Source organism: Punica granatum, chromosome 4, assembly GCF_007655135.1.
Source record: "Punica granatum isolate Tunisia-2019 chromosome 4, ASM765513v2, whole genome shotgun sequence".
Classification (NCBI taxonomy): Eukaryota; Viridiplantae; Streptophyta; class Magnoliopsida; order Myrtales; family Lythraceae; genus Punica; species Punica granatum.
In genome coordinates this window covers 26291650-26352597 of record NC_045130.1, presented here as the reverse complement: position 1 = coordinate 26352597, position 60948 = coordinate 26291650, and the positions used below count along the sequence as shown (strand labels likewise).

The 60948-nt window shown below is 38.7% G+C and overlaps 2 protein-coding genes and 2 pseudogenes across 2 annotated transcripts; all 4 read right to left on the bottom strand.

Moving 5' to 3' along the window:
- Window positions 1-268: 268 nt before the first annotated feature.
- Window positions 269-3027, bottom strand: LOC116202480 (annotated as a pseudogene).
- A 2352-nt stretch (window positions 3028-5379) lies between these two features.
- On the bottom strand, window positions 5380-6194 carry LOC116203245 (annotated as a pseudogene).
- A 1451-nt stretch (window positions 6195-7645) lies between these two features.
- Window positions 7646-29388, bottom strand: LOC116202717 (sister chromatid cohesion protein PDS5 homolog A). The gene is made up of 34 exons (XM_031534327.1): window positions 29028-29388; window positions 26284-26487; window positions 25986-26167; window positions 25340-25466; window positions 25002-25220; window positions 24485-24701; window positions 24268-24413; window positions 24002-24141; window positions 22439-22588; window positions 22308-22356; window positions 22023-22214; window positions 20538-20720; window positions 18694-18848; window positions 18500-18626; window positions 18260-18409; window positions 18106-18165; window positions 17826-17962; window positions 17599-17716; window positions 17319-17453; window positions 16740-16936; window positions 15794-15947; window positions 15391-15537; window positions 14569-14649; window positions 14103-14484; window positions 13836-14026; window positions 13634-13714; window positions 12860-12936; window positions 12261-12312; window positions 12066-12152; window positions 11907-11941; window positions 11707-11769; window positions 11477-11628; window positions 8510-9324; window positions 7646-8402 (listed from the first exon to the last, which is right to left on the bottom strand). Exons 1-34 carry the CDS (start codon window positions 29118-29120, stop codon window positions 8355-8357), a joined length of 5346 nt encoding a protein of 1781 aa, XP_031390187.1. The 5' UTR covers window positions 29121-29388; the 3' UTR covers window positions 7646-8354.
- Window positions 29389-31491: 2103 nt separating this feature from the next.
- On the bottom strand, window positions 31492-32497 carry LOC116204251 (uncharacterized protein At2g29880-like). Its single transcript, XM_031536331.1, has 3 exons — window positions 32147-32497; window positions 31787-32053; window positions 31492-31722 (listed from the first exon to the last, which is right to left on the bottom strand). Exons 1-3 carry the CDS (start codon window positions 32495-32497, stop codon window positions 31492-31494), a joined length of 849 nt encoding a protein of 282 aa, XP_031392191.1.
- Window positions 32498-60948: the final 28451 nt, after the last annotated feature.

The window sequence follows — 60948 nt, the reverse complement described above, 5'->3', positions numbered from 1 at the left end:
AGTCTATTAAGGTAATTTTATGCTAAATAAAATTCGGAAGATTGCCAGCATGTCATAATCTAGAGACACCTCCCATGGGGTAATTTATTTACATTACACTCAGATGGTAATATAGATTACTATGACCATCAAATTTGTAGCGAGGCGGTCCAATCAAACACAACAATCATGCAATTTGGATAAAAAAAAAATAACCGGTAATCCAAACAAATCACTTGCTGCCAAATGCCCCGTAAAGGAACCTGATCTTCAATACAGCAACAGGACCTCGAGAAAAAAAGAAAATGACCATATAATGACTCGCATTAATTCAGCACCAGCACGATTTTCTAGAAAGAGTGTCAACAATATATCATTTCTGAATAACCAGGAAAGCTAATTGGACCCCAGAATTTGAATCAGGGACTTCTCAAGGAAAAAGAAAAATGTGCAGAGATGTCCAGTTTGGACAAACAATACAAGAGATCAACATAAGTCTAAAGTAACTATATCATTCATCACCTTAATCCAAACAGTTGCATCATCATTACCCACGCAAAGATGAGGCAGCCACTAGTATATCACTAGGTCTATGCCACACAAACACAAATTTTGACTATTATTAACAATGCCGGGAAGGACCAGGTTTCATACTCGCCAACATGCTCCGAGGTAAATTTCCCAGCTTCCGGATTAGCGGGCTTCGTACTGAATAACTGCAAGGACCAAAATTGAAATATATATAAGTACATACAAACTTTAACCAGACTTTAGATTAGGAACACGTGGTCAGCATCCAGCAAAAGCCTGGAAAATTAACAGCTTCAGATCTTCAGGAGAGAAAGCATTTTAACAGGGGGATACCAATATGATGTACCAAGTGTATTATTGATGACAGGTCCCTAGCTTCTTTGACCATAACATAAAGGGCCGATACTAATTTAAGTTTAGCATTCGATACACTACCAGAAATAGAACAAACCAGTGCTATCATGCCTCTGCTTGATGTTAACATTAGAAAGTCAGAACAAAGATCTAGGAAATGAAACTCCATCATGAAACTACTGAGTCCATATCGATTTTGTCAGGAAGTAGTATGAAATTAAGCATTGGAAAAATAAAAATCTGAAGCAAGGTCGTTCATGGAGCATTAACACATGAATATATAATTATAAGTTGATCCATTCCTATATTAGGTTGTGCTTCCATACCGTTATAAAAAATTTGAACTCAATTAGCGCTGCTATCAGGAGATACCACTTTACAAGAGATCACATATAAAAGATGGGTCTCAAAGAGAAACCTAATGTGGAATCAACAAGACATCCCATAACTCAACTACCAAGAGAACCAAATCAAACTATATATGATACAAGACGTGCTGACATCGATGATGCATTCTTTCTTCTTATGTTAACTTTCAGTATGTCTGTCAAATTCCATTGTTACATATCTATTGTGCTGCTGGCTACTATCTTCGACAGATGTTCCACCCAAATTACACTTTCATTAGGTCAGTAAGCAGAAAACAAGCTTAATGGGTGAGAGGCCAGTATAATAGTTGCAAATTGATGTCCCCTCTACAAGTCATATTCATTGAATCAGATAAGAACGCATAAACACCTTGTGGCTCAGGTTGATATTGGTTACATAATGGAACGTATCTACCTTCCAACATTGAAAACAGTAGATGCAGGCTGCCTTTAAATTTCTCGACATCTAAAGCTTTTCATTTTCTTTTTGTGGATCTAAATCATCTGCAGCACCTCATATTAATTACCTGACAGCTATATGCTTTTTCTTTGGGCGATATACCCTTCTTAGAAGGAATTCCATTTTTCTTTTCATTTAACATTATTAACCAAGGATGTTGCCACAGATAACCATTGCCAGTCGTTGATCCTTCCAAAAGCAACCTCCCATCCAGATGGAGAACTTAAGTCAAACTTCCTAGACATGCCTACAGTTCATCCATGGCCAATATACTGTGCACAAGATTCCTCGAGTATAGACAACCAACAAGCACTCGACAAGGCAATTCCTTGATATATTACACTGCAAATTTTCTTATATAGAAATCTAAATGCAACCATATGCCATATTAAGTCAATAATTGGCCCCAATCTTCAGTTCACTGCCTTCGAACAACTATCAGCATTGTACATATTTCCACAGCATTTTCCAATGAAAAAATGAGCGTGTATCACTAATTGTAGGTGTTCCACCACTATTCCTTCCCAAAAGAAAGAAAAAAAAAAACGTACATAATTATAGTATGCCATCAAAGTAATACGCACCTAACAAAGGGCTAACTTTATGAAGTTAGATACTGTCATATTTCAAAAGTTAAAAAAGGGTGACTTACTTCGACGGGTTCGCTTCTTGTACAAAATACGGTAACCGCACTCTCTGCACTGTATCACATCTCCCGGCATTCAGCGTGTTATCCATTCCACAATCTGCAATTTACAACAGCCACCCGCTCAGACCAGAACATAGACATAATAACGCAGGAATCAGAGAAACGTCAGCTCCACGAAATACACTGTGTAACAAACAAACACTAATCCTAGCCCTAACATGTAAACCTCGAACAGTTGCAGGACACGAGAGCTTTTCCAGTCACCATGGCAAGTAAGTCGACTTAGCAGACCCTCCCAGACCATCATTCAAAGCGACTACGGGACGGATGATATCGGTCCATTCAATCGATGTCCTAAGAGGCAAGAAAGCTTCCTTTTTTTTCCCGCCGGGAAGACTAAGAAGAGAGAGAGAGAGAACCAAACCTCCGCAGATGTAGCTGACGGGCTCGGGTTGAGGGTCCATGATCGTCGGTCGGTCTAGGGTTTCGTCGGAGGAGAGAGCCGCTGACCCACTCGACTGGAGCTCTCGATTCTTCTGAAGCCAAACCGTGGCTTCCCGCGGCCGTCTATATACTACTGTACACAAAGGGTTTTCGTGCCCATAATGGGCTATTTAAGTTCCATCCCTTGGATCTCTACCCTTTCTCTTACAAATTAGTTAACCCCATTATTGTTCGGTCGTGCTTTCATAATTCAAATATGAGCTCCCCAATCCAATCACTGGAATTGAATCCGAGACATTTGAATTGAAGAAAAGTCATATTACTACGACTCTCTGAATTTTCTTGTGATTATTTTAGGAGCTAGATCATTTATCTGTGATGCACGGAATTATTATTCGTGATAGTAATTATTATATTTTATTATTTAACGAATCTCTAAATTCATTAATTAGTTTATCATTAAAAAATTAAATCTTTGATAATTTTCAAATTAACAAGAAAAATATGTCAAATTCATCATAGTGAGTTAACTCCTTTAAATAGTATTTATATAAAAAGCAAAACTCTATTCACTTAAAAAGTTTTAATAAATATTTTCTCAGTATGATTAATTCAAAATAAGAAAATTATTTTAATCAAAATTAAGATAATTAATTAAAGCGTTTAACAATCCATGCATTGTATGGTTTACATATAATTTTAATAATGCATTTTATTTTGAAATCTTGCATTTATAATTTTATTTCAAAATTCTTTTGCAATATTTTATCTCTTTCTTTAACTACTAGTATAATTACTTAATTTTTATTCAATTAATTTTTTTATCAAATTAATATTAGTTATAATATTATTGCAAATTAGATTTTCTACAGAGTTTTACGACCTACGAAATATATTTTTATTGACTAAGAGTTGACAAATCTGAATTGTAAAATCAAATTCAAGCAAAATCAAGTTTAAATAAATTGTGATGTTTTTTTTCAAGAATTTTAATTTTAATTTTTTACTGACATTTGTTAGTTTACTCCAAAGATGCTATTTAAGTCAAAGTATGGTATATTTATGTATAAATATATGAATATAAAAATATTTTAAAAATCAAGTATGCGAACTTTTTTCCCACCACATCTTATTTATCAAATTTTTAATTATTTATTATTAAATAGTTGTAATATTTTTTCATTTAATCAAAACTTTGAAATTTATAAACGTTATCTGGCTTAATTCCTCCATGTATGAATTTTTAAATATCTTTTAGTAATTACTTGAAACATTTTTACATTTAATCAAAACATAGTAAAGATAATTTGGCTTAATTCCTCCGCGTGCATGGTCCTAAAAACAATAACGTCCTGGATGATTATTTAATATTTTTCGGGAGTTTAATTTCATAGGTAATTAGAAGTCGGCAAGTGCAAAGTAGCTCATCAATGAGCTGCGTGGCAATTTGACATATTTCGAGCAATCATGTTAATCCTTTCTCATCGTCTTATAATTATATATCATATATAGATGAAGCATTTGAAACAATCGATGTATATATATCTAACTTGGAGAATATATATATATATATATATATATGTAATGTCATGAGGCTCTAATGTCCATCCGACAGCTCTAATGGACCCTACACATTCTAATCCTTAAGTGCGGTGCTCCAAATCTACTGAATCCAGGTTGTAAGTCCCGACAGTTAGGGCAGTTTTTGGGTATAACCAGGAGGAGTAATGGTGTAAGGATATGGTCTAAGTAGATGGAGATTATCTGCATAACTCGGAGTAGAGTTATCCTCGTACATTATCGTTCGCTCTAGGTACAGCAGTTGGTTTAGTCATGCAAAAGGATGTCAAAAGATTAACGTTTTACCTTGTTTTTGTTTTTTTTCTTTGCCGACTTAAATTGACCACCAGATGTAGGTTTATGGACCTCATCACTCAATTAATCGGAAGTCAAAACATTAATTAATACTTTATTGTAGTTTGTAGATTATTAATTTGGATATTAATGTAATAATTATTCACCATATTTATGTATTCAAAAAATATGAAAATATAATTATAATTTTGTTGGAGGCTATAAAGAACGAAGGCAAAATTACATTAATCGCACAGTAGCACGAGATACGAAAGCTTCTTACAGAGCTGAAATGGATTGGAAGTTGTTGCGTAATGGTGACCGGATCCTCGTCGCATTATCTGCTCTGAAACTGCGACATGCAAGGGACGATAAGAGAAGGTGGAGGGTCAGAGAAGGTCCTTATACCAGAATCGAAGCGAGGACTTCCCGATAGGAGCCGGGACATAGGGCTGCTGCGGTGGCCGGGGAATGTACGGCAGTGGCTAGGGAACGTACGGCGGTGGCTGGAAGGCGTCCGGCGTCATCTTCCCTTTGGTAACGGCCGGCGCTCTCCGACAAAGTGCTTCCCGTATAAGGCTCTACCTTACCATAAACCGATTTTCAGTCCCTCTTTTTATTTTATTTACTTTTTCACCGCCAAAATGCCCATTTTGTTTGGTATTTTCCATCTTTCGATAAGATCATGAAATATCATCGTAGTCTTGCCCCAAAAACAGAAAAAAGAAGCTCGGTCGGTCTGATAGAATTTGGTTGCATGGATATGAGAATTAAGAAACAAAAATCCATTTAACCCGTAACGTTGTCGAAGACTAACATATATAGATACATGACATCATATGGGGTTGTTCGAAGATGAATATACATAGGCGAGAGTATGCCGGATTTCCGGGATGAGATCCATCCATCAATACTCTTTGACGATCTTGGACCTCTCGATTATGAACCTACCTTCCTTATACTTTTGCTTCACGTCGTAAGCTCGCAGGTACTTCCATCCAAGCTCCACTCCGCAGCTGCTACAGTAGTCGCTGCGATCGCAAAGTTCCCAGTGATCAGCTGTCTATCCTCTTTCCTACCAAGTGCGATATTCGCCACGTTCGTGAACATGTACGCTTGACCTGTTTTCGCCTGATTCAAAATATTTGCAACTTTAAAAAAAAAAAAAAAGAATCCGCTAAACTTCCGTAGATCCAAGGATATGTTAGCTCATCCAGTTGATTCACTCAAAATCTACTTATCAGGCAATTATTTATGAAAAGGAAGAACAAGAGAATGTGGTATATAGGTAAGATCATTGTTCCCTATACTTCGCGGTATAAAAGAGTGAGCGTCATGAGTATATCGATCCCAAACCCGGAAATTTTTGTTAAGGAGGTCCTCCCGGAGGGCGAGAGGGTTCCGGCAGTTTCTGCAGCTGAAGAAAGGATTGCCCAAGAATTCTGCCATTAGAACGGAAACTGCAGACGTCTGAGGCAAAGAGAGGAGAAGATCAAAGGTGAAGCCAAATGATTGAATGATCGTTGACGACAACCTGTGAATAATATAAGGAAGATTCCTTGTACCTGCTCTTAATTAGCTAGACACAGACTGGGTGTCAATAATGGAAAGATGACAAATATATTATATGAGAAAAGAAAAGGGAAGGACTAGTTTATACGACAACGTTTTTTGGATTGACTCTTTTAAAGTGATGATCAATGTACGTATGTACTTTGTACTTTTTCAGTTTCAGTGCATTTCGACGGGATCAAAATCGTCAGCATAAGACTCGGAGCCACGAATTTTGGCTCCACATTGTCCGCGTGAGAGTCGCTTAGACGGTGCAATGCAACGAAGAACCTGTGTTGTTCGTACCGCCGGAACCACAATCATCCTAGTTATATATTCACAAACTAAATAGGATGAGTACAATCAAAAGAAGATGTAGCGCGGTAACACACGCCTCGCCTGTTGACCTAAAAGTCACAAGTTTGTTTAGCGAGACTACTCATGCCATTTTATAAGTTATTTAGAATTTCTCTCTTAGATTTTGACCTTTTTTGTAACCGCCAAGGTAGTTGCTTTTGTACCGCGTGGTTCATGAAAGCTCGAGCGCTCTATAGATAGTCGGAATAGACAAACTAATGAAGAAGAAGAAATTATTATGGATATTATGACTGAATTACAAATTTTCTTGTTAAAGAAAAATAAAAGATAATTCAATATTAAATTGACCTTTGAGAGAGAGGATTAGTATCCATCCATATCTATATTACTTTTAGGATTTTTAGAGTTCGTATATAAATTTAATTCCATTTGTCACCTGGTAACTCACAAAAATATAATATTTTATTAATTATTTCTTCTCCCTTTTATTTATTGCATTATTTTGAATGTATAATAAAATCATAAATTTTAAAATGCTTATGCAAACTAAGTTATTTCATTGCCAGTTTTGTGTCATGTTATAACGTTGATAGGAGTAATTCATAGCTTTGAAATTTCAATCTAAAAATCTTGATGAGCTATGACAGAGTTCATATATTTATCAATGTTCCATTTTAATTTATTTTACAAATATATATATATATAAGTATATAGAGCCTCTAGTCAAAATATGAAAAGAGACTCGAGCCCAAATTCTCTATTCAACCATTGGCGTTATCAGGCCCGACTAGGAATTAGCTAATCCCGTCTGTCAAGCTAACCAAATGAAGCTACTGCAAATCCGTTCGAGCAGGATTCGCAAAACCTCTCCTCCCAATGCCAAGTTCCAAGCAACTTCCCACAGGAAGAAAAACACTACCCTCTACCAAAATGTTGTAAAAGTAGGAATGAACTCGAACACAAGAAAAGAGAGATGTTCAGCCCATCGCCTGAGAGAGGTCCATTGCTCGAGTCGATTTAACCCCAGTCACAAGGTATTTCCAACAGGTTTCGAAATCCCCCTGCACTGCAAGGGAAATCCACCCATATGAAGCACTTTTAACTCGAGGACGGTCCTGTATCTTAACATCACCCGCATACAAGGGAACGACCATAACGCCTTATATTCAAGCAAAAACAAAAACCCAGAAAGCCTTGGCAAGTTCTACTAACTACATATAACACATCAAACGGAAAGAAGCCTACTTATCAAATTAAAAAAAAAAAAGAAGGAAATAAGCCTTCCCAAGAGGAATTTCGGAGAAGCTAACACCGTTTTTTTTTTTTTTGGGGGGGGGGGGGGGGGGGGGGGGTTGTTAAAGTTCTAAACAAGAATGTCCTATAATTGTAAAATCAAAAGTCATTACAAGCGATCCCTAACATAGAATAGGACTGACTGTACAGGAGGCCCCATATACTCATGTCTGCCTATTTCATTTCCTAATTTACCAGACCAACATTTGCATCCCCCAACAGAAAGAACATCTAGTCACCTCCTAAGTATGAACACTCTCCTGTGTCACTGACATTCTTGCACATATTTGAGAACCCTTTATGTGAAAGACGGGAACGTTAGCTGTCTATTCTACACGAACATTGATCACCCCAACTTGAACAAACTCCACAAAGCATCCGTTACTAGTTCTTGATGAAACTTCGAGGTTATAACGGGCACAACCTTCCCTTGAGCAGAGTTGAGCTGGCAGCGAAAAGTTTCGACGCAAAGGAACTGAAAACCTGAACATCTACAGAAACTACCACTAGATCGGCTTCTACACAAGACTAATTTGGACTTCTCCGAGCTGCTTCACCCTACTTTCTTCAAGGATTTCCCTACCCGCCTCTTCCACAATTTCTGCAAAAACCGCCATCAAGAATTAGATCAGGAAACGGTAGCAATGAGGTAGTACAAAACCTAACAAGATTTGAAAATAAATGCAGAAGTTTTTCAACGCCAAGTACCAGAGGCTCGTCATCTGGAATTTCAATCTTCTCGTCTGCAGATGGCTCCGGAGACTTCTCCTCGGTTTTCCCTTGGATTTTGGGTTTGCTTCTTGTCATCTCTGGCTCTGAATTGCTTTCCTCTTTATCACTTTCCCCCAATGGAGGATTCTGCTCTTCATCAGATCTTCTATCATCTTCGATCGGGCTCTGTGCATTGTCTCTGGCCTCTTCCTTGGAGGCCTCTGCAAGACGCGCACTTTCCAATTTATCTTTAACCGGTTTCCTTTTAGGCTTCGAGGACGCCTTCCTCTTGGATCCCCTCTTGTATGTAAGATTACCAGCGGTATTGTCTTCCTGGGTGGAATTTTCGGCATCTTGCATCAAAATGTCTCTGGCCCGAGGGCCCTCCTCTTCATCAGTGGCCTCCTCCAGGTCCAGATTTTTCTTCTTACCTTTCACAGGCTTCCTTTTCAAACTTGACCCAGCCCTCTGGTTAGATCCTTTCTTCTTCGCTGAACTCACCAGAACATTCTCTTCTTCATTGGATTTTCGATCGTCTTCCACCGGGTGGTCAGAATCGGCTCCATCTTCATCAGAGGCCTCTTTACGGCCCACATTTCTCTTTTTACCCTTTACTTGTTTGCTTTCCGGCTTTGAACGGGCCCGCTTATTGGATCCTTTCCTGTCTGGAAGTTTCACCGGAGCATCCTCTTCATCGTCGGATCCTATATTATCTTGAATTGGGCTGCCTGTTTCTTCATCCGAGGTGGTGGGCTTCCTTTTCCGCTTCGAATCTGTTCTCTTGTTGGATCCTTTCTCAACTTCCAAATCATCTAAAGGTAAAACATCACACTTTAGCATATAAGACAAAAACTGAATATAAGATGAGATCATTCACATTCAAAACTGAGGGCTTAGCAATACATGGGCACTAAAAATGTGTTTCAAGGCAACTAATATCAACAGAGATTGAAAGATGCTTCATCCAACACTCAATCGAGTAAACCTTCTAATCTCAAATCAATTCATATTAATGAATGCAAAGGGGCTCATGAGGCAACAGTAATCCCTGCCATATATGATAAATAAAAGGTAATTTAAAGAGTCCAAGTCATAATGTCCACCAAGCATCGAACATCAGAATAATCAATCTGGACGGTACAGAACAAGAAGAGCACATGGTAATAAGTTGACCTATCAACTATTTGATGCGAATGCTCATTGAAGAAAGTCTTTTAAGACTTCCTCCCTACACGTGTCAACTATTTAATGCAGATGCTCATTGAGGAGAGTCTTTAAGCACTCCTCCCATCTCCCATCTCAAAACAAACACCAACCTCCTCCCCCCCACCACAAAAAAGGGGCAAAAAAAAGGGAGAAAAAAAAAGGGGGAAAAAAAATGGTGCAAACACCCTGAGTCAACATATCGCTTCATGTAGGGATCTATCCTTATCTAGAATAGCAAAATTTCACGATGGTTCAATACGTTCAGTTGCCTTCCATGATGGATTATGGTTGCATCTCAAAAGATGGAGATAATAGAAAGAGGAGCTGATAGGAAGTGTTAGACCATGCCAAATAGACCCACGCCACGTGTTATTCTTACCATATCCTATTTACTATAGAAACTTTACTCCTCTGCTCACGACGCCCATAAATACCATACTGACCAACCATAATGGACTAGCTACACATTACAATATTAAATGTAATGGTAATCATAGTAAGCAAGCATAAGCAGGCCAGAACGAGTCGAGGAGAAAATGCGATAAGAGGGGTAGGGAACATTGAGCGAGCAGTTACGAGCTGCGGGAAAGGTGGAGAATCTATGAAGAGACTACTAAACAGGAGAAACGAGAGGTAAAGTAAATCGCTGACCAAGGACGAGTTTTATTCCTGTTGACCATGAATGCAAACTACGTCATCAATGATTTATGGGCACCAGCAGGATCTAAACTATCCTTAAGATTCAGGTTTCCTATATAAGTAGCTGAAAAGGAGATCAACCAGCTACTCTGATATTCTCATTAAATTAATGTCCATACAGAACGATCTCATTTCATTCCAAATTGCTCCCAAAGTCCCACAAGGGAAAATCTAAGTTCACTCAAACTGGGGTGGGTGGAGCCTATATGTATGCCAATCCACTCTGAATATTACTAGAAACTTCAGTCTTGCACATCAAAAAGGTATTCCATGATTAATAAATATATAAATATCTTTGTCGATTCTCACACCAAATGACTTTCTCATCCCAATTATGACTTGATAATAAACATAAGAATAAAACAAACATAACACACTGGATAAAGGACCGCGTATGGGATGACATATAAGAAGAAAATATACATAACAAACAATGTCACAAAAGGAAAAAAACTATAGTTGATTAACCAGTATCCATACAACAAATTGAAGTAAATCATGTTTCATAAATTCATATGTAGCACCTAGACAATCAAAATTGATGGAAGAACGCAATGGCAATCATGTATTAGAGCTCTATCCATTAATTATAATGGAATTGATTGTCATTAACCGACAAAGTAGAATATTTCGGTATATATATGATACACAATCTCTACAGTTCTCCATGTTTCTAAAAGAGCTAATTGTAGTATTCAAAGATCATAATATAAGCAAGATCACTTTAAGCGTTGCTTGCATTTTCTATATTTAGTAAAATATATAAATAAGCAGAGAATCTAGAATATAAACCACCGTAATTGATCCTTATTGAAATATTTGATTTTCTGTTTGACAAAGCCATGTCTACCCGTGCAGATCAAGTGGGTCCCATCTGATCCAGTGAATTGCATCCCCTAATTATACTATATACTAAGTATTCATTATTTAAACAATTGGATACGTTTGTTTCATCAAATGGAACAATATACAATCGTATAGGCAACAATATAACAGCTGCCAAATATTTTTCTCAGAGACTCTCTGTATACATAGAATGATTGAAGTACAGGCAATTACCCAATTTTAGGTCATCCTCTCTAGTAGATGTGCTGGGCTCTACTTCAGATAGGTCTGAAATACGGTGTTTATCCTCCACTTCATCACTGTTAGTTTCCAATGCACCTAGTTGGGCTGGCTTTTGTTTCTTTGGAGTTCCTTTTGCTTTAACCCTGTAGGTCATAGTATCTTTACATTTAGTTTTCTGAATATAAACAAGAGTACCTGGTAAAAGTGCATATCTGACTCACATCTTAAATGATTCCCCAATTCCTGGTAAATTACCAGAAATCTTGATTTTCTGCCCAGATGACCTGTACCACGAAAAAGGAATTGTGCTAAATAAATTATAAAAAAGAAAGATGATGTCATGGAATTTTATACAGGATGGCAAACATATATTGTAATTTATTACGTAAAGAAAAAAAATAAATTAAAAAGGAACGCTTACACTCTTTTTGAAGTAGTCTTCAACGATTTCAACTTCTGTGCAGGTAGATCAAAGAACAAGTTAGAACTAGGAATAACATTAATGATGAGGTCCATCTATAGTAGTACTAGACAAACAGTTAATATCCTAGCTACTCAATACATGGTGAAGATGATTGACCTTTGCAGACTTTTGGCCCTTGTCAGTGAGCTCCCACCGCTCCTTTTCTAAATTGAGTATTTCCACATCTCCATCATCATATAGAACCTACCATACAGTATTGAGCAGTAAACATTTACAGAAGCGACACCAAAACTGAATAAAGCCGCATATAGCTTGCTTTGAAAGTTGAAAGGGATAGAATATGCAACTTACAACATGTTTATTTCTTGAAGGGTCATAGGATTTAATGGTTCCTTCATAAAACCTGCAAACAACAATGCACGAAAAAATAAATTCAACTGATAAGATATTAAACCTGAACGAAAATCTTTAACGGCACCAAGTACTAAAACCCATTATAGATGTGCATCAAGAAGGATGCTCAAGCTTTTCCCCTATCAATCTAACTATGGGCTAACCAATGACTGAGATATGCAAGCGTGACAAATGTTCCCCCATTATAAGCAAAAATCAATGTGATTTAGGAGAGGATACTTTTAATTGTTATATCAGAGTATCAACAAGCCCATTTTAGGATGAATAATAGAAAAAGAACAGCTGCCAAAAAATCATTCCAAAAGATAAATAGAAAACGAGAGCTAAGCCGCCCATCAGCAAAATCATATAGAGAGAACTTTGTGCTCAAATGGGTAAAGAGGGCTGAGCTTCACCCAACACTCATGTATATAAATTGCTTATATTGACAACATGATACCAAATTATCAAAAGCACAATGTGCAAAGCTGTTATAGAACCTGAAACAAAAGTTCAGTATGCTTGAAGATAATTAGATCCATTGAAAAGATACTCACTTCTTATCCATGGGCCACCAAACTTTTATTTTGCATCCAATCAAATCTTCAAGGCTTTCAGTTTCCATCATTGTGCCCTGCAGACAAAATCAAATTACAAAGTCAAAAACCAAAATAGCAGCTGCTGCACAAGGAACTGGATATTCATAATAGAAGAACAAAATCACATGCAATGATAGGGGCAGCAAAACAATTGACAGCAAATTAAATAGAGAATACTAGCAGAACAGAACATTTGTATTGATGATTAGACGTCAATTGCCACAATACAGCAACTGAAAATCAGTACAAAATGCCATTCTCATAGTGTCTTAAACTTTGGAACAGGTGACGGTGTTCAAGGAGGCAGTATATTCACTTCTTTTTAATGAGCATATAAGTTCTGATACAGACTCAATTAGAACCATAGCAATTTTTTTCACAAAATCATGCACTCCATAAGTATGTTTTTCTTTATACTCTCCCAGCTAAAATTTATTCTGAACTCTACAGACAATTATTAGAAAACCAAACACTTGCAGCAGCAGCTAATATTCTGACTTTATTCATAGTTACACACAGATAAGCACGCCTTCTGACTCAGCCGTCACAATTTTGGTAGTAATTAGCACTGGGCTCAACAGGAAATGATTGTCTAAGATTAAGCAATAGCTCTATACTAAGTTATCACCAAATCACACCAGAAGGCTCGAGGCTGGAAAACTATCTACAGATGGAAATGACTGGCCAGACAGAATCCCCATAGCTTTGACTATAGTGTACTTTGCAAATTACCTTAGCCAGCCCTCCCATGACTTTTCGTTTCCGCTTCTTCATAGAGTCCAAGGGAGATTTTGTAGGTTCCCTCTTATCAGTCTGTAGATGAAGAGGGGAGAGAGGAAAAGAGCATCAGTTAACAGAGATGCTGCTAAATGGAAAAGATATCTAGTAGCATGTGGATTTCAATCTTTAACGCATATAACATAGAGATGTCTACCTTCAGATCATCATCATGAACTTCTCCAACTTCATCTGACTTCTCAGTCTGTCCCTCATCAGAGCCTTTGCCTCTCTGCTTTGATAGGGAACTTTTCTTCTTGCTGAAGCCAGAAGCCAAGATGTCTGAATCCGGAGAACTGCCCAACCTTTTGTGCAGAGATGCTTTATCTTCAGACCCATGGGCAATGTCTACATTGAGGAAACTAGAATCAGAGAACTTCTATGAGAAACATCAACTTATACAACAAAAGTGTCTTTGAAATACTTTTGCGTAGTTTGGCAGGACTTTGAGCAGACGATGACCTCCGACGCTTTGGTATTGAGACCAGGCTTGCAACAGTAGCTTCACTTTTGTTACCATTTTGATGCATTTCTTCACCTTTTCTTTGTTTAGAGGGAGACTGTTCCTGACCGTTGCTAGAATCAAACTTACTGGACAAGCCCAGACTATCCAGATTTATTTCTCGCACCATCTTCAGGACATCGATATCATTTTCAACTTTTTCCTTTTCAGATTTCACAGGTTTGCCTTTTTTACTCTTGGTACCATGTGGTTTCAAACGTTTCATCATTTTCTTTAATGGAAGTTCACTTCCATCCTTGTCATTCTCCTTTAGATCAGTATCTCCAGGATTTTCAGCAGGAACCTGATTTGAACAAAAAGAGGAAATTGAAATCATTGATCAGAATAAATTACGAGTGAGACAGGGTTTCCCAACTCCAAAACATACCTTGCTGCTTATTTCAAGCTTCAGTGAATCGAAGTGAGTCCAGATGCTCTCATCTGCCAACCAAGTCTTTGGTTCACGGGCCTAGCATAATAATATGACATCAGTCAACTGACAGATACGACATGGCACCTTGCAATGATAGTAAGGAAAAACACGGATGGGAACACAAATTACAAGCAAAGGTTTCAGTTAAAGCAAGTAAACACCAGAACTGCGTTGCGAGTGTAGGTCATTAGGCGAATCATAGGTACATACTCCATCACATATGACCATTTGGTTATTGTTCATATGCATCCTTTTTTTAGCATCAAATAAATTGGTGTTCCCAACGCCTTGCAATTTATGATGGATTTGCAGCCGTGAGCAGCACAAAGGTACTGATACTTTATTTTGCTTTCATCTTAAATAAGAGCTAAAAAGTTTCCCCTTTTCAATTCTGTGAAGTGAGAAAGTACGCTTTATCAAGTTTCAGCTAATGAAAAATAGAAGCAAAATGAATATAAAGCCACCAACCTGAGCAAAGGGAAAAACACAGAAAACAAGAGTAATGTACTCACCTTCGCACATATATGCATGTGTATGAGCCACCAATTATTGCCACTATATAACCAGCCGACTCAACTTTGTGCATATGAGCTTCTGGGATGCACATGCAATTATATATATATATATATATATATGTTCTTTCCCAACATTCATGCATGAACAGATTCCTTAATCTATGTCATTTGCATATATATTATGTATATAACATAGCAGATCAAAGACGAAAAGGTCTCAGCATCAACAATTAAGCATTAAAGAAAAGCATGTGGATCTTACGTCGGATCCATCTACTTCCTTGCTCTCATACAATTTGTAAAGTGCTGGGAGCAAAGCAGCTGATACAGGCGGTGCATCTAGATTAACCTCTGCTTTAGTCAAGCGCTTGACAATTGACAGCCCAAGGTCACAGATAGCTTGCGAATTCTGAATCCAAAAGATGAATGTTGTGAGCTTGAGACCTAATGGCCAGCTTACAAATTCTTGAAGTTATTATGACTAATGAAGCAGCATTATACTGTTTAGTGCCTTTTTTTTTCTTTTTTCCTTTTTTAAAGGATAAATAAGACCCATACTTTTCTGCAATCATATGTTTCTTATTACAGTTTATTTTCTTTTCTATTTAGGCTAGGCAAAGAATAAACAGAAAAGTTATCAAAACAGAACAAGTCCTGAAAACAACCTTAGACTTTGCAGCATCAGTGACATCTTCTGAACGCCTGATAGTTTGAAAGATACAAATTATTGATGAAGTCTCCTGTTCCCTACTATCGTTATTTTCTGATTTGCCATCGTCATCTCCATGAACCAGCATAGAAATAATTAAGTACAACCGCCTGAAAACAGAAAAAGATAAGATAAGTACCTGAAAATTTAGTTGGAAATGGATAGTTTGAGTACCAGACTTGATATCTTTTAAATATTTCGAATTATTATTATTCCACTATAGGAACCCACAACTGGAGATTATGGAAACTTCCCTTCAATCATGAAGACCACAAGCATTTTGTCAAAGAGCTCAAGCTCATAAGAAAACACACTACCATCAAGGATTCAAGATCTGAGTCATTTTCATTGTCAGGAAAACAGAATCCAATGTGAAAGCATGGACAATGGGAACTGACATTGGAGGTAATCTCATTCTAAACTTTCAACTAAAATTAATAACTTATTTATCTCTAACTATGCTGTAATCATTTGAGCAAACAGTTCCTCTTTTGTTTTTTTTTTTTTGGTTTTCACTGTACAATAGACAAGATGTACCAAAATAATTCTTAAAATTTTTACAATAACCAACAAAAATTGAAAAGATGCAATAGGAATTTATTGGTCGTGATTAACAGTATATTGCTGATGGTTGCTAATTATTTTCCGAAACATGAAGTGCACTTTTGCCAAGATACTTCATAATCAGGAAGCCAGTTTTGTTGATAGATAGTTCAAAGCCAAAACATAGGGGTCTTACAAGAAAAACAAGGACCATAACACATCTGTCCATATATTTGTTAAGAAGCTGAAGAGTACCAGAACATATTAATCCATTGGTACAATCAGACAATAGTTAAGCATATGAGCACACTGTTTCTCACATAATGTCTGAGCCAGATGTAATACAGGATTTTCCATACCAGTATAATGACTCATATGCCGTAACTTCCTTGCATTCATCAATGTTGGGACATGATTGGTGTGCTAGAGCATGCACCATATAAGAAAGAACGTATTCAGGATGAGTGATTGGAGAATTTGCATCACTTTGTGAGGCTTGTTGTCGTGCCTTTGCTTGGTACTGAATCTGTAAGATTTCAGCCAGATATTGTCTTTCCTGTCATTTGGAGCAGGAACAGAGCAAATATAAGAATGACAGCTTTAAGTACCACAATGCACTAAAATCTCAACAGAAATACTAACATTCTGTTTACTAGAAACAATATGAAGGTTCTCAGAATCCAGAAACCACCCTCTACATAATAAATGAATTGAAGAGTCGACTAAATACTTAAGTGGGATGAGGGCTTCTGGAATAAAAAGAAGCAGCCAATCCCACTTCAAGGAGCAACTGGAGCCAAATATTATTTGGCTAAAGAGGCAAATGAAAAGCTACTCTTTCCGTCCATTCAAAAATATAAAACCAGATCCAATTATCAAAGAAAGGCTATATATTGTTGGCTAGAAGGCAAAATGACTTCAAATTTAAGCTAAATTACCTCTTCAAATTCTGATGCTTTGGATCCATCAATGCCAAATAAGAAGGCACAAGCATATTTTACATCCAGGAGGCGATCTTTTATGTACTGATGAATTTTGCTCAAGAATATCTTCTTTGCTTGAGGAAAACCAATCTACCAAAAATACACATTAAATAGCTAATGAAACATCCAATGAAAACGGGCATATTTAAATAAATATTACATCAGGATTCTTTTACATCTTACAAAGAGCCCAACAAAATTATGATTAAGAATTTATTTATAAACTAGAAATTACCTCTGGTGTCCTCAAGGTCAAGTGGAAGACATCCATGGGAATCTCATGATCCCAGTATCTCGACAAACGAAGAATTGCCTTCGCAGAAGCTAACTTCATATGAGCCTTATCTACAATACTGCAACATTGCAGAAGCTAAGAGCTTTAAGACTGATATAAAATTCCTACAGCAAGGAAGCAAGTTAAACCACATAATATCCAATGTAGATACTACAATGGAAGAGTACCTTGATTCAATATCCTGTGCAATTTCTCCAAACGAGAGTACATTTCTCAAAATTTCCACAAGGGTATCAATTCCAGGACGAAGATGAGCATCTTTAACAGGTAGGTAACTTTTGACTAAGGTCTTGATTCCATATATCTTTGGAGAGATTATATAAAATATGACCACATGTCAGAATGCCATAAACAAAGTGAATAGAAAAATACAACTAAATGTAGTAGATATATAACTAACAAAGCACTAAGAAATCATGAACTATTTACTCTCATCAAGTGACTGACCTTCAACAAACATTGTTCACTTCTGTCATCCCAACCTGTTTTTGTACTGTCATCTACCTTCTGTAAGAGAAAGCCAAGCATGTCAATGAACAAGAACTGCGTAAAGGCTTAATCCCATCGCAAAAACATTACTCAAACAGCTTAGAATAATTACATTGTTGCAACTTAGAATCTTGCTTTTAATAAATTCTTTAATATCATTTTCCCGAGTCTCAAAAACTGGCATTGCAGTCTGTGCAATGCATCCTAGAGACTGTAATACTGCAGGTAAGTGGGTCTTTTCCTCAAGCATATCCACGAGCCTCTGCATGTTAAATGCAATATATCAGTTAAATAAATATCAGGTCAGCTATTAGCACCAAGCTAATTAAATAATGACATAAACATGACTAACCTTGTACAATACAGATAGAGACTTCAGCCCATCATCCTTTGTAATAGCTGCAAGTGCATGTACAGCATACTTTGCTTGTCGGCGACTTCCTTCTAAACACAACCGTTCCAATATAAGGTCCACCGAGCTGCAAAGTGAACAATAATGAGTACTTAGCATGTATACGGCAAACACGAGAGAGAGAGTGACAATACCTTGATAATGCAGCAAGTTGTTCCCGGACAATGCCACCAGCCTTCGCTAGAACGTGCAAGGCCCCCTCTTTTACAATATCACTGTCATCCTTGAGAAAACTAACAAGGTCCTCCTCAAACCCAATTAGAAGTGATGGACTATAGCGTGCAAGAATCTGAAAAGACATGGCATGAGGAGAATTCAGACGCAAAACTGGGCCACTATGAAAAGGAAAGTAGACAAAAAGTCCAGGGCCATAATGACCGGGTGCATTATCTAATTATCCACATTCGATACACTTTGAGAGCTATGCAAGAGATACTAAAATAGGAGCGGAAATTTTTTAATCTGCAGAAACAATGACAATAAGTTCACATGGAGGAGGGGATTGGAGGGAAATGAAGGGAGAAAACATGAAGGAAGAGGAAAGAAAGCTTTCCTTTGTTATCAAGAAAGAGGATGGAAATGGAAGGAGACCAGTCTCCCTTTAATCCCCTACATAATGAAGACACTCCCAGCCTTCCACTAGAGGAGGATTTGGAGAAAGGAAATGCAGGGACAACATCCCCTTCATTTAGTATCCAACCTCCTTTTTCTCCATCTTAGGAACAAGTTTGGCCCTTTCCGACCATTTCCTTCCATTAACCTTTCTAACTGATTCTTGTGAACGATTGTGGAAATGCTAAGTACTGTGAATTCCCAGCCATGTTCTAGTTAGTCTAAATTGTTGCATTTGGTATGCAAAGATAGGTTGATAAGAAAGAGTATGATTTCACAAGAATGCCTCCACTTAGATTATCAGGAACATAATTTACAGTAACAAAAAACATCACCGTACATTCATTACATACTGAAATATATCCAAGAAACACTTTCTTTACTTTTTTCAAAATTACATTGTAAATTGTATAAAAAGAATCACATGGACACTTCTTTTTTCTTTTTCATAACAATAAAATATTACTGGAAACCTCTATCAACAAATTTTATTTTAAAAAGAAAAAAAAGTTGCCTCATGTGAAATTCTAGGCAAATACAATTTTTTCCTTTTTGTTGTGTATGTATATATAATTCCAATATAGAAAATATAGCTATAGAGCATCCATTGTCCAAAGAAGTCTCCATCTTGGCTAGGAATCTCTGTTGTTGGATCAAATGCTAATGAATCTTTCGAAAATTATTAATTAAAAAAAAATTGTAACTAAGGCATCATTTCTTATTGGCAATATCGGAAGCCAAAAGTAAGACTACAGGATGAGCTTTCCTCTTATATTAGTTGTATAGATATATATATTTATAAATAATCAAATTAAAATGAATATATTCTTTATTTTTCCAAAATTATACTTACGAATTCATTGATTAAAATCAGAACAAAAAGAAAATTTTAGAACACCCTGTAAACCCAAGGCGGCAAAACTGAAAATTGCTCCAGATGCAGCAACTCCTGGAATTGTTCCTACTCCTGCCAGTGGGAATTCTGGTGACCTCTTGGGGATCATCAGCCGCCCACCAGAAAGCCAATGGATTCCTGGAAATATATTTCTATTGGAATAAGGCCAAACATGGGAATATTTGGGAGTAGCCTCTTAATTCCTGTCCACCTTTTCCCTCTTCCTCACATTGGAAGCTTCTAGACACACCACTAAATTCAACATGCACATATATAGGAAGAAATATCAACCTCCTGGAGCTAGCAAAGTGCGCTAATAGAAAGCAGGAAAAGAATATCACAAGCGACTCCAATGAGAACCAGAAAACAGATGAGAGAGGCTGTCCAACCTCATATAAATATATTTTTCAGTGAAACCTCATATAAAATATATAACCCACTGCTCATAAAATTAGAAACAAGCGTCTTTACCACTAGAAGGTCCATGCAAGACGACACGTGCTGAGTATTTCCAGCAGATTTTTGAGCAGAAGCCTCCTGAAGAATTTCTTTCACATGCTCCTTGTTGAATAGTAGATAAGAACACTTGATGGAGAGAGTGCTGAGGAAATCATAAAGCCGATGTTTTTCACCAAGAATCTTTAGCAGATCATCCTGCCATTCATAAGTACAATTATAATATATTTGAGTATAATAAAAAGGAAGTCTTAACCATCTTATTTACTATCTTATATAACGAGAGGAGCTATCAGTAAAGAAGATTAAGACTCCTCAACCAACAGAAAAAAATACAAGGAAATAGGAATCCCGAATATGGGAGCTGAAATAATGGGTGCAAACTCTTATAGGAGACAATCCTCCAGCCAATATGGAGAACCAGAAGAAGATGCAGATTCAAATAACTATTAAAATGACTACAGCAACAAGCAGTTGGTAGATTTAGCAGGACAAGTAACTAGAATTGCCATACAAGCAATTAACTTAATCATTTTGGTTCAACGACAGAGATGGCTCAGAATTTGTAAGAATGGGACAAGATAAAGCGTGAATGATCCTCAATATTTTTTGGTGTAAATAGAGCAAAGAAAGCATAATTATGGTCTCATGAAGAATTAGGAATGTGTTTGGTATTAGAGTAGAGTTGAGTTGAGTTTTGATTTTAATTGGTTTGTAATGATTGTGTTGTTGAATTATGAGAAAAAGTAATGAATAGTTGAGATAAAGTAATGATTAAGTAATGATTGTGTTGTTGAATTGTGGAAAAAGTAATGAATAGTTGAGGAAATTTAGTATTAAAAATTGAATTGAATGGTTAAAAAAATGAAATAAAAAATAAAAAATAAAAAAAAGTAATAATTGTGTTGTAGAATTGAAGATAAGTGGAGTTGAGTTGAGTTAAAAAAATTTCTAAATCCAAACACACTGATAGCTTATTATCAGTCACCATATAGACTCCAAGGCTACTTCTTGAAAAAGATTAGTTGCGCTAAGGTCTCAGTTCAAGGTCTATGTACTACAGAAAAAGCACAGAACCTGGGTTTCTTTCTAGCTCCTCAGAGAAGAAGGGAAGTTTATTCCCTCTTTTTAGGGAGCTGGGCTAGGAATCCAACCCCACTGGGAAAGTTCCAGTGCATAGATGCCGGTGCTAAGTTCAAAAGGTAAGGCCCTCCCAAAATTTATAGTTTCTGCTGGAGCAATTAAAGACCCTTTGCTTTGAGATAATCTAACATCAATAGCAACAGCTAACTAAAAATGTGTCATCCACCTAAGTATTCCCTCAGTAAAGAAATGCTTAATCCATCATCCAAGATTCAAATACCAATTTTATCAGTAATTCAAGCAATATCCATTCTGGACAGAACAGTACCTAAGTAGACTAAATGACATTCCCAAATGAACACTCCCTTAAGACATTACTCTTTTCTAAGTGCTATCCAACCGAATCTTACTGCTTACCTGACAGAGAGAGGACTGTCCATAACTAGTGTTGGGATCTAGCAAGCTTGCTAGTATCTTCCAGACATTGGAATCTTTTAATTGATCAAGAATCTGAAAATTCTCCTCTGTTTTTGCGGGATCAGTAAAGAAACGAGACATAACTCTGAAGCAGAATTGAACTTTTTTCTGAGTTTCTGGAGCATCGCCGTTCTGCATTAGAAAGCATTATGCTCTCAGTTAAAATCAACAGCTTTAATTTCCTTCCATCAAAATCAGTGACATAACTTTTCAATATTTACAAACCTGATAAGTCTGCCTAAGAGATATATATCGCTGCATCTCCTGTTGCAACCTAAAATCAAACAAGAACCCGCAAATCAGGGCAAACACATATATGTGTGCAAATCTCTCCAAGGCTTCAAAGCATGACAAACCTTTGTTTCTGCTCCAATATTCTTTCGAGGGCTTTTATCTCAACTTTATCAAACCCCGAGAAGAATCTCACCCAACATTTAACTCTCCCTTTTATTGGGATTTCAGAAGGGAACAATGAACTATATAGGACTGATTCGATCGTCTCAGATCTGCATCCAAGAGCAGATTGACAGGCTTCAGTACATGATTAAGAGCAAGTGTGTCAATGCTTCAATCAGAACAGAACAATCTCCTCTTTTTCCACCAGTGCAGTTAGATACATATACATAGATATATAAAATGCATGTGCTTTAGTGTTCTCATAATAGCTTCATACGTATCAACTCTCAACTAATAGAACAAACATCAAAGTTACAACCTCTAATTGTTCTGTTTCTGCCACTGTACAAGAAACAATTACGAAGCTTTCCATATGCAAATCTTCCTCAAAGCTCTGACACAGGAAAACCAAATCGCTCAACCAAGCAACAGACTTTATAGATTCAAAGATTTGAACTATTATGAGTACTATATAAGCTTCTCCTTTTAGTAAATGGTTGCCAAGGATCTAACTATTTAGCAAAAATTCATGGCCTCTCATTAGGTTATTGGGGGCTTAATTCCGTTCTCTATTATAAAAAAGAGACAATAGCTTGTCCTCTTGTTGATCATTGTTTCTAAAGATACTTCTAAACATTAATCTGGCGGAAGCAAATACATATCTTCATCCAAATAAGAAGAGCAATACACTCTTGACGCTGCCCTTTCCTTGACCAAAAATCAAAAAGAAAATACTATTGCATTAAATGTTATCACAATGATACTCAACGAATCTGTCAAACAGCTCAATTTTTTTAATAATCAATCAGCTCAAATCGACATGCTTAATGTCTGAAAAATGACATAATAATAGTTACGTAAATGCCCAATTAAATTTTCTTGTACATATGGAAAGTAGCTACAAAATAAAGGCCACTATGCATTCAAAACCAAAGAACTCAATATTGGCGAATCCTATCATTCGTAAATAATAATAATAATAATAATAATAATAATAATAATAATTAAAAAATAAAAAATAATTAAGATTAACTTTCACATTCCTTACCAAAGAGATATTTCAGTGATAAATACACAATTATAACTTAATAAATCCAAGCCATACAATAGACAGAAGATTATAATAACGGAAGTTAGAAAGCAATCTGACAAAGGAAAATGTAACAATCAACTCACATCTAATGTTCTGGCAGAATTTTCCTTTCGCCCCTTTTATTGTGGAATCAGGTTCGGTTATGCTAATTTACAGACAAAATCTAGGCTTGGCCCAATTATTTAATCATGTATGACCTCTGATATAGAATTGACCACTTTAGCGAATAAGTACCTTGATAACTAGCTCATTAACCATGTGAGGTATGTCATCTGCGATTTCAATATGACCCTCTTTCTGCCTCATGAGATGAATCACAGGATACAATGCAAAAGAAAACACCTATGTCCATCATGAACATTAAAGCTTTTCAACTACAAGGTCTAAGATGGCAAAGTACAAATTATATGAAATGAGCAAACTGTCTTACCGGAAATCTTTGTCGTAAAAGCATCTCAAGATCCTCCCAGGAATCCAGTCAAATTTTGCATCAACTGATTCATCAGATTGTGCCAGATGCACACGGAATATGTCAGCTAGCTTCTCCATTGTATATTTTTTTACTAGTGCCTGCAAATTGGCAAGACACAGGGTACTTTTGCATAAGACACGGGATATTTCAAAGATTGATGACAGTTTAGAGGATTGGTAATTCCACGAAGCAAGATCAACACCAACAAAAAAACCCATTCTCACCGATTTGTCTCGAAGACGATCTGAAATTAGCTTTACGGTTTCAGCAGGAACAGAATTCAGGGATTGACATGCAACATCACAGATAACACCAACAACTTGCTTTCGCACATTTTCATCATAGTCCAGCAACCGGTCACATAGTGCAGCTGTCATTCATTTATATCAAAAAGTCAGCCAAAAAAACGCAATTTTTCAAAAGTCAATATACAAGACTTACAGATAATCTGAGGAGCTTCAGCTCTGGAAGGATCTGAAAGTAGGCAGTTCTTGACATGATCAAGGACACACAATCTTATCTCAACTGCTCTATCTGTTAATCTCTTCAGAAACTCTGAGAAGATTGGCTGAAAAGTCTCAGAGATAGTTGATCCCGGAAGTGAAAATAGGTCTCCTATTAATCTCACAGCTTTTAGGCGGGTGTCTAACTGATCAGTCTGCATATTTTAAATGAAGATTAAGAAGCAGTTCACAAATGTTTGATATGAATAAAATCTCAATAAGCTGTAATCAACATTATCAAATCTGAACAGATTCAAAAAGTTGCATTTGAAGCAAATAATTGTGCTTCTTGAGTCTGAGGATCTTGAACCTCAAGACCTCAGATCAGGTAATACAACTTAAGAGAAGCAAAGAGAATCCAAGGCCCAAATACATATACCTAGCATAATAGCCAAGGTAGAGTGTAACAACATGAATTCCTATGAGCACAAGCACTAAACTAGAAATATAATTACCAGTAGCTCTCCAGTGATATATGGGATGATTCCAGATAAAATCTGAGGAGCACATTTATATAGGTCATAAATGACTTCATGACAGTCAATATGTTCATTTGAAGGCTCACTATCTCCCGAAATTGATGATACAAGGAACTGTTTTATCACAGGTTCAAGCTTCACAGCACAGCTCTCTATGACATTCATAGCAAGCTTCCTTGAAGCCATGGAAACATCCTGTCATTGCAAATTCTAAAATCTTCAGCACATGCGTTGGAAAGTCAGAAAGTAGGGTAACAAACAGCTATACCAAAAGGATTAATCAAGAGAATGGAACAGAACACATAAAGACAGACCTTTCTGTTGCGACCTAACTTCGACAATACTATTAACAGGAGATCTTCGTGGATTTCCTCACTCTCTTCTAGAAGGACAACCATGATGGTTTGCATTGATGTAAGGACATTGTCTGGATGGTCGTCACTGCATTGATCCAACTTCAAATGAGTACAATCACAATGATCAAAGAAATAACACCAAATAGTTCTTTTTTTATTTTTATTTTTTTTGGGTAGGTGGGATGGGGGTCCGTGGAAAGAGGAGCAGCAGTTAAGCCACCAAGTAACTAATCTAGATAAACCTGAGCTAATCTAGTAAAACAGGTACTATCCGAAGCCAAAAAAATATACACATAAATAAATGCCCTATAAAATTTTCAAGATAAACAGCATTATTAATTTTTCTTTTATTTCTTTATTGGATACCATTGGCAGAGCTCAAACAAGGACGATGCAACCACTAGACAGGCTCAGCAAGAGAGACTAGGAGAGAGTTCAAAAATCCTAACGCACCCTAATTTATCTGATGCATTGATTTTGTCTACTAGTGAATCAAAAGCATATATTTAATTGTCCTCTATCATAAGGAACAAATGATCACTATCTGATACAAAAGAAACCCCTCAAGCATGATATAAGATGGAATTATTAGAAAACAACCCACCTGGCAACAGTGAAAAATGTGCTGAACATCTTATTCACCAGTTCATCGCATTCTAGGTCTAACATCACGACACATGACCTATACTTTGCAAGAGTCTCCAGTATGAATACTCGTCTTCCAAATGATGGGCCAGATGTATCAGTTAACCCACTAAAAGTACCAACAATCAACTGAAAAATGTCCTGCACATATAACGGAACTTAGAAAGAGGGGGTGAAAAAAGAAACAAACAACTTAAGAACAAGGAGATGCGCAAAGCAGTTAATAGGCTATTTCGTTATTGCAAAAAAGGCAGAACCTTTAAGACATCATCATCATAAGGAGCTTCAGGAGCAGTAATCCGGGTAATCTCACAAAGACATGTGGCAACCAGAAGCTTGACATCCCTATCTTGATGCTTCAGCAACTCTGGTTTGACTATTGCTTTTAAGAGAGGCTGCATTGACTCCAATATTGAAGCCAATGGCGACTGATCCAACTCAGCAAGGCATGTAAGGGCTTGCTAAAGAATGAGCATAGAAAAAACCAAAGCAACTGTTAATTCATTACGTACAGAAGCAACTAGCACAATTTGCATCTTACACAATTTTACCAGAGAATTAGGCAAATCCAATGAAGTTTACTAAGAATAACAACAATGAAGTTCACTAGACATAGTAGAGATGCTAAGGCAACAAATAGTAAGCAGCATGAATACTTAAGATGATTGAAATAATTAAACTATATCATAAATATGTTTTATAACTAATATCCATAAATAAACTCAGACTCAGAACATGAGTCACACAACCATGTCGAAAAAAAATAAGTTGCTTAATGCACTAAATAATATGCACTCATTACCACATCAACTTGGACCAAACACTAACCACCCCTGCTACTGACTCCATGCAGGAGCTTACCCAAGGAATCTGTCAAAACTCCTAATCTCTGTATATGCATGACCTTTAGCCTCATCCTAGAAAAGAACTAAGTTGTTGCGACACATAATGATATTTTAGCAGTTAATATAAGATAAGATTCTTGTGAACACTGCTCAGTCAGTGCCATATTGACGTTTTATCGCAATGGCAGTTAAGAGCCGCTGGTAAGACTGCTCCTCTTCACCAATTTGAGCAAGTGGAAGCTAGTAATTGAAATCCACAAAAATATCACCACCATCCCCCAAGTGTATACCATCAGCCATTGCAAAAATATTCTACGTATTCCACCCATCTTTTGGATTATATGTTAGAAAAAAAAATATACAATATTCTACGTATGGATATTTCAAACTTTTGGCATGGCAGTACCCTAAGAGGTTATGCATTTTGTTCTCGACGCAGTTTCATTTAGATAGACCAGATGTAAAAACGATAGTTTTTTTAACAAAAGAGTTGGATTGCCTATTAACTGAAATTTACTCGAGAGAAAGTGTTAAGAAAATTGGAAATTGAGGTGCTTTTTCGCCCATGCCTCCTTTTTTAATAGCAAATAAATAGTTTAACTAAAGGCAGCGAGAGGATGCAGAACAGAGCATTTACAAAAGAACGGTCAAAACGTAGAAGAATTTTATAAGCATGGCATAAAATCAATGTCCAGGGACATGTATACACCGCAGGTCTAATACTGTCTACCAAAAATATACATCAATTATTGATCTCCCAACGAAACTAACATTGGGAGACTCATCACAATCAAATGCTTATTGCCCATACCTATTTTTTAGGTTTTGAAAGAAATTACAATGCTTTTATTGTGTATATATACATATACACACATATATCAGATGTTTTTCGGACCAGTTATAAAGAATTTGGGTTTTTCGTAGCAAAGGTTCCTAAAATTGATGTAGGGTAATTTCTAATAGTGCCGGTCACCATTTGAACAGAAAATAGCGTCTCTTTACTCCTGACAGATATTTTCCCTTTTTCTATATACAACCATAGTCCCTCCAAATGAATGTGTCATATGGAACTACTCCTTATGAAAAGATATCACTGAGACGCCTGTCTAGCCATAAAACCAATTATACCAGGACGAAATGGCTCCAAAAACACCAATAACGTGAAATTGAAGAAGAGCATTCACAACGACGCAGTAAAATATGCTAGATGGCTAAGGATATGCTTCATAAGGAACACACACATACATTGCCATCACTACTCTCTCAGCAAAACTGTAAAAATGAACTCGATATCGGTACTTGCCTAAAAGGAAGCCCTAAAGAGACTAAAAGCACCCATTTATACATGCAACACCAAATAAGACAAAGTGATATCAACTAATTCCATCGATGCAACTCAAACACTTATATAACAAAAAATCCATAAAATCCCATCACTAAATCGATCTGGCATGCAGAGAATACACCTCTTTATAGATGGCATTTTCCCATGCAAAAGAGCGACCATCGGCAAAGGATGTTTGAAAGATGGCAAATTCTTTGAAATATCAGGTAAGAAATCAGGACAACTCTTTAGACAATTTATCGAGGTAAAATCGTAAAAGAGGCAACATAGTGAAGTTCTTAGGCTTCTTGCAGAGTCCACCAGCAATCTGATGAATATTAACTCATTTCGACAGTGTAGTCCTTGCTCTGTCCGAGTATACTAGTCCATATTGGACAACTGAGAAGCGCGTGCATTCTAATATGATATAACCTACCCAAAAGAAGGATATTTTTCAACAGAGCCCCAATTGACATAGGAGCTACAACCTAATCCGAACTGTGCCTTTCCCAGTCCAAGAAGACCTAGTAAAGTGAAAAAGGCAGAATTGGGGAAATTGAAAAGTCTCAAACAGCACTGAGACTACCCTCGGAAGCTGAACTCGATTCAGCCTCGAACAAAGTAGTTGAATTTCAAAATTCAAAGCACTATATCACCCCCGCCACAGCTAAGAATTCGAAACTTTTCAATTTCCTTCTAGCAACCGAGCAGGAGGACCCCGAAACGAAAACTTCAGCAACAAAACCTAACTGAGGAGCAAGAAGAAACGAGGGAGAAAAACCCGGTGCGAGCAATTCAAATATAGAGCGAGACAATTGGAGGAATGGCAGACCTTAAGGAGCTTAGCGAGGGCATCCTTGGTGGAAGGAGGGGACTCGAGCTTGGATCCGAGCTCCTTCAGCTGGAGCTCGAGCTTCTGTGCCATCCTCGCTGGGGGCAGGAGCAGAGCAGAGCAGAGTCGAGTCGTCCGCTAGGGTTTCACGGGAGCTCACCCGCGAACATGGAGATTGAGAGCGAGAAGAAGCACAAGCAGGAGGACGAAGGACGAGGAAGAAGAAGAAGAGGAAGATGAAGAGGAAGAGCGTCTCTCTCTCTCTCTCTCTCTCTCTCTGTTTGTTTGGGTTCAGTGTGTGAAGGAGAGAAGAAGAGGAGAGAGCTTCGTTTCGAAGAAGAGATGTCCGAAATGAACGCAAAATGCGATGCCAATAGAGAAATTGAAGTCCGCTCGCCCTTCTTTCTTTTTTTTTTTTTTTTGGTTTAATATTTTTTGGTGAGGCAATCGATTTGCTGACTTCATTCAGTTCGCCTCGAGGAGGAGGAAGATTTCTGATCAGCCGAGACCTCACGTTGATTTCCTCTTCTTTCCCTATAACTCCTAATACTTTCACTTGTTTACGGAATGGTCCCTGCCTGTTTCCTCGCTTTCACAATTATCTCTTGTAAGAAAAACAACTCAAATCTTACCACGAGTCTTTCAATTACGGCACGCACAACAGGAGACAGATGGCAGATGGATTCACGTACTTCGGACTCTTGTGCAACTTTCCTTCTTATGGAATAATTTTCAAAGAAATCAGACTCTCACAACCAAAATGCTATATGTCATAAATTTGGTAAAACACGCAGAATATCTTCATTTCCATTGAAAATTGTGATATCACGAAACGTTATTTTCACAGTTAAATAAGTTTGTAAAGTAAATGCATGTACTGAGCACCCGAGGTAAATCTCTGTATGTATGTAACGATTAAATGAATATCTAATGGATAATTGAATAAGGTAATTAGGTGCAAGAATAAATAAAGTTAATTCGGATTATGTGTAATACAAATTCCATCAAAGCTCATCAGTAAGTTTAAGGGAGATTCCTCGCACTTGACCTGCTTCTTCTATAATGCCTTATAAAATATTTGTTTCTCACTAGAAAATTCTTCTTTTCTTTTCAATAATAAAATTTTTGCATAATAATGAAAGTCAAAATGTAGATTTTGTAAAAATTTCTAGAGATTTGTTACAATGCTTTACTATATCTCTGTATATCAAAGGATGAAAATATAAAAATAACAAAAATGTTCCCTTATTTACTAAATCTAAATTTTCAAAATTTTGACAAAATTTCTGGCAAAGACTTCCGATTTAAGAAAAGAATTATGTTTCCTTCTAATATAAATACGGTCAAGATGAAAATTCGTAACTTTGAAACTTTATAAGAAAATTTATGTGAATAAAATTGAATTATTATTATACTTTTAGTTGATTTCAAGCCGTAAAATTATTTTAGCAGGGCATTTAAGATTTTCATGTTGGCAAGAATTTCAATATCATAATTTCTATACCTAAATCAAATTAATTTTAAAATGTCAAGGGGGCAATTGCCCCCTTAGGAGCTATGTGGACCTGTCCCTTTAGGGCACGTTTGGTTCGCAAGATTAGAATAGACATGGAATAGAATAGATAGGGATTAGAATAGACAGGGAATAAAATGGAAATTCTGATGAAATTTTTGTGTTTGGTTGGAGGGAATAGACAGGGAATAGAATTATAATTCTGATGTTTGGTTTGGTTGAATAAGGAATAGAAAGAATAGGAATAGGATAAAAAGACATAAATGCCCTTCATATAAATATAATGGGTTTTATAAGATAAATAAATAACTTTAATGACAATTTTTATAATTAATAAAAAATAAAAATTTTAAAAAATGTAAAGAAAGGTAAATAATTTCTAAAAATTAAAAAATTAAATTAAATTACTAAAAATTGTGTTTATTAATAAAATTAATTATTTTAATAATGTAATAAGCATAATTATCTATTTTTATAATAAAAAATATAAACATAGTTTACATATGCTAATATTAGAATGTCGAAAGACCAGTTTACATATCGTCCTCCAACTTGCAGGCCTCACTATATAGACGATTAATTTATTATCCACGTAATACCCGGTTTAAAATGAACTTTTCTGCTGTCTTAACCAAAAGAAATTGCATCGGTCGTAGTTAAGTCCAATAGTTTTGATGATCAACAACTTATGCGGTGCAATTTTGATATGAGCTAAACATCCATACAAAGCTCCATAATGATGATCAGCCGACGATTACAAAGATGTCTTAGCAAACTAATAAATCACAAGTGGACCAACCATAAGCCACAAAATAATTAAACATAATTTTTCCAAGGCGTTCTTAGCCGCCTTGTTGATCGCAATCTCCTTCTTGGGCCGATACTCGCCACTCCCGACGAGCTCGTCGTTTACATAGACATAGAAGGCGGTGCTCGATTCGCAAGGAAATCCTACACCATTTCTAAGCGATATTCTGGCTCGATACCAAAGAAAAGTAGAATATAACTCAGATGGTTACCGAACTTTTGAATAGCCATGCGAACTTGTGCTGAAGTCAGACCATCAACATTACGAAGAGCTCTCGAAAGTTCAAGGAACTTCTCTTGATAAATGTCCGAGTGAACACTCTTTGAGATCATCATGCAAGCTTCTTTCATTTCGGTTGCCATTGTATTCAAGCTCTGAGAAATTTTGGAGAAGTCAGATTCACCCTTTTTTCCTTTTTTTTCCTGAAGAAGCACTTGCCGTTGCATCTGTAGGTGGTTGATGAGCACGCGAAACATCTCCCGATGTAGGGGTATTGGCATTGCCATTGGCAGATTCATTTGGGTTTGAATGATTCACATCCGCTTCTTCGGCTACTCCAGTTAAATGCTCAATCTCGAGCTCTTGCAGAATATCTTCAACAGCTTGAGCATCTTTTCCAGTAGCTTGATCATTCGCATATATCATAGATAATTCTTCGAAATGGGGAAAACTTCTCATTCTAAATGGAGCAGCTTCTTTGTGAGTCTAAAAACAGAAAGAATAGAGTGTTAGTGATATTATATATAAACATAACGATAGAGTATCGAAATAAATAGATGATGTCTTTATTATCGCTACATAAGTCTCCCAGACATCGTCTTCCACCGTGACCATCTTCCGTGTTGAGTCCCATCCAAAGCCACTTGTATTAAGCATCATATCATACACGATAGCCCATTCCCTCTTCAGTGTCTTCAATCGAGATTCAATGTGAGGTCTCACCTTGATACCACAATTCGAGAGCTTTTCCAATAGCATTTTCTCAAGTTCTAGCAAGTAGCCAGACTTAAATCCTGTGTCAGCATTGTGGGTGCCCATATTCCGTAGGTCAATCATGCAAGAGACGAGGACTGCATCCTCAGCTAATGTCCATGTCCTTTTACCACTCTTGCTCACCTGGGAAGTAACAGAAGCAGAACTACCTTCCATTTTCTATACCAATAACACATACATGAAATGGCAATAAGAACCTGTATTTAACTGAATATATGCAAAAAGGATACATATGTACATATAATATGGCACATAAGACTTTCAGAAAATCAAACCCAAAGTGCATTGAAATAGATTCATAACATTGTCTTCAGAAAGCAATGACAATACAACTTACAATACCAAGCAAATCTATCTAAGTAGTGGATGAAAAAACAACTCAAAGTTTACATTACAATTCTCAATCACAACATCTATCTAAGTAGTGGATGAGTTCCACTCATTAAACATCTCAGTTGCCAACTCTTTCCTCCAATTACTCCAAACATTTGATATTTGAATATCAAAAATATGATCACCATCCTCATTAGGGTTGTCAACATCTGTTTCATTCAGTTGGTCTTCCATAGGATCAAAAGCCATCTCTCTCCTAATGAAATTATGCAATAGGCAACAAACAATTATAATTCTACTGTGAACCCTAACAGGATAAAATGACGGATTTCTAAGAATCGCCCATCGAATCTTAAGCAAGTCGAAACACCTTTCAATGACATTACGAGCAGAGGCATGTCTCAAATTGAAAAGCTCATCATCATTTCTCGGTCGATGTCCTTGACGCCACTCATTGAGGTGATACCTTTGACCTCTAAAGGGTGCCAAAAAGCCCTCACAGCTTGTATAACCAGCATCAACGAGATAATAACAACCTATATTCAAAAAGAGGGCAAAAAAAACCTAGATTACTTTGAATGTTATTAAGCTTTTCATTTTTAATATTAAGAATGTCAAAAAATTATTATACTCACCAATTGGCACCCTAAGTCCATGTTCCCTAGAAATAGCATCCCGTAATACCCTTCCATCAGCTGCAGAACCCTCCCATCCAGGAATGACATATGCGAATTCATATCTGGAGTACAAACTCATAACACATTGGTTGTTATGTCACCTTTACGAGTTTTGTATCTAGGCTGATCAACCTCGGGCACTCTGATTTTGATATACGTCCCGTCTAGAGCACCTAGACAATTCTACATTGAACCAAAATGTAATGTTAGCACCATAATAGCTCCCTAAATTTACAAAATTTGACTTTTGTTTAGGTACCTTAAACCACTTCCATCGTTGGTCCTCTGAATTACCAGCTATTGGTTGGGGCTTCTTATACAAATGAGCTTGTAGACGTAAAGTGGCTTTGAGAACATTGTGGAAATATCGGCTTACAGTTTCACCCGATCTACTAAACTGGTGTTTAATGACTCGATTTTTAAAATGATGAGCCAATACATGTAAAAACATTGCCACTTGTTTATCAACATGCATATTTCTTGTATTTTTCAAACCCCCAATTTCTTGAAGCATATGACACAATTTGAAAAATGCATTCCTATCCATTCTTAGTTGTTCAGTACAAGTAACGTCATCTGCATACACAAGCCTCCTAATATGATCCCTCTTCCTATAATATTTTAACTCGTACGACCTACTGCTTGGTTTAGGACCATATAGAGTAGCTAATTCTAACATTATACCCATCAAACCCCTTACTATAGTACACATTTGAATACAGAAAGTTAGAGCAACGACTTTCCTCTTCTTTCTCTTACTCTGCAAACTCAACTGATCCATAATTGCAAAGTGTAGTCGTACAAGAAGAGCCTCAGTCAAAACCCATGTATTTTCAAATCAACTATGTAAGATAACACCACAGCATAACTAGCAAACAACTCACATATCCATTATTGAATCAGCAAAGTCATATCACAACTTCTATCAGCAAGCACAATCAGCAACACAGTACGAGTTAAATCAACAAATACATATCCCAGTTCAATCAGCAAACACATATAAACTGAATCAACAAATACATATCCTCGGTAGAATTTGATAATTCTAAAAATGTGCAAAAGGAACATAAATCAAAATAAGGAACTAGTTGACATTGTCGACAAAATACCTAGGATGAAGCTGAGGATGAAGCTGTCGACTTGGAGAGGGATCGATTGGAGGTCCTCTCTGTAGAAAAAGGAGTCAGGAACCGGGACAGGGAGGGAAATGGCTTGGTTAGCAGAGGCTTCTCCTGCAAAAATGAACATCGAAAATCACTCTGATTTTCATGACCAAAGATATATTCGTCAAGCTGTACAGGGAGTTCTACTTCCCTGTGAACTTCGAGACTCAGATCAATTTCTGTATGGATTTTCCATTAGTTTTTCAGCAATCAATTCTAGCCACAGTCCAAGAAAATACAATCCCGGAACAGAAAAGTTCCAGCATTCATTAACAGAGAAAACTTCGAAATAAAAGTTCGAAAACGAACTTTTAAAATTAGATTTCATTATCTTCTAATGATCTCTGTGATTTCAATATTCTGACTGAATTTGAAGGGAATTATCGTAGTTTCAATTCTAATTATTTTAAATAGTCAAGAAAGAAAATAAGATCTGATTATTTTTATTGCTAAATTTCAAATTGTAATCTTAATGTGAGAGTTTTTTTTTGGCACAATCTCATAAAGGTTTTTTTTTTTCCAAATTTCAAATTAATCCACTGTATGTTATAAGGTTGGGAGGTGCGCAGGTATTTGATATACTTGATGTTGTAAGTAGGTTATCCATGTCGTACTGGACTAAAATGAATCTGGATAGAAATGAGCTAAAAGTTTTTATCTTTATTTGACAAATCGAATGAATCAAACTTGCATGAGAATTAAACCAAATCAAATGGATATATTTTGATTTAGTTTGGTTTAAACTGAATTTTGGATTAGTATTTTACTGACATAACAGAAAAATTAAGAAAAGAAAGACAATGAGTGCTGGAACTTTTAAACTAGCAGAAATAGGTGACTAAGGACAAGAACAAATGAGTAATCTACTAATCCAATAGGCCTGACATAGTGCAACTCTAAACATGTATTAAACGGTTAGCTGAACACATCATGCTTCACAATTAATAATCATAAGCCCATTAATTATTAGGACTGTGTTTAGGAATGTAAGTGATAGTAACCGCAATGGACTTGGAATGAAAACGGACTGCTTTCAACTTCTCGGAAGCTAGAGAAGACCTAATCGCAACTAACTAAGTTGTAATCTCAATGTTTAGTTTCAGATTAGCCCCAAAACCAATCCAAGCAGCCCGCCATTGCTCTGTAACTGGAAACTCCACGAATCAGAGGCAAAATACGAGCTCCAGAAGCCTCTCCAGGTCCAAAACAGTCAGTTAACACAGAACAGATAGCACATACCTGAGAGAAGACAAGCAGAGGAAGCTTATCGGAAGATGGAGAAAATCTAATCGCAGCCAACCAATTCGTAATCTCAGTGGTTGCTTTCGGATTCCGCTCCGCTAAAACTGCGAATAGAGATAGATAGAGAGAGAGAGAGAGAGTGAGAGACTTTGTCAAGGGGTGAATGGATTTCGACGGAAGGTTACTTGAAGAAGACGAGAAATTGACGGCTTCTGCTCTGCTAGGGTTTCGAATGTTCAGACGAAAGAGAGAAATGTCAACCTCTGAAGCTCTTTTATGGGATGGCATGAGATTGTAATTACTTGAAGAAGACGAGGGTGTTTTTGTCTTTTCATGTCCATTTCCGGATTCGGCACAGCTAATCCGAACCATGCTGGGGGGCTTACCTAATCCTCATATAAACCGAGTAAGTCAGCCCGGTCGAAATACCTATTCCGCAATCATGTGAACCAAACGCCAGATTAACTATTCCGTACGGTATAGCTAATCCCTGCCCGACCTAATCTTGTGACACCCTTTAGTCTATTGTTATTGGAGAAAATGGAAAAAAAAACTCTATCATGCTTGGTTTTGCAATCTGATTTTGAGTTTTTAACTCTAACTTTAACTATAATCATTACACAATAAAAATCAACTCTTCTAATTCAAAAAGGTGGACCCCATATATAAACCCACATACAACTCCATTATACTCAATTTAATTTTTAATATTAAATTCTCTCAACTATTCATTACTTTTTCATACTTTTTCTCATAATTCAACAACACAACACTACAACCCAATTAAAATCAGAACTCGACTCTATTTAATTCTAAAACCAAACACACAATAATCCTCTCTTTTCTTGTTCCCTTCCTAGTTCTAGTTATGGATGTAAATGAGACGAGACAATTCTCACACGGTTCGAGCTCGACTTGTTAAAAGCTTTATTTCGGCTCACTTGTACTAAGCTCGAGCCTAACTCGACTCGAGCTCGCCAGTTAAACAAGCCGAACCTGACAGTATTCGACTCGAGATGCTCGCGAGCCTACATAAACTTGTGTGATATATTATTTTTTATTTTTTAAAAATAACAAAATTATTTTGAAATTGAGAACCCTAATTGACTAACAATGCAAAGTTCTTCAATCGAGGCTCCGCTGCCTTCGTCTCCTTTATCCTCCTCCTCTCCATCGACTTCGACTTCGATCCAAATTGAACAATCACTGACACTTTGTCCTCCTCCTCTCAATCGACTTCGACTCCATTGGACCACCATTGTTGGTGTTCTGTTACTTGCTATTGCTGCTAGTGTGCTATTGCTTGCCGCTTGTTGATCCCCTACTCAGCTCTTATTTCCTATCTTACCGGTGTTTCGCCCATTCACCTCACCCTGACAAAGCCCATCGTGCCGCCCTCTTCCCCACTACTCTCAGCAACTGCTTCATCCTCTTTGACGCTGTTCGTTTTGGTTGGGGTAACTGCTCTCTATCCGCCGCCTTCTTTGAAGCTTTCAATCGTTTCACTGTGCTTCGCAATTAAGTTTTTGATTGTCAATTTGCTCATTTTGGTCTACATGTCTCGAAAATGTTGCATTTTAGTCAATTGAGCTCGATTTTTCTTCTTGATATTGGGGGCAGTGTTCTCACTTGAGAAACAATAATTTGAAGTTTGGGGGTAGTGTTCACTCAATTTTGCTTCTTGCTATTGGGGGGTAATGTTCATACATTAATTGTTTCGATATGATCTTATTGGAATTTCATTTGATATGTGCTAGATCTTTGGAGTTTGGATGTTGATTTTGGAATTTCTTCTCTTTTTTATGTATGTCAATGTCAAGCACACCGAAAGTTTCGTCAATACCCGCAAGAAAAAAAACCAAACCATACTACATTTGGGTACAAGTTCACATATGACAATGGAGGTAGAGAAAATACCTGATAACCCGGTGAAAACCGAGTTAAGTGACCACATTTTGGACAATATTTGTGTGCTAGGACTTTGAGTTAGTCGTGTCTAATGCTAGTTTTAAGTAGTTTTAGTGTTAGTTTGGATTTAGTAGGATTAGGTACTTTTTTATTGTTTCTCATTAGTTATCGAGAATTTTATACCAATATTTGTTATTGATGTCAAGTTTTGTGTTTTAATGATGATTATGAAGCTTTGAGGAATTCAAGGACTAAATTTGAGTTTAGGGATGCAAGGAGAGCGCATGGAGTCATTTTAGTATTTATTGTTGTGGCAAAGTTCTAAAATTGCTATAGCAATTTTGTTCAACCAAATTAGATGAAATTGTCGTGGCAATATTGTTGCTTTGCATTGGGCTCGTGAACCTATCCTAGGCCTCTCGAGAATGGGTTCGTCAAAACCTCTAACTTGTGAACACGAGAGCTTGGGCTCGCGAGCCTTGGGTTGCTCAGGAGGTCAGATCTGGGGCTTGCGAGCCATGGGTTTGTGCGGTGGAGTGGTGACAACGATGGACGGGCGGCGGAGTTGCGACAACGACGGATGGGCGACAGTGGCAATGGATGGTATTTTCGGCTTTTCACATCTATTCTTGATGGAAAATAGCTATTACCCATGGACACGTGATGAATGGGCATTTCAAATCAATTCTTGATGGGAGGGCCTATCCGGAATGGCTATTTCAGATCCAAATGTTTCCAAACAACGAAATACATAACAAAAGGAATGGTTGTTCATCTGAACCAAACATGCCCTTAGTGTTAACATAGGATTTTTATTCTTATTGCACGTTTCTCGATAGCTACAAGAACGTATTCTTATGTATCAAATCGACTACTTTATTCTTAGGCAATCGACTAGTGAGGATCTATTAAGATCAAACCCTAATTCGCTACCTAAGGCAATTGATTATTCCTAATCCTCTCGCAATTTAATCCCGTTTTACAACTTGAATTAATCTTAGGTTATCCTATTTTGAGCACAAACCTAGAATCCGTCTCCCGAGTTCATCGAGGTTGCGAAGACGATCAATTATTGATCACGCAATTAGAGGGCATTAAGAACAAAATAGCATAAACATCTTCAATCAATCAATAACAAAGAAGCAAAATCTTGAATTGGAATTAAACTAGGTTCCATTGAAGCCCTAAACTAAATAGATTTAGCTCATGATGGTTGTGTTCAACATCAATGAGTTAAGGAGAAATATGACTGAAAATACAAAAACAATAGAGAAGAATTGAAGAAAACTTCGCTGATCTCAAGTCTTAGTTGTCTCCGTTCTTCTGTACACCTCCAAAAGTCACTATGTTTCTCTCTTCCCTTCTTTGTTGACATACTTCAGCCCTAGCTAAAAATCCCTTAAATATCTCCTAAAACATTCTCAAAATATTCTCCCCACAAATACCTAATAATATAAACTTAATTTCCTAATTTAAAATAAAGTTCATTAAAGGTATATTGTTCTCCACAATTGGCCCATAAGATGCACTAGTGCACAATACTTCTCAAAATATCACATGGGCCAAAGTTGCCTAAAATACTCAAGAGAAATGAGATATGCACTCAGCTCACATTGCCGCATCTGAAAACATTGTCATAGCACCTGGTGCAAAAGTCGCATCAGATAAAATTACCATGGCACCCTAGGAAAATTGCTGCGACAATATTCTAGAGCATGCCCAGAGTGAAGTTTTGATAAAAAAAGGCTAAAGTCTCAAATGCAAAGAAGGATGATGAAAAACCTCGAGGGGAGAATAGAAAGTATACACCACTCACATTCCCTCATCGAGCTATGAAGAAGAATGATGAAGCTCAATTTCAAAAGTTCCTAGATGTTTTCAAGAATCTTCACATCAACATCCCATTTGCGAAGGCACTTGCTCAAATGTCAAGCTATGCTAAGTTCATGAAAGATGTCATATTCAATAAGAGGCAGTTAGATGATTTTGAAATGGTGGGGTTGACAAAGGATTGCAGTGCGATTCTTCATAATGAACTTCCCCCAAAACTAAGGATCCAGGTAGTTTGCTATCCCTTGTTCTATTAGTAAACAATATGCAGGTAAAGCATTATGTGATGTAGGTCTTAATATCAATTTAATGCCTTTATCTATATATAAAATGTTAGGCTTGTGGGAGGTGAAACCTACTTCTGTCACATTACAACTTGTTGATCGGTCAATAGTTTTTCCACGTAGTGTGATAGAGGATGTCCTGGTTAAGATTGATAAATTCATATTTCCTGCTAATTTTGTGGTGCTTGACTTTGAAGAGGATCGAGAGATTCTTATTACTTTTGGTAGACCTTTCTTAACTACAGGAAGAACACTCATAGATGTGCAGAAAGGAAAATTGACTATGCATGTCAATGATGAGGAGGTAACCTTTAACGTTCTCCGCTCTATGAAATTCCCTAATGAACCTAATGAGTATTTTACGATTCAGGTAGTGGATAAGTTTACTAATGAGGTCATGTGGAAAAATCAACCCAAAGATCCTTTGGAGAAAGCGTTGTTTGCAGGTGAAGATGGTGATGATGAGGAAAAGAGAGAGATGCTCTATTGGCTAGATTTCTTGCCAACCATCCCGAAAGAAACCATGAAGTTTGAAGCCTTAGAGATGCCTTCGAAGTTAGCCAAACCATCAATTGAGGAACCTCTTTTTTTAGAGCTCAAACCATTGCCTGAACATTTAAGGTACGCTTATCTTGGTGAATCTTCTACATTGCATGTTTTATTTCATCGGAATTAACAGCTTTGCAAGAAGAAAAATTGCTTCGAGTGTTGAGGGAGCTTTGGGGTGGACCATAGCGGACATTCAAGGGATAAGTACTTCAATTTGCATGCATAAGATCCGTTTAAAAGATGACGCCAAGCCTACCATTGAAAATTAACGATGCCTTAACCCCAACATGAAAGAGGTGGTCAAGAAGGAGATTATAAAGGGCTTGATGTAGATATCGTTTACCCAATTTTTGATAGTTCGTGGGTGAGCTCGATGCAATGTGTGTCAAAGAAAATAGGGATGGCTGTCGTGCCTAATGGGACAAATGAGCTTATCCCAGCTCATACGGTCACTAGATGGAGGATTTACATGGATTATCGGAAAGCTCAATAAGGCCACAAGGAAGGACCACTTCCCCTTGCCTTTTATTGACCAGATGCTCAACCGATTGACAAGTAAGGAATATTATTGTTTTCTCGATTGATATTCTGGCTATAACTAAATAGCCATTGCACTTGAAGATTAGGAGAAAATTACTTTTATATGTTCATATAGTACCTTTGCATTTCAAAGGATGCCTTTTAGTTTATGTAATGCTCAAACTACTTTTCAAAGTGATAGCTATTTTTTTTATATGGTGAAAAAATGTATTGAGGTTTTCTTTGATGATTTTTCTATCTACGGTGAATCTTTTGATACTTGTTTGCATGATCTTGTTTTCGTGCTTAAAAGATGTAAAGACACTAACTAGGTCTTGAATTGGGAAAAGTGTCATTTCATGGTCCGAGAACGTATTGTTTTAAGTCACAGGGTGTCAAGCAAGGGCATTGGGATGGACAAGACAAAGTAGGGGTGTGCACGGGTACCGGGTATACCCGGAATCGGTCGGAACCTACCCGTTAGGGTAGGGTTCGGATAACTCGTATTGAAAATAAGGTAGGGTCCAGGTATCAAAATAAAGAACCGGTGACATCCAGTTCCAGCTCCGGTTCCAACCTACTGGGTACCCAGAACCGGAATCGGAACCGGTATTCGGAACCGGATGTAAAAAAAAAAAAAGGGAAAGAGTAAAGTTAGTGATGAGTGGCTGTCTGCTTCATTTAGCATCAGAACACGAGAAGGGAAGTGAAGGGGCGCCATGCGCCATTCCCTTCCACTAAACCCTACCAGGTTCTCTCTCTTCATCCTCCCCTCCATAGACTTCCTCTCTTCCTTGGCGTTTTGGTGTTCCTCTGATCTGCAGAAAATGTCTTCCGGCTTAGACATGTCCCTTGACGGCATCATTCGGAGCAACAAAAGCTCCCGCTCTGGTCCTTCTTCAATCTCGAGGCCACGGAGGCGGACTCGGCCCTTCCTGCCGCTCCCACAACCCTAACCCATACTACCGTGCTGTCGCTCAGATCAACTAGTCAAACCCCTTCTTTCTGCATCCGCTGCCTTACTGTTCTCTAAACCCTTGCGATTCGAGCATCGAGAAGCATGTGAAATTGATTAATGGGATGTTGCCCATGTCGTCGTGGGTGATTTTCAGGTAGAAGTATCCCATGCTCGGTCGGTTCTTGAGATATTTGATGCAATAAGCTATAAGAAGGGGTCAGCAGTCATCAGAATGTTGCAGGATTATCTCGGAGACAAAGTTTTTCAGGTAATGGTGTTCGTCTTAGTTCAATAACTATTGTACTTCCACTGATACCTTTGTTGCTTGTTATATACTTAATTACAGAAATCACTGAGCTCATATATAAAAAAGATATGCGTGGAAGAATGCGAAAACTGAAGATCTATGGAATGTTCTTACTGAGGAAACTGGTTTTAAAGTGAATGTCATGATGAACACTTGGACAAAGCGTAAAGGTTATCCCGTCATGCTCTGGCTTCACTTGTTTTCCCTCAAAATGCCATGGTATGCAGTTCGTTGGAGATGCTCAAGTGCATCCCGATTTTGGGTCTTTCGAGTTCAATCAAGTTGTCACTTGACTTTCATTTATCGGAGTTCTACTTTTTGTCCTGAAATTGCTTAGTCCTGAAATTTCTAGTTCTAGTTTCGAGTTCAATTAAGTTGTTGATTTTTTATTTTATTTAGCGAGATCAAAAAAATTACAGGTTCCAACAGGGTATCCGGAACCTGTGGTATACCACAAGTTCTGGGTAGGTTCTGGTTCCAAGATTCAACAGGGTAGGGTTCGGTCCCAAAATCTTGGAACCTGTAAGGGACAGGGTAGGGTTCGGGTATCGTGAAAAATACAGGGTACCCGGAACCGATCACCCCTAAGACAAAGGTGAGACCATTGAGAAGCTACCTTCCCAAAATTCGGTGAAAGGAGTTCGAAGTTTTCTTAGTCATGCAGGTTTTTATCGAAGTTTCATCAAGGATTTCTCTAAAATTGTGAAGCCCTTTCGCAATCTTTTAGAGAAGGATACAGAGTTGTTTCCGACAAAGCTTGTCTTGATGCTGTTAATGAGTTGAAAAGGAGGTTAGTTTTTGCACCTATCATAGTTACTCCTAATTGGGAATTACCTTTTGCGATTATATGTTATGCTAGTGACTATGTTGTGGATGTTGTTCTAGGTTAGTGTAAGAACAAGATTTTTCATCCTATTTATTTTGCTAGTAAGACTCTTAGTGATGTACAGTTAAATTATACCACCTTTGAGAATGAATTGCTTGCAATCGTTTTTGCCTTTGACAAATTTCGGTCTTATCTTATTGGCACTAAGGTTATCGTGTTAATTGATCATTCTGCCATTAAGTTTTTGATTGAAAAGAATGAGGCTAAGTCGCGTTTGGTCATGTGAGTACTTATGTTGCAAGAGTTTGACCTAGAAGTTAATGATAGAAAAGAAGCAGAAAATCATGTCGCAAACCATCTTTCGAGGCTAGAGGGTACTAGTCTAATTAAGGAGGAAATTCTGATCAATGAAATATTTCCTGGTGAGCAGTTGTTTTCATTGAATTATCAAATCCCATGGTATGTTGATTTTGTCAATTATCTTATCTCTGACTTTGTGCTTAGTTAATTGACTTTTTAGCAAAAAAAGAAATTCTTCTATGATGTGAAAAATTATATTTAGGATGAGCCTTTCTTGTTTAGGAGATGTGGATATCAAATCCTAAAATGATCTACGCTGTGCGCACCCGAATTTCATCTCATCGGGGCACGCATGCGCGCGCCTAAATGCAACGCGGCTTGGGAGTGCTCACCTTCCCGGGGACGCGCGACGGACGCACGTAAGAAGGAGTCGCCACTACCTGAAAAGTCAGAAAATAGCCCTGGGACTAAACTGAAACAATTTGAAAAGTTCCTTGGGATGGTTGAAAAATTCTGAAAAATTCCAGGACTTATTGGAAAATAATAAAAATGGCTAGGACTTGGTTGAAAATAATTTTAAAATTCGGGACAAATCTGAGAAAATAAAAATGCGTCGTTTGGATTGAAATGTGACAAACAGAAAGTTTGTAAAATCGAGTTCGAAAGAAAAAAAAAAGATCCTATCTCCCACGCTACCCAATAACGCTCATTTCATATCATATTCATCCAAGCAAACATTAATATTCAAGAATAGAGCCCTAAACATGCCACTAAGTCGAGGATTTACCTTGTTTGAGAAGAATAGGGGCAGATCTGTAAATAAAAAAAAATTCGCCGGGTCTGTTGGGCTGCTGGGAGAGTGGGCCGAACTGTGCCGATGGGCTGGACTGGGCGAACTGGGCCGAACTGGGAGGAAGGAACTGGGCTGCTGAGGGATTGGGCCAAAACGGGCCGAGTTGGGATAGACTGGGCCGAATTGTCTGCTGGACCGAAATGGGCTAAGATCCGGGCTGGATTGGGCCGAATTGGACTGGGCTCTGAACTGGCCGAGCTGGGCTGCTGGAATACCGGGCTCGGCCGCCGCATACCGTATGGACCGATCCGCAACCTATGCCGATTCGAAAAAAATGGGAACCGATCCGGTTAGCCGGAAAACGAAACAAAGAGGGAGATGGGGAAAGGCACGTCGATCCGCCGAAGGAGGCAGGGGATTTCGGCGTCCGTGCCGAGGGAGTTCCGAAGGAACCGTGGTCGTGAGGGGCTCAAACCGAGGGACTCGGGTTTCCGAGCTAGGGGATAGAGACGAGCCGAGGGAGACAATCGAGCAGCCGGTTTTCCTCACGTGCGAGCTGAGGGAGAGTCGAGGGAATCTCGAGTTGTGGGCGTTCAGAGGTCGAGCCGTGGGGGAATTTTTTCGGATTCCAGAGGAGTCGTGAGCGTGGGTCCTCAAAAATCCGAGTTTCCTCTTTTTTAAGTCTCCTTGCGGCTAGGGTTTTTTTTTGTGTCCGATCCGAGAATCCCGATATAGTCCCCATGCCGTTCGGATTTTTTCCTTTTCTGTTCTCTCCTTCCATTTTTTCCTTTCATTTCCTTTTTAACCGAGAACAAAAAAAATAACGGAAGGATGAAGAGGAGCGCGGCTAGGGTTTTCGAATGCGAGGGAGGGGCTAGCTGGAAATCGCGGAGAATCAGCTAAGAAGAGGAAAGATCGAATCCGAAATTTTATTTCCTTCTCGGTTTTTTTGGCTCAGGAAGAAGAAGAAGAAAGAAGGAAAGAAATAAGAAGAAAGAAGGAAAGAGAAGAAGGCAGAAAACAACAAAAAAAATGGGGGGAAAAGGAGGAGGCAACGGTCAACTGACCGTTGCCCTTTTTTTTTTTTTTTTGGTCAACAGTCGGTCAGACAGGTCTGACCGACCTGACTTCTTTCTTTTTTTTTTAATTTGAAAATTCAAATTTAACGCGCGTCGAAATTAAAATTCTCGTCTTTGCAATTGAATGTCCAAAAAATGTTCCGGGACCGCATTGTTTTTCAAAAAAATTTACGAATCAATGTTATGCAATAAAATATTTTTCTGACCTTGAGTTTTCTTCCCGGATTTGAAAATTGCTGTCGACGCGCGTGAAATTCAAAGACACCTCGTAAAATATTTTTATAAAATTGATGTTAAATTAGAAAAAAATGTCACTTTTTCAAAGGCCATGAATGCTGGAGCAATTTGCTAGAAATACTTCCCTCATACGGGGTGACAAAGTGACGATTTTGCCTCTCTGGAGCCGGTGGACCAAAATTGTGTGCTGACAGCTTGCCCCTCTTTGGTTGTGTGCTCGAATAGAGGATGTAACTAAAGATCTTGAGAAGCATCCCTTTTGGTCCTGGCGACTATCCTGGTATCACTCTCTGTAGTCGCTTGCTCCTTTACCTTGGATATGTGGGAGAAATCGTGTAAGTGCATGGACCTGCCACAAAACGACAACGCGGTTGAAGGGTGGAAATTATGAAACTGTAGATGAGAGGCCTGAGCCCGCAAAGCAGTAAAGTCCTGGGCCGAGGCCCGTGGAAAGCAGTAAAGTGCTGGGCTGAGACCCGTGGAAAGCATTAAAGTGCTAGGACAAGGCCCGTGGGAAGAGTAAAATGCTACGACGAGGACCGTAGAAAGCAGTAAATGTGGACGCGAAGTCCGTGGACGCGGAGTCCAAAAAACTGTAAAGATGGACGCGGAGTCCGAAAAGCAGTAAAGATAGACGCGGAGTCCGAAAATCAGTAAAGATAGACGCGGGGTCCGAAAAGCTGTAAAAATAGACGCGAAGTCCGAAAAGCAGTAAAGATGGACGCGGAGTTCCGAAAAGCAGTAAAGATGGACGCGGAGTTCGAAAAGCAGTAAAGATGGACGCGGAGCCCGAAAAGCTGTAAAGATGGACGCGGAGCCCGAAAAAGCAGTAAAGATGGACGCGGAGCCCGAAAAAGCAGTAAAGATGGACGCGGAGTCCGAAAAGCTGTAAAGATGGACGCGGAGTCCGAAAAAGCAGTAAAGATGGACGCGGAGTCCGAAAAGCAGTAAAGATGGGTTTACGGGCCCAAAAAAAGTAAAAAGGTGGGTGTCCAAACCCCAAAACAGTAAAAGGTGAGTGTCCAAACCCAAAGCAGTAAAGGTGGGTGTCCAAACCCAAAGGGGTAAAGGTGGGTGTTCAAACCCAAAGCGGTAAAAGGTGGGTGTCCAAACCCAAAGCGGTAAATGTGGGTGTCCAAACCCAAAGCGATAAAAGGTAGGTGTCCAAACCCAAAGCAGTAAAGGTGGGTGTCCAAACCCAAAGCAGTAAAAGGTGGGTGTCCAAACCCAAAGCAGTAAAGGTGGGTGTCCAAACTCAAAGTAGTAAATGTGGGTGTCCAAACCCAAAGCAGTAAAGGATTCGGTCATCGAGGATGGCCCGAGAACGCGAGAGAGTTGACTTGGGCCCGTTGATGCTGACGGATTTGTCAGATGATGGTGCTAAGTGCCTCCTTGAGGGCCTTTCACTCGAGTTTGAGATTGTAATCTTGTCGTATGAGGCAGACATGAGTCCGTTAGGGGGAGATGCCCATTTGAGTTCCATGCGCATCTTTTCGTTAGTCATGTGGACAGTGGTGTGCGCTGAGTGTACATGGCTGATACTGTCCCAAAGGTGTTGATCTGCTGTCGATTGACATTGCTGCCGCGATGAAGTTGCTTCGTCGGTGCTTTGCCCCTGCGACGGCAATGTGTTTGATCTGTCGGAAGCCGGCCCTGTTGCTTGATCGATTGTTTGTTGCTCTTGCTGGCAGCTGGTCTCACCGCTGAAGCGATTGCTTGCTGGGAATGCCCCAGTCTCGCTACTGGGACTTTTGCTTGCTAGGCGGTTGCTCGTTGCTCCGCTGGATGCCGACCCTACTGGGATGGTTGTGCTTTGCTGAGGGACTGGCGTCTTGCGGTGCAGGACTCGAGCTCTGAGAGCGCCTACGTACCCTCTTGGACAGGGGATCAGAGTCTACCGTAATTCTTGCGCTTGTTGTACCTGTGATCCTGGCATCATTAGTAAGTCATGGGATTACTAGCAATTTATAAGCACAGGTAAAAGGATGTGTTCGCAACGCATGTTCTTCAGTTTCGGGTCGCTTTGGCGACCCGTAGAGAGTTTTTGCTTTGGCGATGCGAATGAGATCCCATTTTCGAAGGCCTCAATGCGAGGCCTCCAAGGCTCCTGTTGGCCATGCACGAGCATATCGAGACATTCTCAATGATTCCCTAGCGGCTCTGTCGATTATTCGACGCGCCCGTCGGCTTAGGACCCTTCTCGTCAGGGTACCGTAGAGCGGCTACGCTTGTGACCCGCATGGGGATTTCTGTGCAAATTTGATTAGATCTCAGTCTATTCATTTCCAAAGTGTTATTACTTGACTCCCGGAGATGAGTATCTAGGATTTTGGCTTTGTGGTAGCCGATTGTAGGGTGGCTATGACCCATTTAGAGTCATTTATGAGTCGAGAGAAAAGAGAAAGTATGGGGAACACGTTGCCCCAAGCTAAAAGGATACACAGATTCACGCCTTCAAGGAGATGTACCCCCCTTTCTCTTCCATCCTCCGATTGGTGTTGGCTATCTTGAACTGCTTGGATTGCGTGCTTGTCGCTCGCTGTGCTTGAGGAAGAATCTGCCTTGGACAGTTGAGTCATGCAGGAGAGCCGATCGGGGATCGTGTTGGAGTAGATAACCTGACCATTTCCCTTGGGGACCCTTGGTCCGCGCAGTGTGCAAAAGCCTAGGGTGACTGTTTTGTTTATCTCTCGTTTTACTCTCATTTTGCTACGGTTACCCACCTCGGGGCCGTACCTCTCAACCTAAAGGGGATTAGCTCTCCTTTTGCCACGACTGCCCGTCTCGGGATTTTCAATCGTGCCTCTCTCTTGCCCTAACTTTTGCCTAGGTCGCACCGAGGGGTTTTCGACCTAGCGGGCTCGATTATATTGTCTCTCGAGTTTGCAAGGGCGAAGGGTTCGAAGGATTCGACCTCCGAGTGCGTTGTGTTCTGTCTCCGTCGAGGAGTTGCGTCTGCTGCTCCCCTTTTTGTCGGGGTTTGTTGATTTCTTCTTCGAATTGGCGGTGCCGGAGTTTTATATCTCGGCGGTGCTTTGTTTTGTTCATTGGCGGGTTTTTCCCGCGTCTTTTCTCTCTCTCTTCATTGGCGGGTTTTTCCCGCTTCTTTTCGCTCTGTTTTTTTCTTGCAGTGGGGGTTTTTTTTGTCCCCCGCGTATTTGTTGGAAACTCCTCGACTTTGCATTGCGTGGTCGCTTTGGTGTATCTTGCCCTATTTCGTGAGGGTCGGCCCTTCATGGAGATTTGGCTTCAGAATATTCGGAAGCCGAACTTCGCGCTGCTCGTCCTTGCAAACTTTATAAATGATTTCCCCAATCGTCTAAAAAGAAAAAAACAAGATTTGTCTTGGGGTGCAAGTGACCGAGGTTGCCTCGGCATGAAAGTTGAATGCGGATGCCCTAGTCTTCGTGGTCTGTGTCGGATGCCGTTCCTAACCGTGTTTTGTCGCTCCCGTGGAGGGTGCCCCTAGGAGGATAGGTGCTTTGAAGTCGGCGTACGTGCTTTGCTTCGGGGGCCATGCTTGCTATCGATTGAGATGGTTGGGTTGACAACATGTGGCTCACTCAGTCGTTTTTGTCTTCGGCTTCGTTAAAAAGGGGGTACTTCCACATCAAGCCTCTTTCCTGGCGAAGTATAGGGAGAGAGACCCGATAGGAGTTCTCGTGGAGGTGTGAACCTATGTATCGCTATTCGCCTGTAGCCGGCGTGCCCCTGTGAAGGATGACAAAGAAGATGATGTATTAGGTGATTATACGGTGAAATATGTGGTAAGAAATGTAATGTGGACCCATGGGAAGTTCCCTCATCCAGCGCGCGACCCATGGGGTGTCGCGCGTGGGGGACACTCAATTTCGGGAGTATGGTCATCGCCACGCTGGAGCAGTTAGACTGTGACTGGGAACCGCATAGTTGTACTTTCCCGATTGCAGGTTGGTCTGCGCAGCCGTCCTAGGAAAAGCTCGAGGAGCCGAAACCCAATGGGACATGCGAGTCGGACAGGTCCGACAGAACCAATAGGGCGTCTTCGAGACTGTTCAAGTGCCCCTTGAATGGTTTATTCATGCCGAGAGCTTGTTTGGAAATGCGAATAAATGTAAAAGAGCTTTTAAAGGAGAGTGGTGTGTTGCCCCGGTCGCAGGTCGGTGGCCATAGCGGAGGGTGGGTTGGGCCCATTCTTCGATCGGCAGTGTGATCATGCTGGAAGCCCCGTGGCGAGTGGGCTGAGACATGCTATGTTCGTTGGAGCTGTCGCTTGTGATATTTCGTGGAGGGAAGGTCGATCCTCAGTGTTTGGAGCCCGAGGAGGTAGCAGAAGAAGTGTTTCCTGTCTCGATTTTAGAATTCAGATTGCCTTATTGTCTGTTATTTCCTGCAATAGGAAAAGGGGAACGATGAAGGAGCAAATTATGTTCGCAATTTCAATGTAAGGGCGCAGGGGATCGAACTAGCCTGGTAGGCGTCGTGCGAGCGCGCCGAAGGTATGTGCATGGGTAAGGTGGAGGCATACTCGCACGACGCGGAAGGACGCACTCGGTTGTACTGGTGGATGTGCTCAGTTGCGCGAAGAGACGTGTGCTCTTGATCACGCGATGACACTTGGTTGCGTGGGGTTAACGAGAAGCTAGCTTTGCCAAGGAAGGTGGATCGGCCCTTGGGCCACGACTTACCTTGCTGTGGAGGGATGGTGAAGGTCGTAGTTGGTCTACCTGCGAAGGAGGTCTTCACTCACTTGTATGGTGAGATGTTAGTTGTTAAACTAATGCCATCATTCACATTGACTCAAAAGGTTCAAAGTACAATTTAAATTTTGTAAAATAAAGCCCTAAGCCGATGTTTCACTACACTCGAAGTTTGAGCGAGCGCGGCATTGGAGAGCGCCGGTTCTAAGTGAGGGCCTTGCGAAGACATCTATCATAGAGCGCATGTCTGGGTCTCTACGAGCCCTCTTCCTAGACCTCTCCAGGACAGCGTTCGTTCGTGCGAGTTCCTTCTGAAATTGTGGTTAGCCGACGAATTCCTCATCTCTCAGCAATCTCTTAGTGATCGGTCCTAGTGTTGGTGAGGTCAATCATAGTGGCTGTGCTCGAAGGAAAGGGTGTCCTGGGAGATGTGTGGCATGCATCCTGTGACGAGTCGGTGAGGTCGTCGTAAATTGGCGGGCTCTATTGAGGTGAGAGCAAGAGGACAAGTGAGGCGTCTCTTACCAAGACGAAAGGGAGATCAACTTAGCACTCGTCAATATGAATGGCACCCTAATTTTGTAAAACATAGGATGCATGTGTGCGAAGAAAGTAAATGCCACGGCTTAGTACAAATTACAAGGTACATCGCTCTTGAAACAGAAAAGACACAAGTAGCACGCAGGCCGACTCGATGGACTGCTCGTCGAAGCCGGGTTGGAGGATGGCATGGAGCTCCTGCAGAATGCATGGTTTCAGTGCTACAGGGACCGTGTTACGTAAGGATAGGGGCTCCCGACTCAAGGGTGTCAATTCCTTGAAATCAGGCGAGGATCTTTGGGGGCCTAATCGACGGTCCAACCGTGCGACGTACCCTTACTCGGAACCCCTATCTAACTTGTGTTTCCTAATATCGGTCGTGGGACGCGACCCATCGGTACCTAAAGCTAGTATGATATGCAATGTATGTGCGAGAAATAAAAGTGCGTAAAGTAGATAAGTAAGAAATTGCGAAAAGCGATAAATAAACAAGTAGACAAAGCAAGCGGGAACGAGCCCGAACCCTCTAAGTGTCCCCAGTGGAGTCGCCAAGCTGTGCGCACCCGAATTTCGTCTAGTCGGGGCACGCATGCGCGCGCCTAAATGCAACGCGGCTTGGGAGTGCTCACCTTCCCGGGGACGCGCGACGGACGCACGTGAGAAGGAGTCGCCACTACCTGTTTACGACCCGAAGGTCGAGGGCCGGTGAGTCGCCTGGGTTTAGGGGTATGGATACACCTATTATGCCAAGGCAATGATCTTGTACGGAACCGAAAATTCCGAATTCGGGGGTTCTATTACGTGTGGGCCTATATCCCACACACCCTTTCGGTACTCTAGCTTGCTAGGCTTGCCATTTTATTTATTTACCGCATGATTTAGGATTGCACTCGACTCGCACGTTTTGACATCGTAAATTCGAAGAGACACTTGAACCGTCCACTCTCTGACCGGGATTATTACATGAATAAATATACATCATAAACCCTTACATAGTTCTCTCAAATAAATAAAAGACAAACTACAATGACTAAATCCCGGTCGGTTCGCATTCGGCCATTATTTCACTCCTGCTCACCGTATGGTTTTGGGAAAGACCAAAAATTAAATTAAATGCGCACTCGGTGTATGGGGGCATTGGACCCCGTGATCGACGGTTATGGGCGTTGGACCCAGTGTGAATCGAGTCCTAAAGGATCAGGCTCGATCCGCATAACAAACAAGTGAAAAAATATAACAGGCAAGCTCAAATAAACAAACAATGGGGTTTCTTGTTATCGCCGAATTTACGTGAATTAACTGATTATTATCCGGGGTATAATGGCATGCAAATCCTACCTTAAAACAAACAAAGGGATGATAGATAAGGTATGTAGCATTAGGCATTATTTTAACGGACCCGACAGACATGATATTTGTAGTCAAGTCCTGAATGTGTGAGTTATTTTAAATTACGTCGAGTTTGCATGATTAAACCGATTCATATGAGGTTTGGATTAAAATGAAAAAAATAAAAATAAAAATAAAGCGTTTAAACACGGATTAATAGCACATTATCACGTCAAACACGATAAACATACATATTCTACATAATCGGTGCCGCCATGATCACGATAAGCACATACAAACATACGCAAACATAATATTTAATGGAATCGATAAAACGGCATCGACTCATGGAAGCGAGAAAATATAAAAAAAAACACACATTGTCATGTTATATACATATAATTACTAAACAAAAAATATTTGAGCGGGGCACACGCGTCGGGAATCCAAGTAGGAAAGGATTAGGTATCTTTAGAAAATGTCCAGGGACTGAATTGAATAATTTTAAAAGGACAAGGACTGATTTGAAAATTCGAAAAACATTAAGGGGACTGATTTGAAAATTCTGGAAAATTTCAGGAATATGTAAAAATTACTGAAAATGTCCCAGGATTTTTTTGAAACGAATTTGAAAGTTTGGGCTGATCTGGAAAGCGAAAAATGCTCCAGGGACTAAACTGAAATATCATGAAAAATTCCGTGAATAGGTTTAGAAATTCTGAAAATTCATGGACTGATTGGAAATTGATAAAATGACTGGAACTTGACTGTAAAGAATTTTAAAATTCGGGGCAGATCTGAAAAGTCAGAAAATAGCCTTGGGACTAAACTGAAACAATTTGAAAAGTCCCTTGGGATGGTTGAAAAATTCTGAAAAATTCCAGGACTGATTGGAAAATAATAAAAATGGCTAGGACTTGGTTGAAAATAATTTTAAAATTCGGGACAGATCTAAGAAAATAAAAATGCGTCGTCTGGACTGAAATGTAACAAACAGAAAGTTTGTAAAATCGAGTTCGAAAGAAAAAAAAGATCCTATCGCCCACGCTAACCAATAACGCTCATTTCATATCATATTCATCCAAGCAAACATTAATATTCAAGAATAGAGCCCTAAACATGCCACTAAGTCGAGGATTTACCTTGTTTGAGAAGAATAGGGGCAGATCTGTAAATAAAAAAAATTCGCCCGATCTGTTGGGTTGCTGGGAGAGTCTGCCGAACTGTGCCGATGGGCTGGATTGGGCGAAACGGGCTGAACTGGGAGGAAGGAACCGGGCTGCTGAGGGATTGGGCCGACACGGGCCGAGTTGGGCTAGACTGGGCCGAATTGTCTGCTGGACCGAAATGGGCTGAGATCCGGGCTGGATTGGGCCGAATTGGACTAGGCTCTGAACTGGCCGAGCTGGGCTGCTGGAAGACCGGGCTGGGCCGCCGCACACCGTCTGGACCGATCCGCAACCTATGTTGATTCGAAAAAAATGGGAACCGATCTGGTTAGCCGGAAAACGAAACAAAGAGGGAGATGGGGAAGGGCACGTCGATCCGCCGAAGGAGGCAGGGGATTTCGGCGTCCGTGCCGAGGGAGTTCCGGAGGAACCGTGGTCGTGAGGGGCTCAAACTGAGGGACTCGGGTTTCCGAGCTAGGGGATAGAGACGAGCCGAGGGAGACAATCGAGCCGCCGGTTTTCCTCACGTGCGAGCTGAGGGAGAGTCGAGGGAATCCCGAGTTGTGGGCGTTCGGAGGTCGAGCCGTGGGGGAATTTTTTTGGATTCCAGAGGAGTCGTGAGCGTGGGTCCTCAAAAATCCGAGTTTCCTCTTTTTTAAGTCTCCTTGCTGCTAGGGTTTTTTTTTTGTGTCCGATCCGAGAATCCCGATATAGTCCCCATGCCGTTCGGATTTTTTCCTTTTCTGTTCTCTCCTTCCATTTTTTCCTTTCATTTCCTTTTTAACCGAGAACGAAAAAAATAACGAAAGGATGAAGAGGAGCGCGGCTAGGGTTTTCGAATGTGAGGGAGGGGCCAGCTGGAAATTGCGGAGAATCAGCGAAGAAGAGGAAAGATCGAATCCGAAATTTTATTTACTTCTCGGTTTTTTTGGCTCAGGAAGAAGAAGAAGAAAGAAAGAAAGAAATAAGAAGAAAGAAGGAAAGAGAAGAAGGCAGAAAACAACAAAAAAATGGGGGGAGAAGGAAGAGGCAACGGTCAACTGACCGTTGCCCTTTTTTTTTATAATTTGAAAATTCAAATTAAACGCGCGTCGAAATTAAAATTCTCGTCTTTGCAATTGAATGTCCAAAAAATGTTCCGAGACCGGCATTGTTTTTCAGAAAATTTTACGGATCAATGTTATGCAATAAAATATTTTTTTGACCTTGAGTTTTCTTCCCGGATTTGAAAATTGATGTCGACGCGCGTTAAATTCAAAGACACGTCGTACAATATTTTTATAAAATTGATGTTAAATTAGAAAAAAATGTCACTTTTTCAAAGGCCATGAATGCTCGTGCAATTTCTAGAAATACTTCCCTCATACGGGGTGACAAAGTGACGATTTTGCCTCTCTGGAGCCGGTGGACCAAAATTGGGTGCTGACATACGCCTAACTAGGAGAAGAGGAAATAATTCGCCAGTGTCATTCATCTCCATATGGAGGGCATTTTTGGGGAGCTAGAGCAGCATCTAAAATTCTATAATCTGGTTTTTATTGGCCTACATTGTTGAAGGGTTCTTATAAGTTAGTTGAATCTTATGACAGGTGTCAGAGAGCGGGCAACATATTGAAGAGGCACGAGATGTCTCTTAGCAATATTCTCAAGGTCAAACTCTTTGATGTATGGGATATAGATTTCATGGGCCCATTTGCTAGTTTTGCGGGGCCTACGGAAGTGCAAAAGGAAGAGAAATTCAAAATTTTCCTATCCGTTAAACTAATTTCATGACCTACTAGAAGAATAGGAGTAGATAAAGCGTACCTGAAATTTTTAAAATCGTCAACCGAGTGCCCCAAGTATGATGCCTCTACAAGTATCTACACCGACTTTATCGATGGGTCTTCGAGATTGGCGGTGCTAGTGGCCAACTCTCGAAGGAAACACCTGTGCAACACCCATAATTTATTAGACTAATTAGACATAACAAGTTGAACAGTTCAACTTGATTCTGCTCATTTATACACACATATGCATATCCATATATATATATATATATCTATATATAGATATATATATCCACCTTTTAAGCTTAACTCCTTAAACTTATTTATAAGGCATGGGGAAAGGCCATTTTGATTTCATGGCCGATGTAGGTTACTCAAATTTGAGTTTTCCACATGCCATGTGTCAACCATTTGTTCCATGAAAAATGGCCTTAGGTGTCCATGCACATGTAAGCCATGTGTCATCATATATATCGTGTATCAATCTGGTCCAATTAATCTAATAAATCGAGTCTAATTAACTTTCAAATTTAATTTCATTAAATATTCGATTAATCGATCACACCTTAATTCATCTAATCTCTATTAGACGATTTTATATTATTTCGTAATATCCCGTCGATTTAGTCGTCGTGTGTGACCATGTATGTTCCCAATTATGTTGACAGTAATATCGAAATCTCTATTTCAATATTACAAACAGTGAGCGGCATCTAGCAATGTATCACCGTTACTCAAGTAATCAGAAAGTCAATTTCTCGCCAAACCTTGTGACCTATGTTACCGTGCAGTGTAATCCATTTGTCTTATATATCTTAATTGAGCCCAAGACATGATCGATGACATCATTGTATGGCTCAATCTCTCTTTCTTGGTTTACCGGGTAAGTTTATAAGAACAAATGAGCTTGATATCCCTATATCGATTCATTTGGGTATGCATACACTTTTGATACTCTACCCACCAAACGGACGTGAGATATCACTCCTGTTATGTAGGAGGGACAAATTCTATCTTGGTCACTCACATTCATTTCCATGCTTTGTGGCATACTCAATAACTGTCTTTATAACCAATCTATTACAGTGGCGTTTAATAGTATCAAAGTATACGACATTACATCTAGAAATTCATGGTGATTTCAAGTCAAAGGACCACTATATTACAGTCACTATGAGATATGCTAATAACAATCACGTAATAACCCATGTAGCAATCTCATGGCGGGTCAGTCCAATACACATTACTCTTAATGTATACATGTGGTGTGACTTGATGTCTCCATATTCATGACTTGTGAGACTTGATCATTAATTAACACCCACACTAGTCTAATCGTATTATCGTTGTCCTAGTTAACGATAATACTTTGACTAGGGACATTTATGAATAATGTTCAATAATTATAGGATCTTACAATCAAGTCACACTTGATGCCTATTGAACCTACTATTCCAAGGACGTTATTGTGTAAAATTAATATTTAACGCAATCCACACAATAACAAAAACGCCTCATATTATAATAAAATACATGTCATATTACAGAACTGATGACAGATTGCTTCTAGGGCATACACCAATTCCCAACACCATTTTGTTTTTTTTTCTTTTAATAATAAATATATAATTGTTGTTGTGGCTTATGTGTCTAAATGGGTCGAAGCGGTTGCTTTACTCGCTAACGATGATACTAAAGTTGTATTAAGGTTTTTGAATAAACATATTTTCACTAGGTTCGGGACGCCTCGGGCAATTATTAGTGATGAAAGGACCCATTTCTGTAATAAGCAATTTGCAACTCTTCTAGCTAAGTACGGAGTGAGGCAAAAGGTGGCGACTGCTTATCACCCTCATATGAGTGGACAAGTGGAAATATCGAATCATGAGATTAAGCGCATTATAGAGAAGACGGTGTGCCCGATACGCAGGGACCGGTCTCAATGATTGGATGATGCATTGTGGGCCTACCAGACAACTTAGAAGACTCCAATCGGGTCGTCCCAGTACCATTTGGTTTTCAGGAAAGTGTGTCATCTACCATTGGAATTTGAACATCATGCCTATTAGGTACTTAAAAAATTAAATTTCAATCTAGATAAAGCCAATAAGTCTTGATTATTGTAGTGGAATTTGTTTCTTAATATATTCAAATATGAGTTATAGTTAATATGATGTATTTCCGCTTTTGGGTTTGTAGAAGAGAAGAAATCGATAGAAGTTGTCCTTCCATGATCTGTTTTTGGTTGATCAAGCTGCAACACATGGTCTAAAATTTGTTCTTTTTACTATTCTACTATTTATTTTTAGTTTTTCTCTATAGTTTTGTTGCCACTTGCTTGTTGCTTTGTTGCCACTTGTTTGTTGTCGCTGCTAGTTCGTAATTAACATTTTTATCTATATCCATCTTTATCTATGGTCTCATTTCCCTATTTAAGCTTGGTTCTTTTTCTTAATGTTACCGATACTACTTGGTGTTTTGCTACTTGCATTTGTTTTCATGAAAACTGAAAGCTTGCTCAGTCAAGTTCCTTTTGGTGACATTCCATGGCTATGGTAGAAATTTTGCTCAGTCAAGTTTTCTTTTTTGGTTTCCCATTCACTCTCTCTTTTCCTTGTTCCATTATTTGCCCTATTAGAAAAGAAATACTTAGCTGCAGAAATGAGCATATGGCACTCCCAAACATTCTTCGTTATTGACATTCTAGAATGTCACGAAATGAGTGTCATACGCTTAGCTTTACTTAATGATATGGAGCACTTTAGGAAACCCTAAGTTTGAGTTCTATAAAAGCATTACTTCACGAGCTCATATCATATCAAGCTTGAATAATAACTACTTTTTTCTTTTTCTTTTGTCATGTTAGGAAAGAAGGTGTAATGGTTGGGATTTTGCTAAGTACCTCAAGGTAATGAGGAAGAATAAGATGGTGATGAGGATATTGATTTTAATCCTTTCATGAAGAAAACTCTTTAATAGTTTTTAATGTTATCAAATGTAGTATTTTGATTCAAGAGAATGTGATTTGAATTGGAGAACTATCAAGCTATATTAAGTTATAATCGGTATTGTTGGATTATAATTTGTATGTTGTTATTGTTGTATAATTTAGTATGTGGTCATTTTTTTCGATCCGAAATGAGCCCAAACTCAAGGCTAAGCCCAAGCCGAGCCCGGGCCCGAGCTTTTCTACTACACTTGGCCCGTTGGCCGAGCCTCAAACAAGTTGCTCGAGCTTTTCAATTTGCTTGATGAGCCAAGCTTGGGGTTGAATGTTCAAACTCGACCAAGTTTAAGCCAAACTTGAGTCCAAAAGAAGTTTAACACGCCGAGCATGAGCCTCATATATTCGAGCTCGGCTAGTTTACTCCCCTAGTTCCAGTTTTCATTTTGATGCCGTATGAAATACAATGTAATAAAGATAGAAACAATATGAAACAGAGAAAGATGGAAGAAAATAGTAAAAACTCTTCCCCTCTCTCTTCTGGATCCCTTCCTAGTTTAAGTTTTTACTTTTATGCCATATGTGTTTCTATTAAATACAAAGTGATAATGAAAAAAATATTAGGGACAAAGAAAGATGGAAGCAAATGATAAAAACTCTTCCCTTCTCTCTCTTGGCCCCTTCCTAGTTCCAGTTTCTATCTTCATGCCATCTGAAATTCTATTACATATAAAGTAATTGTGACTTAAAGTTTACGAAAATTTGAATGGAAACTAAAACTCTTTTTTGGCTATATATATGTGTGGAGTGTGTATGTTCAGCCTTCAACTACACATCGAGCTCGTTGCTAAAACATTCTTCAATTCCGCTCGTGATTCATCGTTCAAAGTTCTAAAATTATGTCTACTGCCTTGGGGAAAAATGGAGCGACAAAAAAAGGGTAGATTTACTTCAAACCTTTCTTCTTCCTAGCTCTAGTTTTCTTTTTGGTTTATATTTCTCTCTGGGTTTCGTCCCGTTTCTCATTTTTCTCTCCCTTTGTTTTGGTTTTCAAAGGGCAACAGCAATGGTAGCAACGACACAGAGGACTTTGACAATGTTTGCAGCTTCTACGATATGAAATTTGAGAAATACAAAACGGTGGTATCCCACCAAAAGTTTGCCCACTCGAGGCTGACTAAAGATGGAATCAAATGCCCCCTCTATGGGTTGTTCTTTACAACAAAGGTCAAGCCTGATGCCCATTTAAAGCACAGGGGTGAGCACATCCTCAAGGATAAGAAAAATAAGTATAAGCCACGGGTTTACTGATTAGCCATGTAATTGGGATGAGCCAATAGGATTAATTCTCTTTTATTGTTCCATTAAAGCAAATTAAATTCACACTACTCACTAGATATGAGAGATCGCAATAGTAGCAAAATAAATAGTTAAATATATAAATAAATAAAGTAAATGAGTGAATGGGGAAAAATCTATTTGTTATCTGAGGAGGAATAAAGATATTGATTATGAGTTACCTCAAAAGGAATAATGAATGACTCAACACTTACAAAAAAAGGTCGTATATGTGCTGGAGTTTTGATTATAGGGGTTCTTTTGGACTATGTGTTTTGGAGTCTTGTCTTTTCTAATTTTTGTGAAATCTTTACCTATAGAAAATTTCTTTTCCTAAATATTGATTTGTATAGATATCTCTGCTATTTCTAGGGTTGATGGAACATTGATTCGCCAGAGGTTCCTTTTGGTCAATGATAGTGTCTTACTAAGTCCTTGGTTTCCTCTCCAAATATGTCAATTTAAAAAGCGTTGATTTTGTTTCCCTAGCTATTACATAGTGGTAGTTCTCATGTTATAAATTGGAAATATGGGTTCTAAATTAATTTTGTGGGTTGAGGCTTGGGCATTTTTGACTCCTTTCTATGCTTATGTTGATATGTTGATTTGGTTTACTATGCAATAGTTCTGAGTGTTTTGGAGGTCAACTTGAGGCTTATTCTTAGTATTATGCACATGGTGCAGATTCTTTAATCATGCTTTTCGAGGAGCAATGGAAACCATGGCATGGAAAGATTATGCTTATTTGGATACTTATTTCCCTTGAATGATTTGTTTTAACTCCCGGCTATTAGTATTCGTTTATAGTCAACAAATGCTAATATTTGTCATGAATATTTAATGGGGGTGACCATCTCTTTAAATAAACTAAAGATATCTCTCTTTGTGCATAAGTAGCTCAATGCTTGACAGGGCATCCTAGACATGCGAGGTAATCGATCGGCCCAACATTGTTTTGAAATCTTTTTTATTGGTGCACGCAAGATGATGGGGGAAAAGCTCAATTAAATTTGTCCGTTCCATGTCTTTCATGAAGCCAATGGTTGTGACATTGTGCTCTCCAAGATACAGAGGATGATCTTTGGATGCGTTTTTATCCATTGTTTATAATTTTCCTAGTTCTCTTGTTGTTTATTCCCTTCCCTATATAGGGATGATATGGGGTTTAAATAATTTTTAAAGGTTGTATGTGACCATTTAATTTAGTTTCTAATGGATTGTTAACATTGTAATGTATTTTTCATTATGTTATGAGGTTTTTATCTATGTTTTTATTATTGACCCCTCTAATTTGTCCTATTGGGACTTTAATTTCAATTGGCATCCTTGATCTAGTTGTAATCACCATTGGAAAATAAGTCTCATACTGCGGCAGTCAAATCATATGAAATGCTCAACAAAAAATAAACCTAAAGAGTTTAAAGAGGAACTAAACATAAAACCTTCAAAAAACCACTCAAATATTTTAAAATACTCGAAGTCTTGGGCGGCAAAGTTGAAAAAAGAATTCTAAAACTAAACTAGAAAATCCCGAACTAATTTGAGGTTGAGCTCCATTAGTCATCATTTGATGGAGTACTAAATAAGTCAATATTAATTATATGTCTTATTATATGTTTTAGGGCTAATAACACCATATATCCCATTGTTTGACACTTTTTAGATGTATCTCACGGTGTAAAAATTATATAAAAATACCCATGATTTGCATGTTGTTCCAAATGTATCTCGACTTCACTTTTTTCGTCAATGTTTGATGGAGTTGCTGACGTGTAAATCATACGATAGATCTAAGAAAAATTTCAAACCATAAGACATACAGTGTTAAAATCCC

What these genes read in the sequence shown, in the direction of transcription:
- LOC116202717 (XM_031534327.1), bottom strand. Translation starts at nt 29,120, where the DNA reads ATGGCACAGAAGCTCGAGCTCCAGCTGAAGGAGCTCGGATCCAAGCTC. An exon ending in CTCTATCTGTATTGTACAAG is followed by an intron (nt 18,410 to 18,499) that starts GTTAGTCATGTT and finishes TTTAACATGCAG; the next exon opens with AGGCTCGTGGATATGCTTGA. An exon ending in GCATATGAGTCATTATACTG is followed by an intron (nt 15,948 to 16,739) that starts GTATGGAAAATC and finishes TTCTGTTTTCAG; the next exon opens with GCGGTTGTACTTAATTATTT.
- LOC116204251 (XM_031536331.1), bottom strand. Translation starts at nt 32,497, where the DNA reads ATGGAAGGTAGTTCTGCTTCTGTTACTTCCCAGGTGAGCAAGAGTGGT. An exon ending in ACGATGTCTGGGAGACTTAT is followed by an intron (nt 32,054 to 32,146) that starts GTAGCGATAATA and finishes TTCTGTTTTTAG; the next exon opens with ACTCACAAAGAAGCTGCTCC. An exon ending in AACCACCTACAGATGCAACG is followed by an intron (nt 31,723 to 31,786) that starts GCAAGTGCTTCT and finishes AAAATTTCTCAG; the next exon opens with AGCTTGAATACAATGGCAAC.